The sequence below is a fragment of the Mobula birostris genome, chromosome 1, assembly GCF_030028105.1.
Source record: "Mobula birostris isolate sMobBir1 chromosome 1, sMobBir1.hap1, whole genome shotgun sequence".
NCBI classification, from domain to species: domain Eukaryota; kingdom Metazoa; phylum Chordata; class Chondrichthyes; order Myliobatiformes; family Myliobatidae; genus Mobula; species Mobula birostris.
In genome coordinates, this window is record NC_092370.1 from 128,348,121 (window position 1) to 128,420,209 (window position 72,089).

Consider the following 72,089-nt stretch of genomic DNA (forward strand, 5'->3'; position numbering starts at 1 on the left):
TTGGAATTATTACCCCTGTATTAGAAAACTTTTGGTTCTGTGCCACTTTGAGGGTCTCAGTACACAATCAAGGCACACCTACTACATTATTTTGGATTAGATTGAATGTGAAGGATACTTTCTTTGAATGAGGTGTTAAAATATGGTCCAATTTACCCTGAAAAGAGGGCATAAAAACTTTGTGCAATTATCAGAACAAAGAGAGATGGAGCCTCCCTAGATCTTTAACCTATATTTGTCTTACAACCAATATCTTTTGAAGAATTGTTTTTTGATCAATTATCTCATTTATTTGTAAGAATTCATTGTGTGTAAATTGGCTGCTCAAGTTCCCTACATGGGCAATAGACATCACAAGACATGAATTATCTAAAAAGCATTTGGAAAACATGCTGAAGGCATTAATGACATCAAGTTCAGCATTGTTTTACGTTAATATACAAAATATTCAATGAACATTTATTAACAACGAATGTTTAAATTATAAAACGTTGAAATCTGTTTGATTAACAGGCAATTGCAAAGCAAGAAACCCAAAAGACCCCAATTTAAAAAAAAGACCAACACCCAACACCCAATGCCCACAGAGAAAGAGAAAAGACAAAACAAATCATGCGAACAAAAGAAGCAAGCAACAACAACAGCATTCCAAACCAAACTGAGTCCTCGGGTCCAAACGCCCGGAGCAGCTCGGGAGTAGGTCCAAAACCTCAGTATTCAGATCTTTGTCGAGGCAAGTTGCCGCCAAAGTTCGCAAACACAAAGCATAGTAGCCGGGGGCAGTCTCACAGCCGTAGTGTTGCAGAGAGAGGAGCCCACAGACTATCTTAAATATATGACAGCTTGTCCATAGAATTAAAATGTAAATAACAGAATACTTTGATTTTGGGGAAAGATCAAATTTATTTGAACCAAATTTGATAAAGTGATAGTGGCACCATGCTGCATTTTCATTGAGGAAATTTGGGGAATTTAGCGTCTGAATGGGAAATTAAACAGAGGAGAGGGAGGGTCGTCAAGTTACTGAAGAGAATGAAATGGGTTAATCCATCAAAAACAGAGGTCCTTCGTAGTGTAAAAGTTGTATTAAACCCATATAGAATTTTGGTTCAATCATTCTTGGAGTAAAAGCCTATTTACATCGCACCTTTCATAGCCTTTGAATAACTCAAAGCTATTATGGCCAATGAAGTACTTTGGAAGTATAGTTGATATTGTAATCCACAAAATAATGTACAATTGAGAAATAGAAAGAATTAACATGGACCAGTACTGCAAAGCATAGGGTCCGGTCCTTCAGCTCACAATGTTTGTGCTGACCAGGATGCCAATTTAAACCACACATCTGCCTGCCCATGGTACTCCCTATCAATATTCAAAAATTATTTTGTATTCTGCATTTTGTACTCCTGAGGGTAAATGTGACATTTTAAAACCGCACCCCGATGCCCCAAAGACAGTACCTTTGGCATTGTCTATATGCTGCTTAAACTTTGCTTTCATTGCCAAAGCTACACACAATCCAGGCAAAAGGACAGTATTCCATTAGAGTCCTGACTTGTGTCCTGTAGATGGTGAAAAATTTTCCAGCTGCCATGAGTTAAGTTGACTGCTGCAGGATATCCAGTTTCGGTCATATAGCCATAGTATTTATGTAGCCATATCAACTGTTTGCTGGTGAACCCCTCAAGACATTGATGGTGAAGTACTGGGCAATGGTAATGACGTGCCAAAGGTAGGTTAAAGTTAAATATGTTCTTCTGCATTCAGTGTGGTAGTGGAGCCTTGTCCTGAAATGAAGGGTTGCAGTTTGATATATTTCACCCTTATAGACTGGAGTCTTCCAGATCATATACATGGCAGTCATTGGGTGTCATTAAGGCAGAGATTGATAGGTATCTGAGTGGCCATCAAAGGTTATGGTGAGAAGGCGGGGCAGTGGGACTAAATAGGGTAAAATGGATCAGCTCATGATAAAATGGCAGAGCAGACTCGATGGGCCGAATGGCCTACTTCTGCTCCTTTGTCTTATGGTCTTATGACATGGTAATATAGAGCTTTTGGAGAATGTGCAAAGAAGATTCACTATGACATTGCTAAAATTTAAAAGTTATATAAATGAAATGATTTAGGCTCTTCTCTCTCAAAAAGTATGTAGGGTGACCGGAAATGATTTGATAGGGTAGACATATAGAATGTTTCTACGTACAATATAAGAGGCCAGAGCGAGACATAAAACAAGTCTAAAAGGTACTTTGGGTCATTTTGCAAAAGGAACTCATAATTCTGCTTCTCTATTGTAATTGCTATGCATGATGAATCAGCCTTACTTATAATGGTTTAAACCTCATCAAGGCTTGAACAACTATTTTTGATGTATGCAGATCAAATATATTCTGAAAAACTAATGCCTGGAACTAACTTTATGGTAATATTGTTCTACATAGTTGCCATAGCAACCACCATTACAAAAGAAACCAATACCGGTTGCCTTCACAGAGTTAGAAAACACAGGAGGTAGAGTGAGTCATCAAACTAATTTAACTACAAGTTTAAAAGATTATCAGTAAAAACCAGTAAAAAAAAGTTTATACTGAAGACTAGATTACATCATTGTCCCTCATCTTCTTACTTGATACTTCAGCCAGAAATTTAAATGATGAGTAAGAGTTGAAAATAATCTCATATTTAAACAACAGAATGGTTATAGTTACTTTACACAAGTATGGTTTACTGTTGAAATAAAGATTGAAATGCATTTTCAGTGACAAATAATTTCTCTATATACCGCATATAAAAAGTAAAAGAACCTATTCAACCTGTAGAATCAGGTTTATTATTACTGACATGTTGTGAAATTTGACTTCCAGCAGTACAGTGAAAGATAAAAACTACTACAAGTTATAGAGATAAATGTAGTGCAAATGAGGAATAACAAGATGGTGTTTATGGACTAATCAAATCTGATGGCAGAGGAGCTGTTCCTAAAATGTTGAGTGTCTCTGTAGACTCCTTATTTCCTCCCCAATGGGAATATTGAGAAGAGGGTGTGCCTCATTTTGTAACCGTCCTTAATGATGGATGCTATCTTCTTGAGCACCAGCTTTTGAAGATGTCCTTGATGGTGAGGAGGCTTGTGCCTGTGATGGAGTGAGCAGACTCTGCAGCCTCTTTTGATCCTGTGCATTGGCATCATCACCTGGTAGGGAAGTGTCAGTCAGAACGCCTTCCACTGTAGACATTTACAGGAGTCCAAATAAAGGCTGGAATCCCTTCTTTGTGATTGCATCATTGTGTTCGGCCCAAGATGTTGAAACCAAGGCATCTTAAGCTGCTCACCTTTCCCACTGCTAATCCTTCAATCAGGTCAGGTATATATCCTCCTGGCTTACTCTCCCTGAAGTCTATAATAGAATCTCTTCTGTGCATTTATGAAGCAGAGTTGATGGGCTGAATGGCCTAATTCTGCTCCTATGTCTTATGGACTATACAAGATTCTCCAGAACCATTGAAGATCTATACATGATTGAACACACGCTCTGCAGTATGTTCCCAATATTTTAACACTCTAAGGTAAGGTGATGCCAGTGGTTAGGAAAGACTTACTTTGGTAACTTCATATTAGAATTAGATTATTCTAAAGCAAATGTAATATTGGCTAATAACTCTTAACTATGTTGCAATATCATAACGTAAGACAATTACAATTCTGACCTGAGCTCTCTGAAACATGGTGTTGAATTTGTGCTGTGGTTTAGAAAATTCTGGCAATTTGAATCTGCCAAATCCTGATGAACCGATTAGATTAATAGCTGTATTGCGGACCCAACTTCAGCTTCTACAATAATTCACCTAATCTGTTTCCTAAATTCAGTTTTGTTTTTCTTTAAGCTATTCTATATTTGAATATGTTTCTAAAACATTAACATCACAGGTTTCTTACTAATTTCTTACTGATGGCTTCATTAACATTTACAAAATTCAAATTCCTTTAATTTACAAGACAGGATGTGGTGCATATTCACTAAAGTCTTGAATAATATTTAATAAATCTTTCATTCATGTTAAGATTATTTATTATTTTTACACTGGGAAAATAATTTATGCAGCAGCATTCATAATTAGTAAAGATAACTTTTGGATAATAACAGAACACATCTCTATTTACACAAGGACTGAGGTGATAGAGAGAGACTAGGACTGGAAAGAAGAAACAGAAGTTATCTGAGAAATAATAGGCACTGGAACATGGAGTTTCAGATCTCACTGGACGGATGAACCAAGTTAGAAAATGGAACTCTTCATTCTGTAAACTTGTGACGACCATCAATCAACATAGGCCAGTTGATGTAAAACAGTCATCCAAACATCTAAGCTCTCCCTTTCTTCATTTTAGCAACCTTTTCTTTTCTTTTTTTGACATGTTTAGGCACTTTGTTTTTTCGTTTTTCTCGCTGGGCTTCTTTAACTAATCTTTTCCTATCCTATGGAAAAAAGGAACAGCATTGTTCAGAAACATGAAATGCATCAATGACTCAATATTAACTTCTCGTTATCCTACACAGTTTGCTAATTTTGCATCAACTCACATTTGCATTAACTCACTGGTGCAATTAATGTAATTTACAATTACATCAATGGAAGCAATATATGCATGAATTTAAGTTCACTGCCAAATGATATAATGCTCATCACTGCTCCGAGTACATCTTTCTTTTAATCATGTTAAATTTTTGAGTGGCATTGTTCAGTGGTGATCGAGGATTCCGAAACCTAGAAGATTGGTCTCTGATTACAGCTAAAGGGAAGCAATCAGATCCATCAGTCAGTATGATGCATCTTCATTTCAGCCACCTGTCCCTAGTAACAGACACATCACCACACTCCCCCCCCCCCCCCACAAATCTAGTGTAATACTGCCAGTTTTAGATGAGAACAATATTTTGGCAGAATCCATTTTACTGTGGTAACATTTTTATCAAAAGTTACTATATACCTCTTTCAGTACCTAGTCTCTCTCCATTGATCCTCGAACTAAGACCCTGTTTCTAAATGTGCTTGAAGTCCATCCGTGGTTGTGTAGCATTAACAATAAATAGCCATTCAAGGCTTCCAATTACTACATTGCACCATTCTGTACAGGTATCATGACCATATCATAATACAGGCTGTCAGGAAAACCAACAATCTAAGTTCCCACTCAGTTACTAAGAAGTAAGGGAATATTGTTGACTATCGTAAGGTCACCTTTTTGTTAGTTTCATCTTCCTCGATATGCTTTTTTGAAGGAGTCTTTTCTCCTTCTTCAGGATTGAGGTCTGATTTAGAGTCATCATCATCAGAATTAGATTGTTCATCACTTTCTTCTGAACTCTCGAGAAGAGCAGGTACCTGAAACAACAAATTAAAATGAAATTCAAGGTTTGGATTAAGACAATCCACCATCCAAAGTTAACGCAATAAATTAAAAAGTACAAATCACTAATCACCAACAAATTCAATAGGATGTGAAGTATTACTCAAATACCGAAACAAAATGGGAAAAATGACATCTTAAGTCCATCACTCCTTGTTTGATCTCAATTCACCCATTCAGTACATCTTTAGATATCATATCCCTGGCTAAATCCTGTCAAATGTAGCCTTCCAAGAAAGTAGACAAAACCTCTTCTCAAGGCATTCATTTCATCTCCCTTTTTCCTCAAACTGCATTTTTTAAAAGAAACATAAATGAAGTTTACCCACATCAATTCTGACAATCTTATTTAAATCTTGAAAATGTACTTAGGAAGAACACACAAAATGGCCACCTTTCTCAAACTTCTTTTGCAATTTAGACAAGATTCTGGGTACCCTAGAAAAGAGACCAGGAATTAAAGAATCCTTACATCCAAACTCATTTGCCAAAAAACAAATCTTACCTGTTGTACACCTGTCAAGTCCTTCTTCATTCCTGTTACTGTCTGGTACAGAATCTAAGCAAAATCATAAATCATAGTGTCCTAAAGTATATTGTTTTAAAACAAATGTAAAACACATGCAGTTTGAAGGCATATTTACAGAAACTGGAATTAATCACACTGAACATACTTCTACCTGTGGCATTTTCTAAAAACATTAAGAATTTCAATAGACTCATAACATCTGAAAGACATTGATTTTATAATATGGACAACTGGTTCTTTTGTTTTTCCTCAGTAGTCCCCCTGGTCAAGGATAATTTGTTTCCAGCTCATTTTCGTGGTCTCGAAGGTGATGTTCATCTGTCATCTGGTTGAGATAGGTGGGGTGTGTAAGTAGTTGGGTTGTGTACTCTTTTAACTCATTGCAAGTAACCTCTCAATCTGACGTGAGAGGCCCTATCGGGCTTGAGATCGCGCCCCCCCACGGGAGGCCGTGTCGGACTGGAAGTAGGGAAGCCATGTCTTGGCTGACGAAGGCCCCATGGAAGGACTGACTTTGAGCTCTCCTTGATGCTGATGGAGGATGTTTTCAAAATTCCAAAACATATATGATTATTGGAGTGGACACAGGTTTTCTGCATTTTCTTTCTTTGTTGCTGATTGGCAGGTAAGCAATATGTTACCTTTTTTTGGTTGAGGGAGGGGTGGGGAGGGTTTGACGGTATTGACACTTCTTTTGCGTGGGAGGGGCTTGATGTTTTAGCTGCCGTGGCCGGGTGGGCAATCTGTTAGTTTTTTGTGCAAGGGAGGGTTAAGGCGGGGACGAATCTCAGTGTTGTATTCTTCGTAATACTTTGATAATAAAATGAACCTTTGAACCTGAGCTGCCATTGTGGAAACAACAACTTCTCAGGGTGTAGCAGCTGCTCACCACAGCTGGTAAAGCATGATCAGAGAGAGTGTCGATGATGGGGATAACAGCCTGGGAGAAGGAAATGACATTACTCTGCCCATTTTTACATGGATTTGTTGGTTATCATGGATGCACAATGGTGAAGTCTCCAATGCTACGAGGCGTCTACTACAGGCTATCCATACCTCTGAAATAAACAGCAGAGGAAAGCATCAGCACTGATGTATATATTCAGCTCACAAAATATGGGAAATATCCACGCTGAAAGATTTTGTCATGATTTTGATTTTTGAGGGGCTGTGATTTGTGGCAGGAGCAGATAATCTAGGTTGTCCACATGTTTAATACAAGGCTCATCTTTTCCCATTCTTCAGCGAAGGTGTCAAGTATCATTTTCTGAAGGTATACAAATTCTTAGAAGGTGTGTGTATATATAGAGCCAACATGTCAGTTGCATCAAGCTTGGGCAAGTCATATTGTCTAGAAAAGGGATCTAAATTACTCTTGTAAAGAGCTTTTTTTAAAAAAATTAACCCATGAATTTAATTTGTAAAAAATAGCAACACAGATATGTTGTATTTAAATCATTATACCAGAAGTGAAATAAAAACTGGGGCACGCAAATATAATTGAAGGAGAAATCTGAAAAAGGGCAATCAGAAAAACTAAATGCACTTCTATTTAATGTCTAACATCAATTTTCTACTGAAGGAATGTTAACATTTTGCAGTTGATTCTTTGGGGTCAGAAAGTTGCTCAAAATTAATTATTATTCATTATGCTGTTTAAAAAGTCAATCACATCAGATTAAATAAACTTTGCATCTGTCTTTTAGTATGGAACCAGTGGATAAACAGCGTAAGTTTGTACCACTAAAGACAGATCTGTTGGTTCAGTGAAACCGCAAAAATCTTCATTGTAAAACAGCCAGGGGTTCCTGACAGAAACTTGTGCACTTCTGCCTTTTAACTGCAGAGATGCAGATACTAGACTGTTGGATAAATGCTGTAATAGTCGTGAATTTGGATTGCTTTGTCATTCTTATGTCAAAATTCAAGCCAGTGTATTGACATTCACAGTTAAGCAGTTTCAGTGCTTTAGCTGAACTATAAACTTTAACTTAAGGAATAGCTACTTTGGAGGAGAAATTATATATAAAAAAATAATTGGGTGGATTTCCACAAATACCCAAGGATGAAGCCTAATGCCTTCCTGTGGATTCATTATTTTAATAAGCAGTAAATATCTTCATATAAAACAAACTTCCTTTTTTCTAAAGCACATCACAAGCATAACCACTTACATTGTCATGCTGTTTATCTAAAACATTCTCCTCCTTGGACTTGGTCATAATGTCAACATCTCGTTCATAATGCTTCACTTCATTCAGCGTCCTGGGAATGTAGGCCTTTTTAAACACCTACACAGAAAGCAGCATATATAAAACTAACTTAATCATGTGTTTAAATTTATAGAACCATCTAGGGTAAGGGATTATTAAATTAATAATCTGTTTCTTGCTGTCAAAGTTAATACTTCTATCTTTCCCAATCTACTAAATTACTTTATAATTGCTAGGAAGAACATTTAATAGACAATATAAATGAAAATACAAAATAACAATATTCTTATATTGCAAACATGAGGAAATCCATCATTTTGTATGCAATATAAAATATGCAATAATTGTTTCTCACTATTTAACTTTAAACAATACACCTACAATAATAGCATGGATGCAAAACTGCACCCTCATTTCTGAGTCAGAAGTTTGCAGGATCAATGCCCAGTCAAGAATTTGAAGAACCACTGAACCACAGGAATGCTGTGAAATGAAATTTAAGTGAGATGTTGTATCGATGCGCCCGTTAATTCAAATGTTCCCTCACCCAGTGAGGAATGGCAAGGAGTTTCCCTTGCATTTTGTTCAACATTCTTCCCAAGTAATCTCATCAGAAACAAATAGAATTTTGATGGGGTCTCAGCCTGAAACATTAAGCATTTATTCCCCTCCATAGATGCTGAGTTCCTCCACCACTCTGTGTGTTGTTCAAGATTTTCAGCAACTGCAGAATCTCTTGTGTTTAGAAATTTGATGAGATTTTTGTATGAACTTTATGTGCAAGCTTGTCCAGAAACAAGTTCAGGGTATTTTTCAGACCATAAAATACAGGAGCAGAATTAGGCCACTTGGCCCATCGAGTCTGCTCCCCCATTTCATCATGGCTGATCCAATTTCCCATTCAGCCCCAATCTTCTACCCACTCCCCGTATCCCTTCATTCCCTGAGTAATCAAGAATCTATCAACCTCTGCCTTAAATATGCCCAGTAATCTGACCCCCACAGCAGCCTACGGCAATGAAATCTGGCTAAAGTAATTTCTCATCATCTTCATTCTCTGGCTAAAGAAATTTTTCCTCATCTCTGTTCTAAATGGATGTTCCTCTATTCTGAGGCTGTACTCTCAGGTCCTAGATTTCCTCACCATTGGAAACACCCTCTCCAAGGTTACAAAATCAATGAAGAATGAATTACACAAAAAATTCAATGAAAATATGCTCTTTAAGATGATATGCTATCAATACCTATAGGCAGGGAAAGGATGATTAATGGATGGAACCTGGCACACCAAATTATACATATAGCAGAACTTTGGCTGTGATGAAATCCGTGAAGAATGATGAGAATGAGTTGAGGCAGGAGAGCACTGCAGTGCTGGAAACTACAGGCAGTAAATGCTTGCCTCTGGATTAGAAAAGATCTGCGTGATTTTCCATTGGTGGATATTCAGGGTATCTACATCAGATAGCATTTGGCGATAGTAACTCAACTAGTGAACGGTCTGATTTAGCCCATGTGTAACCTGGGAGTAGGATTACATTATCAGCACTACTGCAGTGTCTGACAAGGCCAGAAGACAAAGACTTTGGTCTTCCTAAAGATCATCTGGTGAAAACTGTGGAAAATCCTCATGCTGGACCAGCAATGTGATAGGGAGGTCATCAGGAGGTAGAAATGGGTGACTTTACAGTACATATGAAAGCTAATCCTATGACTACAGTATTGTCTCCATGGGACAACATGTAGGAGGGATTGACCATGCGGTTGAATAATATTATTTCATCAGAAACTCCTCACTTTAACATTGGGCCTACTGGACCAGAATGCAGCTGCTCTACAGCTGAGTAAATTGAACTGGCCCCTCACAAGGGTGACAGGAACTTGTGTAAACTACAAATGCCTTCCTTTTGATTGGTACTGGAGAAGGAGTCTGTGAGTGGCCTATCACTGTGTGGCTTCTTGTGGCAGGTGGGTAGTCCTCACTCCCTCGTGTGGTGTCCCTCTCTTTCGATAAATATTGGTGATATCATAGGATGGTATCATGGTTCTGCGTTTATGGATTGGACTACATCATTTATGGACTGTGGACTTTTTCAGACTCAAGTTTTTTTTTTGATTTGTGTTTTTTAATCACCTGTTCCTTTTCCATTTAGCTGTGTGAAGAAAGGGTGTTTGGAGGTTGATGTTCTGTTGAGTTCTGTTAGCTTTTTTGTTCGGAGAGGAGTTGTTCTTTTTGGGAGAATGGGGTGATGTTCGTGTTCCCTTTTATGCGGGTAGCAGCGGGGCTTATGGGGGTTGTTGACTGGGATGCTGCTCTTTTTTGTGTGTTGGGGGGTGGGTGGGTTTGATGTTTTCTCTGAATGACTTCCATGTTCTTTGTTTTGCGGCTATCTGGAGAAGATAAATTTCAGAGTTGTATATGGATACATGTCTTGATAATAAATGAACCTTTGAAATGCCATTATGGCTTCACAGAGCAGTTAAGCATAATGACAATAGTGATCAACACAAGTTAACCTACACCCCTAGTTTAATGTAATTAGCCCACTCAGACAGTAACATTGAACAGTGTACTAATACATAAGGTGCAAAGCAAGGTAGATAAATGTGTTCTGGGCAAAACTGCACCAGAAGTACATTCAAAGATCTGTAGAAGGTGAAAATATAGACAATCAATATCCCACAGAAGATACACACCTCTTCGTCTACTTTATCCTGGTTGGATCTTTCCTCCTCTGTTCTATTTGCAGCTAATTCCATTGCCTAATAACATAGGTGAAACATTTGGTAATGTTAGACACACAGCAAACTAGGAAGTTCTTTCATTGCTCATTCACTTATTAAATATTCCAAGAATAGAATTATTATTTTGCAGCACTTTGTTCAGTAAAACTATTCAAAACTGAGAAAAGTTTGCATCTAAAGTGCTCAATACTCTCAATCATATTTGGAAAAATTCACAAACGATATCAAATAACTTAAAGACTTTGGAAAATAAACAGCCTGGTGAAATGCCAGGGGTTCCCAACCTGGGATCCATGGACTTCTTGCTTATTGGTATTGGTCCATAGCATAAAAAAAGGTTGGGAACTTTTGCCCTAGAACATGTTAGATGAAATTTACTGCTGCAAAGAATGAGCATTTTCAATGGCAATACCAACAGTTTAAACTAAATCATACAAATTTTAAAGAGGTTGAGGAAAATGGAGAGCATAGGATTCATATAATGATTAAGTCGACACTGCCAATAAAATGCATTTGCTTTGAGTAATGGAGTACAAAACCAAATTTCCTATCCCAAAATTCTTTATAAGTCACTCTGGCTTCATTTCTTGAATTGTACATTTTAAAAGACCACTAAGAATTTTGAAGTGCCAATGAAATTTTACTAGAATGGCAAGGAGTTTCAGATATTTACAAATAGTGAACAAAGTTAACCTATAACAGGGCTGTTCAGAATGATTGGAATTTCTGATAGAGTAGTTGGGGGAATCTATTTCAATTGGCAGAACAGAGGGGACATGGAAAATAATGAATTATTTTTGTCTTAATAGATCAACCTTTAAAATGCAAACAAATAGACCAGAGATTGCTAGAAAGAGCAGGTCAGTTAGTCTCTGCAGAAAGGGAAACAGAGTTAACATTTCAGATCAAAGATCTTTCATCAGAACTGGAAAAGTGAAGTAACAGCTCAGGAAGGTATAGAATGGATAAAACAAAGGGTGCACTTCTGTTATAGAGAAGTAGAGTTGCCAAGGTGTTTCCAAAGCTTACAGAGCCAACTGGTTGATAGATTAAAGAGAACAGTTAGAGAAAGAGAAAATAAACAAATGTTCATGTAATAGCTGCAAAGCTGTTTGGAGTCCCAGATCAAAAGGAAATGCCAAGCAAATAGGCAGTGTGTAAAGTGAGATAACTGATTTAATAGTACAGATGGATATCTTTTATAGCAGAAATGTTTAATTCTGATACAAACGGAGAAAGTGACTCACCTATCAAATTTGAATCAGTTCAGACTACAATGCCCAGATGGAAGAGGATGTGGTGTTTCTCAAGAATAAATTGAGCCTCAGCGACACAGGAGGCAGAGTAGGTTGGAAAATTAACATGACAGACAGCTGTTTTTTCTGGTGTTGGAATGCAGGTGCTTCACTGAGCACGAACCAAACTACATATTTGAGGAACTTAACTTGCAACGATGCTATTTAAAAATCTAATTATAGTTATGATTTCACAATCTTTCCAGATTCTTCTATACAAACTATCTACTGGAATATTTCCCCTTCTCTTTAGCTTATAGAATGAGGGCATTTTGGCTATCAATACAAAGCATAACTTGATTTTATCTTTTTATTAGGTCTATCACCTTGGTAAAAGGTAGCGATGTCCAAACTCAAGATTCTCCTTGTTTGCCACTTGTACATTTTAGAGCAGTGGCCGCACTATATGTACAGTTGCAAGAGAAGGTTTGTGAATCCTTTGCAATTACCTTGTTTTCTGCACTAAATACTCATAAAATGTGGTCTGATCTTCATCTAAGTCACAATAATAGACAAACACAATCTGCCTAAACTAATAGCACATACAATTGTACTTTCCATGTCTTTATTGAACAAATTGTTTAATCATTCACAGTCCAGGCTGGAAAAAGAATGAGAACCCTTGTGCTTAATAACTGGTAGAACCTCCTTTAGCAGCAATAACCTCCGCCAAATGCTTCCTGTAGCTGTTGATCAGACTTGGAACAATGGTGAGGAGGAATTTTAGACCATTCCTCCGTACAAAACTGTTTCGGTTCATCAATATTTCTGGATTACCTTGCATAAACAGCCCTCTTCAGGTCAAGCCACAACATCCCAATTGGGTTAAAATCTGGACTCTGACTTGGCCATTCCAAAAGATGAATTTTCTTCTTTTTTTTAACTATTCTGTTGTTGATTTACTCTTGTGTTTCAGATCATTGTCTTGTTGCATCGTCCAACTTCTATTAAGCTTCAAGTGATGGACTGCTACCCTGACATTTTCCTGTAAAGAGTCTTGATACAATTTTGAATTCATTGTTCCCTCAATAATTGCAAGCTGTCCAGGCCCTGAGGCAGCAAAACAGCCCCAAAACCATGGTGCTCCTTCCAACATGCTTCACAGTTGGGAGGAGGTTTTGGTGTTGATGTGCAGTGCTCTTTTTTCCTCCAAACATTGTGGTCGGTGTGCATTTCTGTCAAGAAGTTCAACTTTTGTGTCATCTGTCCACAGAATATTGTCCCAGAAGCATTGTAGAACATTCAAGTAGTCTTTTGCAAACTTGAGAAGTGCAGCAATATTTTTTTTGGAGAGCAGTGGTTTCCTCCATGATGTCCTTCTATGAACACCATTCTTGTTCAGTAATTTTTTTATAGTAGGCACACAGAGACTTTATCAAGTTATAGAAATTACTGCAGGTCTTTTGCTGTTACCCTTGGGTTCTTTTTCACCTCCTTCAGCATTGCACCTTGTGCTCTCAAGTGTGATCTTTGCAGGATGCCCACTCCTCGGGAGAGTAGCAACAGTATTGAATTTCCTCTACTTGTACACAATTTCCCTTACTGTGGCCTGATGAACACTCAGGACTTTAGAAATGCTTTTGTACCCTTTTCCAGCTTTATGGATCTCTACAATTCTTCGAAGGTCTGTCCTCTGAAAGTTGTTTTCATCGAGTTTTGCACACAAACAGATCTTTTTTGAGAAGAGCAGGCAGTGTCAGTAACCTGACTGTGGCAGGCCACTTCTACAACCCACACCTCCAATCTCGTCTCATTGATTGGAACACCCGACTCCAAATAGCTCTGGTAGAAGGCATTATCCCAGAGGTTCACCTACTTCTTTGAGCCTAGACTGTGATTGTTTAAATGGTGTACTCAGTATTGACAAGAAGTACAATTGTTTGTGTTATTAGTTTAGGCATTAGTTATTAGTTTGTCTATTATTGTGACTTCGATGAAGATCAGATTACATATTGAGCAATTAATGCAGAAAACCAGGTAATTGCAAAGAGTTCACAAACTTTTTCTTGCCATGAAGATCTATCTTCAACAGTATTAAACTCCAAATAAAAACCATCTGGAAGCTTGTTGGAAATTACGATTTATATTTTAAATTAAGCCTTTAAAACACAGAAGAATGTAGTACGAGTTACGTTCTAGTGTAATCTTCGGGTACAGTAAACTAGGGATTATTGCAACCAGATTCAAGTTCCTGAACCAACTGGTACAACTTTAGTCACTTTGCATTCACATGGAATTTTTCTGTTATAATTATTGAATTGATAAAGTTTAAGGGAATGGGGGATTCTCAGATTCCTGTAAACAATGGGTTAAGTACCGACTACATTTGTGTATTTTGTGGGTGACTGCAGTGGATTTAAATAATGTCTCACAGCTGCTTTCTTTGGAGCAAGATAAGGGTTAAAGTTCAACCAGATCCACGTAAGATGTCTCCTGGCTTTTCACACCTTTTGGTTTTGACAAAAGGCAGTACCTGATGGAAATTAGATAGGACATTCCTTTCTTAATTAAAGAATAAATTTGATGGATGTTCTTATCTTTGTAATTAAGTTGTGGCTCCAACAAACCAGGTAGGACATTCCTTCCTTTAATTAAGGTGGCTGGAGTGTCTATCAAACTGATCGTTCTTTTGTATCAATAGTCCACTGACTTGGCTGGAATGCTTATCAAATTGATTGTTCTTTTGTATCAGTGGCCGTATAACTTCTAACAATTCTGACATTAGCCAGTGAACTTGTTGAACCGCCGGAGAGATGAGAACTCTTCTCTCCCTGATATCCGGACCAAGTTCACTCGCCGGCTGAGCTCGAAGAAATAAATGAGTGAAAAGATAAGTAACAATCTTTTTGTGCTGTCGTTATTTGATCCAGCAAATTTTCGATTACAGAATCACTTGAAAAATTGGGTACAGTGTTTATGATTTCTTTTGAATGCTGCTTTCTTTCAATGCTACATGCCTATGATACTGCTGCAAATTTTACACTGCACTTGTGCATACACGTACTTGCACATACAACAACAAATTCAAATTTGACTTTGATATTAAGCCACAGTTATAAGAGTCAAACATTCAGGTTTATATTTATAATTTTTTCTAAAGTTATAATGAAACAGCAAAATACAATGATTCAGAAAGTAGTATTGCCTCAGGTACAAGGGCTTATGCAGTACAGTCTAATACTGCAAGTTGCTACAGCTCCACCAGAAGTGTGCAACTGTAATTACACTACAACATACTTCAGCTGGCACTGTGTTCGAATAATTTAATATGAGAAAATATCAAAACAATGGATAAGCAATATTTTAACAATTTTGTAGCACATGATAAATACTCCTGGTCAGGTAATGTCATTTATTTCTTATGGTGAGTGAAACAGCTGTCAATGCAGATGGAGCAAGCATATAAATTAACCGTAAAACATCAGAGAAAGGGGATATAAACTGAGCTTGCTGATTGGACACTACTGATTAAAGCCAAATATCAGAAACTTGATATGCCTTTCTGCTACTTGAAGAAAATTATAATTTTGTTTTACCTTTTGAAGGTAAGCATCAAGGTTATCTTCTGCAATGGAAGGATCTGTGACAAATTCAAAAAGCTCCCGCACAGTCATAACGGCGACATTGTGTTTACGGAAAAATTCTACCACAAAGAATAAAGAATGAAGTTTATCATATTTTAAAAAAATATAAATACAGTTTGAGATCTTGTATGTCTCCTAAAACTCTAGCAGATTCTCGAGATGTACCGTGGAGAGAATTCTCACTGGTTGCTTCACTGTCTAGTATGGAGATGCCAATCCACAGCATCATTAAAAGTGCAGAGGGTTATAAACTCAGCCAGCTCCATCATGGGCATAAGACTCCCCAACATCAAGGACATCTTCAAAAGGTGATACCTTCAGGCAGCAACCATCATGAAAGACCCTCACCATCCACGACATGCTCTCTTCTAAAGGGAGGTGGTACAGCTGACGATGAACACTCAATGTTTTAGGATCAGCTTCTTTCCCTCCACCATCAGATTTCCAAACGGTCCATGATCCCCAAACACTACCTCACTATTTTGTTTTCTTTTTTGCATTATTTATTTTTTAAACATATTTTTGTTGTAACGTACAGTAAACTTTACCTATTGTATTGTATCGCTGCTGCAAAACAATAAATTTTATGACATATGTCAATGATAAACCTGATTCTGGTTCAGATTCTGAAAGAATTCCCTGATGATCTGAATAGTAATAATGGGAATCCTGCAAATGTTTTAAAAACTTTGTTAATTGTTTAATCAAGAATATACATTCTCAACAATCTATAAACTTAGATAATTTGTATAAAATTGCATGTGTTCATTCCTTCAAATTTGATAAGCAATGCCCACTGTGTGTCAAGTGAAGAAACTCATCCATAATACTAATAATGCATCAAACCATTTGATTAAAAAAAAACACCAAGGAGTCAAAATTAAGCTAGGTATGCATTGAATACATATAGAATGTTACATTTTTAAAAATTATTCAAAATTTTAACTAAAATAAAAAAATGTATGCATAATTATATTCTAGAAAAAACAATAAAAATAGCTATAATGTAACAGGACCTACTGCTTTCCTGGCAGATATGATGAATAAACTCTTCTTGGGCTTCCAGCCGGGTACAGGTATCGATTATAACAGATGTTTCGATGACAAACCCTCAAACCCTCCCATCTTCTTCAGTGATGATGCCTGGGTATGTCTAGACTGGTGGTATTTATACTCCTATAGTCCGTTCCTCCTCATACAATCAGGTTTCCACTCTTCCACTTTCTTTACAATCAAATCTAAGTTCTTACTTAGAAAGAGACATTTGTCTTTGTTAAAATTCTTTTCCTCTAGTTCTATTTCAATGGCATCCTTTACCAGGAGGTCCCAAAGCCATTAGTGTGGACAGTAGTTTTGTGCCATCGAAGTCAATCCGGAGATCATTGCAAATGCAGTGTTCTGCTACTGCCGATTTCTCCAGATACACCTACTGTGCTTCCTGATGTGGGTTTCCACTGTGCAACCCGCCTGGCTGATATACGCTGCTTTGCATTCACAGGGAGCCCCACTTGTCTGAAGAAATCTGGACTGCCAATAAACATATGTAAGACACTTCCACCTCAGGCGCCAGTACCACCAAGACTTTACGAGCTCCCTAAGATACACAAGGAGGGTTCTCCCCTGAGGCTATCGTCAGTGGGATAGATTCTCCGACTTACTACCTCGCTAAGCATTTAATGACTGTGCTTGTCTCCCTTTGTTAGGGGCTGTGGGCATCACATCACAAATATGACCGACTTCATTAGAACGACAACCAACATCCAGCTAAATCCGGAGGACGTAATGGTCAGTTTCGACATGGTGTCCCTCTTTAGGTTTGACAAAGGTACGATTCACCTTTCTGAACACCCCTTACATTGACGTACCTTCTCTAGAAGGGGAACAACCTCAGATACGTCGATGACACCTTCGTAGTGTGGCCTCATGGACTCCCAGCTCTCCAACAGTTTCACTATCATCTGAATAGTATACATCCAAACATTTAATTTACGATGGAGATGGAGAAGAATGGCTGCCTCCCGTTCCTGGACATTCTAACATGATGCAAACCAGATGCAAACCAATTAAAGCCTTGGACAGGGCTTTAATTGGAAACCCACTTCCATGGACTTATACCTCACAACAACAGCCACCATCACGCCTCCCAACGTAGAGCAGTTCTTTCTACTTTGATTAACCGTACGAAAACTATTTCAGTCCTGAGGAGTCTCCTTGAGGAAATAAGACGATTACACATGACCTTCCTACGGAATGGCTACAAGGTGAAAGAAATCAATCGGGCCCTTAAGAGGGCTGACAGAAAAACCTGAAAACCTGATGAGGAACCTGTCGCTACCACCGGTCTTCCCTATATTTCCATGTTTTCTGGAAGGATAGCCAGGATCTGGAAGAAATACTGGATTAATACCATCCACAAATCGTAAGGAAGCTCAAGTTACTGCTTATGCGGGTCAAAGATGACCTGAGACTCAGGTCATCTGCTGCTTACAGGATTCCCTGTGAATGCAGAGCAGTGTATATCGCCCAGACAGGACGCATGGTGGAAACCCGCAACAAGGAGCACAGCAGGTGTAGCTGTTTGGATTACTCGGAGAAATCGGCGGAAGCAGAACATAGCACTGCATTCGCAATAACCACAGCATTGATTTTGATGGTACAAAACTACTGTGCCATGCCATTGCCTTTTGGGATCACCTGGTAAAGGAAGCATTTGAAATAAAACTAGAGGAAAAGAATTTTAGCAAAGATGAAGGTCTTGCTCTAAGAACTGGAATTTGATTGTAAACAAGGTGGGAGAGCAGAAACCTAATTGGATAAGGACTAACCAACCAGGAGGGACAGACTATGGAGGTATAAATATCACCGGTCTAGACATACCCAGGCATCATCCCTGAAGAAGATGGCAGAGTCTGTCATTGAAATGTCAGTTATAATCGATACTTATATCTGGCTGAAAGCCCAAGAAGAGTTTATTTGTAATAATGAAACACTTAGACAAGCCATGCATTCTAAAATGACATCCCAAATATGAGTGAATTAAAAAAAATCTACTTTAATGGAAGAGCATTAGCTTAAAGTAACAATTATTTTGAGCATATCTCATTCCAAAATCTCAAAATATTCTTGTGATAAGATTTCCCATAAACCATTGACAACTATGAGATTAGGAATGTATAATAGATAATATTTTTAATTTTATGGAAACTATTTGATGGCAGATCAACAATTTAGGTCTCCTCAGTTAATGGTAGGGGTCCATGGCATTAAAAAGGCTGGGAACCCCTGCTCAAACAGATTTACTTAACATCTATATAAATATTCAGTGCTTAACACTAAATATTATAGATTTGTTACATAACAATTGATCATAGTCTCCAACAAATCAAAGGAAAAATCTAAGTATAACAAGATTAGTTGTGGTTTTGACCTACCATTAACATTGAGACAGTCTTTTCGGAGAAATTCCAAAGCACATGGATGATCATGTTCTACTGATTGTGATACATCAATTATATAAATACCCCCATTATGGTACCTGCATGATGAAATTAAGGGAAAAAAATGAAGCTTGAACAACACACACACACCCACTCAGTGACCAATAGTATACTTGCTCGTTAATGCAAATATCTAATCAGACAATCATGTGATCACAATTCAATGCAGAAAAGCATGCATAATCAAACGGTTCAAGTTGTTGTTCAGACCAAACCTCGAATGGGAAAGACATGTGGCCTAAGTGACTTTGACCGTGGAGTGATTGTTGCTGCCAGAAGGGGAAGTTTCAGCATTGCAGAAACTGCTGATCCTCTGGGATTTTCACATACAACAGTTTCTAAAGTTTACAGAGAATGGTGAGAAAACCAAAAAACATCCAGCAAGTGGCAACTCTGTGGGTGCAGATACTTTGTTAATAGAAAGAAGGTCAAAGGAGACTGGCCAGACTGACCGCAAGGTTGCAGTGAACCAAACAACCACACATTACAATAGTGGTGTGGAGAAGAGCATCTCTGAACGCACAACACATCATGAACCTTAAGGTGGATGGGCTACAGCAGCAAAAGACCACACTGGGTTCCACTCATGTGGCTACTTTATTAAGTACAATCATGTACCTAAGGGGAGAGGGAGTGGGTGTGTGAGCGTGCATGTGTGCGTTTGTAATATATATTTATCACTATTTATTTTTTAAATTTGCATATCTGTTTATAAAATTACATCTCCTAAGTGTTTGATTAATAATGTAGGATATATTAATCATTCCTGTCAGATTTGCATGCAGATCCAGTTTCCTTATTGTTAAAAGCCAGTGAGCCTGACATAAATTAATGGAAAGTATTGGTACTGGATACATAAGTATTTGGCTAAACAGGGCCTGGTTAAGGATAGTTTGCATGTGAAGTTGTATCTAACCAATCTTAGAGGTTTCAGGGACTTTAGGCAAGGCTGAAGATAAAGTCTCACAGAGCAGGCAGATCTGCAAGGTTCAGTTGCTTGGCATTCAGGGTGAGGTAGTAAACTGGATTCAACATTGCTTTGTGGGAGAAGCCAGAGAGTGGTAGTAGATGGTTGCCTCTCTTCCTGGAGGCATGGAACTAGTGGTGTGCCGCAGGACCTGGTGCTGAGTCCGTTGCTGTTTGTCACCTATGTCTTCTACTTAGATGATAATGTGATAAACTGTATTAGCAAATTTGCGGATAACACCAGGATTGGGGACAACAGAATCAGAATCAGGTTTATTATCACCGGCATGTGACATGAAATTTGTTAACTTAGCAGCAGCAGTTCAATGCAATACATAATCTAGCAGAAAGAGAAAAAAATAAATAAATAAAATAAAACATAATATTAAATAAACAAGTAAATCAATTATGTGTATTGAACAGATTATTAAAATGTGCAAAAACAGAAATACTGTGTATTAAAAGAAGTGAGGTAGTGTCCAAAGCTTCAAAGTCCATTCGGGAATTGGATGGCAGAGGGGAAGAAGCTGTGCCTGAATCGCTGAGTGTGTGCCTTCAGGCTTCTGTATCTCCTACTTGATGGTAACAGTGAGAAAAGGGCATGCCCTGGGTGCTGGAGGTTTTTAATAATGGACAACAAAGGCTACCAAAGCTTGCAGCGGGATCTGGAGCACCTACAAAATGGGAGATATAATTTAATGCCGACAAGTATGAGGCGTTGCACTTTGGGAAGACAAGTCAGGGTGGAACCTACATAGTGAACAGTGGGGCATTAAAAACAGTGGTAGAATAGAGGGATCTGGGAATGCAGATCTACAATTCCTGGAAAATGGCATCATAGGTAGACAGGGTCAAAGAGAAAGCTTCTGGCAAACTGGCTTTCATAAATTGAAGTCCCAAGTATAGACGTTGAGATGCTGTTATACATATACAAGACATTGGTGAAGCCAAATATGGTGCAATTCTGGTCACCAAGGAATCAACAAGATTGAAAGAATATAGAGAAAATTTACAAGGATGTTGCAGGACTTGAGGACCCGAGTTATAGGGAAAGATTGAATAGGTTGGACTATTTTCTGGAGTGTAGGAGAATGAAGGGGAGATTTGTTAGAGGTACACAAAATTACGAGGGATAAATGAAAACACACTTTTCCATTAAGGTTGGATGAGTTAGGGATAAAAGATGAAACACTTACAGAGAATCTGAGGAAGAACTTCTTCACTCAAAGGGTGGTGAGAGTGTGAAATGAGCTGCCAGTGTTACTGTTAAGTTTGGGTTCTACTGCAACATTTAAGAGATGTTTGGATAAGGACATGGATGGTGGTGGAATGACGGGCTGTGATCCAGTTCTAGGCCAACAGAACTTGGCAGAATAAGTTTGGCAAGGACTACATATGCCAAAAGGCCTACTTCTGTGCTGTAGTGCTCTATGATTCAATGACACTAATTGTAAACTGTGAGGGTGCTATGTGGAAGCTTCAGTGGATAGGAACAGATTAAGATGATGGGTGAAAGCATGGAACATGAGATACAATTAGAAAAATGTGTTATCTCTGCCTTGCTAGAGACAATAGACAAAGTTTTGTTTTTAAAGTTCAAAGTACATTTATTATCAAAAGAGAGAAAAGAAATTGCCTTTAAACTCACAAGAGAGCATAGGCCATCAACTTTTTGCTGTTGATGTTTCTGTAGCAGGAAAACTCTTTTCCATGAGGTTGAGTTGCTAGCTCGACGCTCAACCCAGCATGGAAGGAAAGCGTGCACGGGAGCCGGCTGGATTCAAACTTGGGACCTTCTGCCCCAAAGTCCAGCTCTGATGCCACTATGCCACCAACTGGCCAGTTATTATCAAAGTATCTATAAATTATACAACCTTGAGATTTGTCTGCTTACAGGTAGCAACAAAGCAAGAAATCCAAAATAACTCATTAAAAAAAAGATCAACAAACACCCAATGCGCAGAGAAAAAAAACACATCATACAAACAATAAAAGCAAGCAGCAGCATTCAGAATGGAAGTGAGTCCATAGACACGAAGCCTGGAGCAGCAGGAGCAGGCCACCACCTCAGTTCATCACACAGTGGAACAAACCATTGCGAAGCTCCCAGCCTGGAGCAGTCTCACAGTCTTAGCACCGCACAAAGTGGAGCAAACGTCGTGGAGCAGTGAGCAGAAAATGTTGAGAGACCGCAAAGTGTTGATGTTCAAAGAGACCTACGTACCCTTTGTAGCTAAATCACTAATTGAACATGTAGGTTCAATAAGCAATCGGAAAAGCTGTCTTTATTACAATACATCTGGCCACAATAACTTAAATCCAAGGTGATGTCTGGGATACTGAGTACAGGCCCAACCTCTCTTCCCAAGGAAGAATATACTTGAGGGTTCACCAGATTGGTTCAACGGATGGTGTGTTTGTAATGAGGCAATGCTTCCTTCAAATGCATGGTTGATAAAGGGCTTGACAGGTTAGATGAGTGAAGTTTCTTCTTGCTAGTGTATCTAGAACTACAATACAGGTCTGCCATGCAAGGCAGACAAGACACATTTCTTCACCCAGAGGGGAGGAATTCTCCACCTGCAATTGAGTGTTTTAAATATTCAGGGAATCAGGGAGTGAGAGCGAGTGCAATAGTCGTGTTGAGATAAATGATCAGTCCCAATGTCAATGATGGAGGAAGTCCAAGGGGTCAAGTGGCTGATCTCTGTTTCTATTTCTTAATACTGTCTCTTGTAGAACAACACAGAGCAGTTGAGCTAAACAGCATGTCAGTGTAATGTCAAATTTATGTGATTATGTTTCATCCTTGTCCAGCTCATATACTGTTACACACAAAACTACACACCACGGAAAACACAAGGTAGGAATTGAATTTACAAGGTTGATAATTCAATGTCAATTTCTATACCCTCAGATATATCCATGCCCACCATTCTCATTTCATACGATCGGCTGTTTCCAGGCTCTCCATTTCTTGTCTTCACACAACTTAATACTAATGACCGTGTGCAATCACAAGAGTCTCCTCCAAGATCTTTTTTTCAAATCCCAATTCAACATTTTTGTCAAACATCCTAATATTACAGCATCTCTTTACTTGGCTATGTCAACCTTTTGAGTGGTGCCTGGCTACGCTTTCCAACAAAGAAATTGCTTAAGCACAAAAATGCTTTCAGTTACTGTTGAGAAATATTTAAAAATATACAATGTCAAAGTTTATAGTTAATGTGTAATATTTACAACATTACAAGTTGATGTTGGTCATTTCAAGATAAGTGAACTATGTGACAGAAATTTGCATTTTAAGTATGAGCAACTGAAGCTGAGGCTGTGGGCCTACTTTGGGCTTTGTGTCTATGGAGTTACTTTTGTTCTGAATGCTGTTGCTTGCTTTTACTGTTTGCTCAACGTGTGTTTTTTGTTCTCTCTCTGCGCATTCAGTGTTTGTTGGTCTTTTTTAAATGGGTTCTTTTGGGTTTCTTGTTTTATGGCTGCCTGTAAACAGACAAATCTCAAGGTTATACATACTTTGATAATAAATGTACTCTGAACAAAGCAACTTCTTGTAGATTGTGGCTCTGGTTGTGAAGAACAGATAAAAAGTCCAATGATTAATAGGTGCATTGAAAGGAACTTACAACAGGTTAAATTCACTGAGATCAGCATGAACCAACCGAGCATCCTTATACATTCTTCGCATATATTGAATCAGAAGAAGATAAAGCTCCCTTGCCTTGGATTCAGACAAATGAGCATTCTTCAACAGTGGTGCTGGCCTAGAAGATAGAAAGGATGGTGAGTAAGTACAATTTCTCAATTCCTTTACATTGAAACTGATGAGACAGGTTTTTTTAAAACAATAAAAATGGAGCTGCAAAAATAAACACTTGATAATTTCATTATGAACACAAGAAACTTTGGAAGTTTTAAAGCAAGACTCTAATCCAAATAAAGCCATTTGCACATTGGCAGCTTTGTTACTATTTTAACTATACCACTGTTTCTCTGAAAGTCAGTTTCTTATATTATTTAATGAAACAAAATAAAACAGTGGGCTGTAATCATGCAAGAGGTCATTCGTTGGTGAGGTAGCACAAGATTTAGAAAGAGCTCAGGGACTTTCAGAACTTTTCAGTGGGCTGAAATCATAACAAATCAGGGAACTGTGACGGGGTCCTGAATTACCCCAAAAAACTGTGCTTTTGAAAAGAGAGAGAGAGAGGTGCCCAACACAAGCACCTTGTCAAAAATAGTTATTTAACACCGACATATTGTTCATATTGTTGTGGTCACAGTCGGGGGGGGGGGAGAGAAGGGGGAGAGAAGGGGGAGAGGGGGGGGGAGGGGGGGGAGGGGGGGAGGGGGGAGGGGGGGGGAGGGGGGGAGGGGGGGAGGGGGGGAGGGGGGGAGGGGGGGAGGGGGGGGAGAGGGGGGGAGAGGGGGGAGAGGGGGGAGAGGGGGGGAGAGGGGGGGAGAGGGGGGGAGGGGGGGGAGGGGGGAGCGGGAGGGGGAGGGGGAGGGGGAGGGGGAGGGGGAGGGGGAGGGGAGGGGGGGGAGGGGGAGGGGGGGGGAGGGGGAGGGGGGGGAGGGGGAGGGGGGAGAGGGGGAGAGGGGGAGAGGAGGGGGGAGAGAGAGGGGGGAGAGAGAGGGAGGTGCAAAGACTGCTCACAGTATGTTTACAGTTCTACAAGGTCGCTGCCTGCTTGGAAATTCTTACAGACAGAGAAAGGAGGAGCTGTTTGAATGACAATTGGTATTCAGCACGGGCAGATAAATAGAAGGTCAGATGATAGACCTCAGACACATGGTTTTGGACACTGAATGAACTTTGTTGCGCCCACAGAAAAAGTGGGTTTTGGAGGATCGATCAGTGGCTCTCGCAGTGAGAACAGGGAGTGACTGGTGGGGAGTTATCTGTGTGTCCAACCCTTGCCTGGGTTGATAGCTCCACCACAGAAGAACGGTCCGCTTTGTTGTGGTCACAGTCGGAGACTTCTAAAGGATTTTGGAGGACAACGGGAGGATCGACAGTGTCAGCTCACCAGAAGACTCAAATCTCTCCCTCTCTCTCTCTCATCACTACTCAACTCAATACCACGAACTGAACTGAACTTTACTCATCATTGTAAGATTGTATCTTTTTACCTCCAGACTTGAAGCTTGATTTTCATATATTTCCACACTTACTGATATACTTACTTATATATAATCATTGTTAATCTGTTTGACGTATCTGCATTTATATTACTGTATTGCATAGTTACTACTAAATACCATTAGTTAATAGCAATACTGGACTCCAAGGTGTTTTCTATTTCTGCTGGTTCTTTAACTTGTCACAGGGTATGTGACAGAACAAAAAAAAAGAGGTGTAAGCAGAGTGGCCACTATTGGTGTGTATAGTGTTGGAGTGGACAGGATTTGGCTCAGCAGGTTTAGGCAAGAATAGATGCAGACTAAAATTTAAGTCTGAGGAGTTAAAACAATTCACACTGCAGTTTGAATGAATGGGAGAAGTTAAAGTCAGATGTATCATTACTACAGTGGAATAAAGACAGTCACAGAGGCACGAAAGAGGAGCTGACCAATTGATGGGAGGGGGCCGCTAGCACGATAATACAGAGCAGCAATTGGTGGACTTTCTAAGAGTAACTTGGAAGATGCAGGATCAGCTCATCTCAAGAAGCACAGGATAGATACACCCCAAAGACGAAGTATGCTTAGGGAGGATGATACAACCGTGGCTGATGAAGGAAGTAAAAGACAGCATAAAAGCAAAAGAGAGAGCATATAATATAGCAAAAATTAGTGGAAAGTTAGAAGATCAGGAAGCCATAAAAACCAACAGAAAGCAACTTCAAAAATGATAAAGAGAGAAAGAATGAAATATGAAGGTAAGCTTGACAATAATATAAAAGATACTAAAAGAGTGGATATCGGATCGCTGAAAAATGATGCTGGAGAGATAGTAATGGGGCAAAGAAATGGCAGACAAAATGAATAACTATTTTGCATCAGTCTTCACTGTGAAAGTCACTATCAGTTTGTCAGAAATTTGAGAGTTCAGAGGGAAGAAGTGAGTGAAGTTGCTATAACTAAGGAGAAGGTGCTTTGGAGGCTGAAAAGTTTGAAGGTACATAAGTCACTTAGACCAGATGGTCTACACCCAGGATCTGAAAGAGATAGTTGAAGAAATTGTGGAGGCATTAGCAATGAGCTTTCAAAAATCACTAGATTCTGGAATGATTCCGAAGAACTGGGAAAGTACAAATGTCACTCCACTCTTTAAGAAGGGAGAGGTAGAAGAAAAGTTAGCCTTACTTATAGCACAGTTAGCCTGATTTCAGTGGTTGGGAAGATGTAGCTAGTGACTCAAGATAGCCCAAGGCCTTTCCATAATCTACAAGGCACAAGTCCAGAGTACGATGAGATGTATTGCACACATCCAGATGAGTGCATCAGCTGCATCCTCATCACCAAGGAAGACAAGGGCATAGGTCCATGGGAAATGGACAATTTACCACATTGTCAGGTAGATCCCAGTGTTGTAATGGCACTGAAACAGCTTGGTTAAGGGATACAGCTAGTTTCTGAGCAGATCTTCAATTCTACAAATGGGTCTTGTCTGGTCCTGTAAAATTTATACTTTACCCTTAGCACTCCTCACATACAAAACCCATCAGAATAACCCAGTTTATTTACGGAACACAACAACAAGGCTCTCTTTTAAACATTTTATCGATTTTCAATATTAATAGCTTTAATTCCACAGAAAAAAAACTCACATGTCATCTTTACCAATAAAGCCCATAACAAGCACATGACTCCTGAGCATGATTGGCTCCGGGCAAGGTATTTCTGCTGTCTGCAACCTATAACAAAAAATGAACAGTATTAAATTTTTACTTTTGTTAAATGGAACATTTACAACTCGAATGTGCTGAATACATTCAGCACACATATTGAAATACTCTCTGCTAATTTAAAACAGGTCATCAGCTTTTGTCTGAATTAATAATATCTAACATGATCACATTCAAGTGTTAGCATCTATTGCTTATGTACCAACAATGTAAATGGCAGATTTGATATCGATCTCTATAATGTCTAAGAGAATACCAATGTTGTGTCAAATAATTAGGGTTTTGTCCCCAAGGTTTTGAATTACTTCATGGGCCACATCACAATGACTGGAACAATTGTTATTGTAATATGCTCCCAGATTTTTGAGCCCTGAAACATGTGACCTGACCTAAAACAATTCTTTGACTTAAAACATTATGTCAGTTTCTCTTTCCAGAAATTGCACTGACATGTTGAATACTTCCAGCACGCCCCGTTTTTATTTTAGATTTCCAACATTTGTAGTTTTTTTTTTAATTGATTTTCAACTGGAAGAATTATTTGGCATGATTGAATCTACTATCTTTAAAAAAGAGAGACCACATCATTAAATTCAAAAAACATCTTATGACTTCTTCCAAATATGATACAATAAGTCCAGAATGATCTCCAGAAAGCCATCTCATAGGTGAAGTGGCAATTCTGGACCAAACCTGAATCAACGAAGGATGCTGGACAGTTGCAGCAGGGCTTGAATGCCATTACCTCTTACAAAATGAAACCAAGCAACATAGCTGATGAGAGGGCCTCACTTCCCGAAGAGCTCAATATATAGCTCCATACTTTGATAATAACTGCACTTTGAACTTTCAATGTGTGGTGTTGCTCCTCCAACCTGAGTTTGCCGTAATTGTGACAACAGAGGATCAGTATGCTTGCTTTGACCATTGAGGAACCTTCACAAACTCCTGCAGTTCCCGATGACCCTGTGATTTCAGTCTCTGAAGCCGACGAGAAAGCATTCTTCATGAGGATGAACCCACAGAAAGCATCCAGCCCAGATGGGGTACCTGGCTGAGTACTAAAGACCTATGCCGATCAACTGGCTGAAGTGTTCACTGTTATCTTTAACTTCTCACTTCAGCACTCTGCAGCACCCAGCTGCTTCAAACAGGCTTCAATTATACCAGCACCAAGGAAGAACATGGTAACCTGCCTCAATGACTACTATCCAGTAGCACTTACATCCACTATGATGAAGTGCTTTGACAGGTTTATGATGAAACATTATCAACTCTTGCCTGAGAAGTGACTTGGATCCACTCCAATTTGCCCAGCAGCACAGCAGGTCCACAGCATGTGCCATTTCATTGGCTATCCACTCAACCCTGTCACACCTGGACAGCGAAGATGCACTTAACAGGATGCTCTTATCGACTACAGCTCAGCATTTAATACTATCATCCACTCAAAACTAATCAATAAGCTTCAAGACCTTAACCACAGTACCTCCCTGTGCAATTGGATCCTCGATTTCCTCACTTGCAGACATCAGTCAGCTCAGATTAGCAACATCTCTTCCACAATCTCCCATCAGCACAAGTGTACCACAAGGTTATGTGCTTAGGCCTCTGCTCTACTCGCTTTATACGTATGACTGCAAGGCTAAGCACAGCTCTAATGCCATATTTAAGTTCACTGACGCTACCACTGCTATTGGCCGAATCAGTATATAGGAATGAAACTGAAAATCTGGCTGAATGGTGCCACAACAACAACCTCTCACTCAATGTCAGCAAGACCAAGGAGCTGATTATTGACTTATTGATTAGCTTGGAGGGGATGATAGTATTGAATGCCAAATTGTAGTTGATAGAGAGCATCCTGATGTATGCATCAGCAAATTTGCAGATGACACCAAGACTGGGGGAGTAGTGGACAGTGAGAAAGGCTACCAAAGCTTGCAGAGATATCTGGACCAGCTGCAAAAAGGCAGATAGAATTTAACAATAAGTATGAGGTGTTGCACTTTGGGAGGACAAACCAGGGTAGGACTTAAACAGTGAATGGCAGGGCACTGAGGAGTGCAGTAGACAAAAGAGTTCTGGGAATACAGATCCGTAATTCCTCGAAAGTGGTGTCATAGGTAGACAGGATCATAAAGAGAGTTTTATGGCAAATTGGCCTGCATAAATAAAAGTACAGGTGTCCCCTGCTTTTCAGGCGTTCGCTTTACAAAACCTCACTGTTACGAAAAAAAAGCAGCGTGCGATAAAAATTCGGCACGCGAAAAAAATCAGCGGCAATAAAAGGCAGCACGCGCCCTGAGCAGCCGCTCTCCCCCGGATTCGGAACTGCATTGCTTTAACACGTGCCTGTGAGCAGCCGTTTGCAAGATGGGTTCTATGGTGTCAGAAAAGCCTAAAAGAGCTTGTAAGGGTGTTACACTTAGCTTAAAACTAGACATAATTAAGCGTTTCGATCGTGGTGAACAAAGTAAGGACAAAGTGAGTTTGGCTTTGGAAGCTGACAAAGATGATGTTGAAGAGGTTTTGGCATCCCATGACCTAGAACTGATAGATGAAGAGCTGATGCAATTGGAAGAGGAAAGGATAACAATCGAAACCAAATGCAGCAGTAACAATCGAAACTGAATGCAGTAGCGAAAGTGAAGCAACTACGTGAGATTTTCACTGCAATGATAAGGTACGACTTTAATTTTGAAAGGGTTCGTAGGTTTAGGGGATATTTGCAAGATGGTTTGAGTCCTTACAAAGAACTGTGTGATAGAAAAACGCACAAGGCTCAGCAGTCAAGCAAGCCTTCCACATCAGCCACAGCAGAAAACGAACCTCAACCTTTGACATCGAGGCGGGCAGTCATAGGAGAAGATAAGCTGCCTGCTCTACTGGAAGCAGACGAGATGACACCCCAGTGTCCCACCACCCCAACACCCAGGCCACGGACAGATACTGTACCGATTCACGAAGAATGCAGCAGTAGCCGGGAGGCACACAGCACATCTTTAAGAAAAAAGCCAAAATAAACACGCTAATTAATTAGGTGCCACCCCACACGTAAATGTTGGCCCAGATCAAAGGCGATGCAATCGGCAATCGCCTCTAATCTTTGCTGACAATTACGTGCCGGGCAGCACCTAATTAATTAGCAAGTTTATTTCGGCTTTTTTCTTAAAGATGGGCTGGATGTGTCCCGGCTACCGCTGGAGCCCCGCATGCTTCGCGGCAATGTATTGCTCGGCGGCCTGGAGGCTGAGGGCCACTGCACCACTCAACCTGCGACGACTCAGTCTAACACACAATCATCAGTGTGCTCAGCGCTGTCTTCCCAATTCCAGTAAGTGATACTACACTGTACATACATTATTTCTACTTTATGTCGGCTGTGTATTTTTACGTGTTACTTGGTATGATTTGGGAGCTTCATAGCTTAAAGGTTACTGGAGAGCCGTGTTTTTGCCAACAGCGCTAGCGTGAGATTTTTGCTTCGGTGAACAGTGCAGTAATGATCATGGAAAGGTATTTCTACTTTATATAGGCTGTGTATTTATCATATCATTCCTGCTTTTACTATATGTTACTGTTATTTTAGGTTTTATGTGTTATTTGGCATGATTTGGTAGGTTATTTTTGGGTCTGCGAACACTCACAAAATTTTCCCATATAAATAAATGGTAATTGCTTCTTCGCTTTACGACATTTCGGCTTACGAACCGTTTCATAGGAACACTCTACCTTTGGATGGCGAGGGAAACCTGTATTGAGTAAAGGAATTAGGATGTTGTCTTGAAGTTGTACAAGACATTGGTGACATCTAATCTGGAGTATTGTGTGCAGTTCTGTTCACCTACCTACAGGAAAGATATCACTAAAATTGAAAGACGAACATTTACAAGGATATTGCCAGGACTTGAGGACCTGAGTTATACAGAAAGGTTGAAGAGGTAAGGACTTGGAGCACAGAAGAATAAGGGGATAATTTATAGAGGTATAAACCATTATGAGGGGTAAAGAGATTAGGTGAGACTAGAAGGAGATGTCATCGGTTAAGGGTGAAAGGTGAAATATTTAAGGGGAACCTGAGGTGGTGAGAGTGTGGAATAAACTGCCAGCAGAAGAAGTGGATGAGAATTTGATTTCAATATTTACAACAAATTTGTACAAGTACATGGATAAGGGGTATGGATACCTTGTGTGGGTAGATAGGATGAAGCAGAACAACAGTTCAGCACAGACAGGATGGGCTGAAGGGCCCATTTCTGAGCTGTAGTGCTCTATGACTAGGACTAGGTCATGAAGAAGCACCTTGGCCCAAAACATCGACTGCTTGTTCATCTCCATGGACGCTGCCTGACCTGCTGAGTTCATTCAGCATTTTGCCAAGGTTATTATGTTACTTACAGAGAGATAGTAACTGCACTTCAAAAGTAATTACCGTAAATTCTCGTGTATAAGCTGAGAATTTGGCCCTATATTTTGGTCCTAAAATTAAGGGTCCGCTTATACAGAGGGTGCCAACTTTGGAAAAACGAATATACAGAAGACAGGTCATATTTATTGGCATTGCTGATGCTGCCTTCTTGAAGGCCTTCACAATGCACTCGGCCTTCATTTCCTCCCACGATTGCACTACCACTCGCAAACTGTAGCTAGAGATGCGGCCCTCATATTTCCCGCTGGAGTGAATGACTGATTTCCAGACATCATCCATTCGTTTCACTGTCGACGCATGAATTCTTTGAATGGTTTGTTTAAACTCACATCTAGTGGCTTTAGCACAGACATCAAACCACCGGGGATAACTGCAATGTCCGTATTTTCAGCCTTCAATGCTGCTTTTGCCTCACCTGACAAGTGCTCTTTGAACATGTCCCAGACAAGTAGCAACTTTTCCTTCCTGAAACCTTCGGGATGTCGACGCCACACCTCTTTAACCCACTTCAAGCAACCCGCTTCGTCCATCCAGCCGTGTTCTTGAAAGTAAACAACACCCCGCGGGAATTTTTCTTTCTTTGGGAACGTTTTCCTCTTAAAAATCACCATCGGTAGTAGTTTGGTCCCAGCAGCCATACACGTTAACACGGCAGTAAAATGTTGCTTCTCGTGTCCAGTTGTTTTGACAAGGTCTGTTTTCTCCCGCTTCTGATTGACAGTGCGGTTGCCAGCAAAATCAAACATTGGTGTCTCGTCCATGTTACCAATCAGTGAGAGCGGGTAAGAATGTGCCTTTCGATGCTTGATTACAAACGATTGGAAGGCTGTAATCTTATTCTCAAGGTCGCTCGGCAACTTCTGAGCAATCTTTGTTTTTTGTCTCAACACAAGATCACATCTATTTATAAATCTGGTGCACCAACTTCGCGTAGCTTTGAAATTTTCGCTGACCTCACGGCGTTTTTCGGCCCATTTCAACACTTGAACTCGAATCATTTCTCTGGTAACAATGTATCCAGACGATCGCTGGTGATTCATCCACTCTAAAACTTTTCCTTCCAGTTCTGGCCACTGGCATGTTTTCCTGTGGTTTGCACATTTCGTCTTTGGCATTTCTCTCAGCGTGTCCTCTGCCTTTCTCCACTCTCTCACTTGTTTCTCGTTTACACTAAACTTCTTAGCAGCTGCAGAATTATTTGTTCCTTTAGCAAAATCAACAACCTTCAGCTTGAAGCCAACATCATATCGCATTTGTTTTAATCTTTTGTACATGGTGGTCGCAAACTCAATACTGAGTACACGTAGTGATCCTGCCACCCTGTGTTATGTTTTAACAAGATTACGATGGGTGCTAAATGGCTTCACAGGGGTTACATTCCAGAGGATTCTTTACCATTGGGAACCAAATCCAAAACTTCCCTTCCTGATTTATTTATTAAGAATTTGCTTATAACGCTCTACAATGTGTAGGCCAATTTTCTTAGCAGGTACTAGTTCACAAAATTTCCAAGTTCCGGATCCAGCAAAGCTGAGTACCGGCATGTGAGATCTTGTGATCTTTTCTAGTTAAGTCAAAAACCTCTACAAAAAGGGTCGGCTTATACAAAGGTAACATGAAAAAGTCACTTTTTTAACCCTGAAAATTGGGGGTCAGCTTATACACTGGAATTTATGGTAATCAAAAGTAATTGACAGTTTATTTGTACAGGACATAAAAATATAGACCATCACACACAGACTTAAGTAGCAATATCCATATGGCTTGGGAATATCAGACATTGTTAAGAAATCAAAGTTGAGTTTATTCAAAAGTCACAGCAATAAATTGGACAATCATCTTTAGATACAAGACCATAAGACATAGGAGCAGAATTAGGCAATTGGCCCATCGAGTCTGCTCCGCCATTCAATCATGGCTGATCCTTCCCCCCCCCCCTCAGCCCCACTCCCCGTAACCTCTGATGCCATGTCCAATCAAGAACCTATCAAGCTTTGCCTTAAATCCACCCAACAACTTGGCCTCCACAAATTCACCACCGTCTGGCTAAAGAAATGTCTCTGCATCTCTGCTTTAAATGGATGCCCCTCTATCCTGAGGCTGTGCCCTCTTGTCCAAGGCTTCCCACCATGGGAAACATCCTTTCCACATCTACCCTGTCTAGGCCTTTCAACATTAAAAAGGTTTCAATGAGATCCCCCCCCCCCATCCTTCTAAATTCCCGCATGTACAGACCCAGAGATATCAAACGTTCCTTGTATAACCCTTTCATTCCTGAAATCATCCTTGTGAACCTCCTCTGAACCTTCTCCAATCCCAACACATCTTTTCTTAAGATGAGGAGCCCAAAACTATTCACAATACTCGAGGTGAGGCCTCACTAGAGTCTTCTAAAACCTCAGCATCACATCCCTGCTCTTATATTCTGGACCTCTTGAAATGAATGCTAACATTGCATTTGCCTTCCTCCCCACTGACTCAACCTGCAAGTTAACCTTTTGGGCTTTCTGCACAAGGACTCCCAAGTCCATTTGCAACCCAGATTTTTGGATTTTCTCCCCATTTAGAAGAGTCTGCACATTTGCTTCTACTACCAAAGTACATGACCGTGCATTTTCCAACATTGTATTTCATTTGCCACTTTCTTGCCCATTTTCCTAATCCTGCTGCAGCCTACCCGTTTCCTCAACACTATCTACCCCACTACCAATCCTTGTATCATTTGCAAACTTAGCAACAAAATCATTTATTCCATCACCTAAATCATTAATATACAGCATAAAAAGAAGTGGTTCCAACACTGACCGCTGCGGAACACCACTAGTCACTGGTAGCCAACCAGAAAAGGGATCTTTTATTCCCACTCTCTGCCTCCTACCTAATAGCCAATGCTCTAACATGCCAGTAACTTTCCTGTAATACCATGGGCTCTTAACTTGGAAAGCAGCCTCATGTGCGGCACCTTGACAAAAGCCTTCTGAAAGTCCAAATATACAACATCCACTGCAATCTATCCTACTTGTAATCCCCTTAAAGAATTCCAACAGGTTCGTCAAGCAAGATTTCCCTTAAGGAAACTATGCTGACTTTGTCCTATCTTGTCCTGTGTCACCAAGTACTCCATCACCTCGTCCTTAACAATTGACTCTAACATCTTCCCAACCACTCCACTGAGGTCAGGCTAACTGGTCTGTAGTTTCCTCTACTGCCCTCCTCCTTTCTTAAAGAGATGAACGATACATGTTTTATGAGGTAACAACAAATTTTGAAACATGTTAAGGTTACATTTTCTAATCAAGTAGATAAACAACAATATTTTGAAATTAAACATTCATCGGGCTCCCTTTGTCATTACCTGCCACTCCACGAGCTTCATATCGAGTACATCATTCTCCGTAACTTCCACCATCTCCAATGGGCTTCTCCCACCGAGCACATCTTTCACTAACTTGCCTCTGCTTTCTGTAGGGAGCTCTCCACATAACTCCAATGTCCATTTTTTCCTCTCCACTAATTTCCATGTAGTATGATAATTGCTACAGCTGCCTCTACATCTCCTCCCTCACCACCACTCAGGGCTCCAAACTTTCTTTCCAAGTAAGGTGACAATTCACCTAAGAGTCTATTAGTTTCATCGATTGTATCTGGTGCTCCCAGCCTGGTCTTCTCGACATTGGTTGGACCTGATGCAGTCTGGAGGACTGCTGTGTTGAGCATCTTCGCTCTGTCTACAACAAAAAGCATGATCTCATAGTTGCTACCCATTTCAATTTGATTTCCCATCCCCATTCTGAAATGTCTGTCAGTAGCCTCCTCTACTGCCACGATGAGGCCAAACTCAGGTTGGAGGAGCAACACCTCAGACTCAAAGTACATTTATTATTGAAGTATGGACGTATACTACATACAACCTTGTGATTCATCTCCCTACGGGCAACCACAAAACAAAGAAACCGAATAGAACCCATTAAAAAAAGACCTTCAAACACCCTCACCCTAAGCTTTTCAATCTGGACCGGCACTTAAATCAGCAAAACACTAGCTCATTCCTCACTCTCGGACCTGGGCCCTGGAGCTTCAATTCACACACAGGCCCCAGCTCCACCATTCGATTCAGCATGTATCCGACCTTTCCAATCTGGCCCAGTGCTTAAATCAGTCAAACATTTCTCAGGTCCAGGCCCCACTGACTCGACGACTCTTCCTCACCTAGGATCGCCGCCTCAAATCCACTCCACGTCTGCTCCAGCAATGTCCGAACACTGGCTCATTCCTCACTCTCAGGCCCAGGCTCCAGCACCTTGATTTCCCCCCCTTTCGTTTTAACCAGTTTACCATCCTTGTTACTCTCTGCCTTCCTCATCCTCACCTGCCCATGACATCCCTCTGGTTCCCCTCTTCTTTCCTTTTCTTCCATCACGAATTGTCCTCTCCTGTGAGATTCTTTCTTCATTCCTTTACTTCTTGCACCACCTATCACCTACCAGCTTCTTTCATCATCACTCCTCTTCCACCCACCCAACTCACTCACCTGGTCTCACCTATCACCTGTCAGCTTATACTCCTCCTCTCCCCCCACTTTCTTATTCTTGCTTCTGCCCCTTCCTTTCCCGTCCTGATGAAGGGTCTTGGCCCAAAACATCGACAGTTTATTCCCCTCCACAGATGTGACCTGGTTTGTTGAGTTCCTCCAGCATTTTGAGTGTTGCTCGAGAATTCCAACATCTGCACAAATCTCCTGTTTATCCTTTACTACTGTTTGAAAGCATTTGAGACCAGATTTGGGAACTACCATCAAATTGTCAGAATGTTCAGGAGAAAACAAAAATTGACACTATACAAAGTATATCCACAGTTGCCTTGGACTCTACAGTTATGAACCTTGCAGCAATCATTCATGTGCTAAATAAAAATTACCAAGCCCACCTAAAAGTTCCAACAAATTGTTGTTTTCAGTACCTGATCAAATTTCTCATCTCCTTCTCTGCCCACGTTCTCACCATCTTTCTTGGATTTCCCTTGCAGTAACCATGGCGAAATCTGAAAGAAAGAATTGCCCTTTCAACAAAATGTGCTCAAAAACTTTAATTACAAGCCTTCATTACAAAAGAAGGACTTCCTCTTATAAAAGGTTATAAATAGTTCCATTCTATACTATTCAATGCCTTTTAAAAATTTTCTTTAAATAATGTAGCCCTATTGTACATGTTCAATCATGAAAACTAGTATTCATACTATCGCAGAATAATAAGCCACAAATACATAGGTATGGCCTATAATATCAGCAGCTTCAAGAAATAGTTTGTTTTAAATTTCTTAGACCAGGGATTCCCAACCTTTTTTATGGCAGGAAGCCTTACAATTAACCGAGTGGTCCGTGGACCCAGGTTGGGAGCTCCCGTCACATGAAAGATGTCCTGGTAAGGAAAGGTTATTTGTCTTCATCATGTGTTATGCAATAACAACAATGACTAAAATGATAACAACAAATATTAATATAAATTTACATGTATTATTCAAAAATTCAATTATTTGGAATGTTTCACTGACAATTTGCTTTACTTCCTGCGTTTCATCTGCAGAATTCATATGCCACACTAGTTCAATGAAGATTGGTTGCCTCCATTTTCGGAGATCTTTGCATATCAAGTGTTTAATCATGTGAACAGCATGCACATTACAGAGAAGGTTATAGTACCTAAAACAGAATAACAGAACGAGTGAGGTGCAGGATGTGTCTTTTATATTGTTTGTAAATGAAATATCGGATGTGCAAATTTAAGGAATTCTAATACACAATATTTCAACATGTCATACCTGAATTCACCGCTGACATATTTATCACGATCTTTAAATATTAGGATTGAAGTTTTGTAGATCTTTATTGCTCTGTTTTCTCCGTTGTTTGTAGTTGCATGATAAACATTTGCCTATTGGTTAAAAAGGATCAAAATTTGACTAGTGAAGGAGGCTTGAAGCAACCATGCAGAAAACAAACAAGTTAAATACAACTTGTATCAAAAAAGACTCCAGATTTTTTGACCCACAATGTATGCAGCAAGACAATGATTCCTACTTTTTAGCTAGATACTAACATTTGAGAGCATAAAGCACCTTGCTGTACAATGAAAACATCTGTCAAATGAATGTGTTTAGTTAGAACATACAATATAGAAAATCTACAGTACATTACAGGCCCTTTGGCCCACAATGTCATACCGACCATGTAACCTACTCTAGAAGCTGCCTAAAATTTCTCTACCGCATAGCCCTCTATTTTTCTAAGCTCCATGTACCTATCTAAGAGTCTCTTAAAAGTCCCTATTGTATCCTCTACCACCGTCGCTGGCAGTGCATTCCACACACCTACCACACTGTGTGTGAAAAAACTTACCACTGATATCCCCCTTGTACCTGCTTCCCAGCACCTTAAAACCATGCCCCCTTGTGTTAGCCATTTCAGCCCTGGGAAAAGCCCCTGGTCATGCACACAATCAATGCCTCTCATCATCTTGTACACATCTATCAGGTCACCTCTCATCCTCCGTTACTCTAAGGAGAAAAGGCCAAGTTCACTCAACCTATTCTCATAAGGCATGCTCCCCAATCCAGGCAACATCCTTGTAAATCTCCTATGTACTCTCTCCATAGTATCCACATCCTTCCTATAATGAGGTGATCAGAACTGAACACAGTACTCCATGTGGTGTCTAACTAAGGTCTTATATAACTGTAAAATTATCTCACGGCTCATGAACTCAATCCCATGATTGATAAAGGCCAACACACCATACACTTTAACCACACTGTCAGCCTGCACAGCAGCTTTGAGTGTCCTATGGACACGGACCCCAAGATCTCTCAGATCCTCCACACTGCCAAGAGTCTTACCATTAATATTATACTCTTGTCTTCAAATGTGACCTACCAAATGAACCCCTTCACACTTATCTGGGTTCAACTCCATCTGCCACTTCTCAGCCCAGTTCTGCATCCTATCAATGTCCCACTGTAACCTCTGAAAACCCTTCAGACTAACCACAACACCAACTTTTCCGTCATCAGCAAACTTACTAACCCACCCTTCTACTTTCTCATCCATGTCATTTATAAAAATCGCAGAAGAGAGGTTCCAGAACAGATTCCTGCGGAACACCACTGGTCACCGCTTTCCATGCAGAATACGAACCATCCACAACCACCCTTTGCCTTCTGTGGGCAAGCCAATTCTCAATCCACAAAGCAAGGTCTCCCTGGATCCTATCCCTCACTGAAATCCATATACACTACATCCACTGCTCTACCTTCATCAATGTGTTTTGTTACATCCTCAAAGAATTCAATCAGGTTTGTCAGGCATGACCTGCCCTTGACAAAGCCATGCTGACTAACCCTAATCAGTGTATGTCTCTCCAAATAATCCTGCCTCCCAGGATCTTCTCCAACAACTTGCCCACTACTGAACTGAGACTCACTGGTCTACAATTTCCTGGGTTATCTCTACTCTCTTTCTTTCTTTTCTTTTTAAATCTTTTTATTGAATAAGTATACAAAAAGGTAAGCCATATAGGCACTAATACACTGTTAGAATATAATAAAATTACAGGAGATATTAATACAAAAAAATGATACAAACAATGTAATTTAAACATAACGTACCACTGTAACATAATAGTATACTAATTTTAATATATATATCAATAGAGAAAAGAAAAAAAACCCCAAAAAAAACCCACCGTGCAACTAACTAAAAGCAAAGCAAAGCAATGGGCTAACTCGAAACCAAACAGAGTTAAAAAACTTAAAATCACGTTCTCAATCCCGACCTCCATTAAAAACAGTAAAAAAAAACAAGAAGGGTATATCTTACATTAAATGAAAATATTGAATAAAAGATCTCCAGGTCTGTTCAAATTTAAAGGAGGAATCATAAAGATTGCTTCTAATTTTCTCCAAATTCAAGCATAATATCGTCTGAGAAAACCAAAAAAAGGTAGTTGGAGCATTAAGCTCTTTCCAATGTTGTAAAATACATCTTTTCGCCATTAAAGTAAGAAATGCAATCATTCTACGGGCTGAAGGAGAAAGATTACTGGAAATTTTAGATAGTCCAAAGATAGCAGTAATAGGGTGAGGAGAGATATCTATATTCAATACCTTGGAGATAATATTAAAAATGTCTCTCCAAAAAGTTTCCAGAGTAGGACAAGACTAAAACATATGAGTTAAAGAGGCTATCTGCCCCGGACATCTATCACAAAAAGGATTAATATGAGAATAAAAGCAAGCTAATTTATCTTTGGACATATGTGCTCTATGAACAACTTTAAATTGAATTAGGGAATGTTTAGCACAGATAGAGAAAGTATTGACATTGTAAAATCTGCCCCCAGTCATCCACGGAAATGGTAAACCCCAATTCCTGTTCCCAATCTACCCTAATCTTATCAAATGGAGCTTTCCTAAGTTTCATAATAATATTATAAATCATAGCTGATGCACCTTTCTGACATGGATTAAGGTTAATTATAGTATCTAAAATGTATGTAGGAGGAAGCATTGGAAAGGAAGAAAGTATAGTACTTAGGAAATTTCTAACTTGTAGATATCTAAAAAAATGTATTCTTGATAAATTATATTTATTAGATAATTGTTCAAAAGACATAAGGGAACCATCTAAAAATAAATCCAAAAACCGTGAAATACCCTTAGTCTTCCAAATTTGAAAAGCACGATCCGTAAAAAAGGGAGGAAAAAATATGTTACCTAAAATAGGAATCGCTAGCCCAAATTGATTAAGATCAAAAAATTTTCTGAATTGAAACCAAACACGTAAGGTATATTTAACCTTTATATTTAACCAGGTATCGGGTTAGATACCTGTTTAAGGCATTTCAAATCAAAAGTAAGAGAGGAACCTAAAATAGAGCCAAGTGTATAACCCTGAACAGATTGTAATTCCAATGCTACCCATTTAGGAATGGATAGTATATCCTGATCAAGTAACCAAAATTTCATATGTCGAATATTAATTGCCCAATAATAAAATCTAAAGTTAGGTAATGCTAAACCTCCATCTCTCTTAGCTTTCTGTAAATGTATTTTACCCAGTCTCGGGTTTTTATTTTGCCAAATAAGTGAAGAAATTTTGGAGTCAACTTTATCAAAAAAAGATTTTGGAACAAAAATTGGTAATGCCTGAAATATATATAAAAATTTTGGCAAAAAAAACATCTTAACTGCATTAATACGACCAATCAAAGTTAAATATAAAGGAAACCATTTAGACGAAAGTTGAATAATATGGTCAATTAAGGGTAAAAAGTTAATCTTAAATAAATCTTTGTATTTACAAGTAATTTTAATCCCAAGATATGAAAAATAATTATTAATCAATTTAAGTGGAAAGTTATGGTATAAGGGAAGTTGTTTATTAATCGGGAAAAGTTCACTCTTACTAAGATTTAATTTATAACCTGAAAAAAGACCAAATTGTGCTAATAGCTCTAAAACAGCAGGGATGGATTTTTGGGGATTAGAAATATATAAAAGTAAGTCATCAGCATAGAGTGATATTTTATGGGACTTTAAGCCCTGAGTTATCCCAGTAATATTTGGAGATTCTCGAATGGCAATTGCAAGAGGTTCTAATGCAATATCAAATAATAAAGGACTAAGAGGACAACCTTGTCGAGTACCTCGAAAAAGAGGGAAAAAAGGTGAACTTAAAGAGTTAGTACGGACCGAGGCCACAGGAGAATGATATAACAGTTTAATCCAGGATATAAATTTCGAGCTAAAATTAAACATTTCAAGCACCTTAAATAAGTAAGGCCATTCTACTCTATCAAAAGCTTTCTCAGCATCTAAAGAGATAACACACTCAGGAACATTTTGTGAGGGAGTATAAACAATATTTAACAGTGTACGAATATTATAAAAAGAGTAACGACCTTTAATAAAACCCGTTTGGTCTTCCGAAATAATAAAAGGAAGTACTTTTTCTAATCTATTTGCTAATAACTTAGAAAAAACTTTAGAATCAACATTTAATAAAGATATTGGTCTATAAGATGCACATTGAGCAGGATCTTTATCCTTCTTTAATATTAGAGAGATTGACGCTCTATTGAAAGATTCGGGAAGTTTACCAAGTTTTAATGAAGCCTCAAAAACCCTACAGAACCAAGGGATTAATGAAGGTGCGAAACATTTATAAAATTCTACGGTAAACCCATCAGGGCCAGGAGCTTTCCCCAAATTCATAGAGAAAATAACATTCTTAATCTCATCCATGGTAATGGGAGTATCTAACACAGAAGACTTATCCTGTGAAATCTCAGGGAAGTCTAGGTTATCTAAAAAATCATTCATATATTTAGAATCTTGAGGAGACTCTGATTGATATAAGGAAGAATAAAAATCACAGAAGGTTTGATTAATCCCCGCATGATCAAGTATCAGTCGGTCATTTTGGTTATAAATCTGATTAATTTGAGATTTAGCATAATTAGACTTCAGTTGATTAGCCAGCAATTTGCTAATTTTGTCAGTGTACATAAAATTCACTTCTTGTTTTCTTTAATTGGTTTACAATCGAGGACGAAAGTAATAAACTGTGTTCCATTTGAAGTTCAGTTCTTTGTTTATATAACTCCTCAGAAGGAGCTATAACATATTTCTTATCAATTTCCTTAATCTTGTCCACAATTACCAACTCCTCCTGCTTCAGCTTCTTCCTCAAAGCAGCAGAATACGAGATAATCTGACCACGAATATAAGCTTTAAAAGTATCCCAAAGAATGTTCACAGAAATATCCTCTGTATAGGTAATTGTCAAAAAAAAGATCAATCTGTTCATTCATAAAGTTAACGAAGTCCGAGTCCTGAAGCAACAGCGAATTAAAACGCCATTGTCTATTATTTTGTGTATTGGCCTGAATTTTAATAGAAAGCTTAAGTGGAGCATGATCCGAAATGGTTATAGAGTCATAATCACATTTAATCACTGAAGAAATAAGACGAAAGTCAATAAAGAAATAATCAATTCTTGAATAGGAATGGTGAACATGTGAAATAAAAGAAAAATCTTTTTCCTGAGGATGCAAAAAACGCCAAATGTCCGTCGACCCAGAATCAGAGAGGAATGAATTAATCAAAGTTGCAGATTTATTAGGTAAGGTCCGTAGAGGAGCCGAACGGTCCAAAGCTGGAGATAAACAGGTATTAAGATCTCCGCCCCAGATCAGTGAAAACTCATTCAAATTCGGGAACTGATTGAATAATGATTTATAAAATTCCGGACAATCCATATTAGGAGCATAAACATTAACCAAAACTACCTTTTTATTAAATAGTAGACCACTAACCAATAGAAATCTACCATTCGGATCAGAAGTAGTATCATGTTGTATAAAAGTAACTGAGGAGTCTATAAAAATAGAGACGCCTCAAATCTTAGCATTGGAGTTCGAATGAAACTGTTGTTCCTTCCAGAATTTAAAAAAAACGTAGTCTGTCCCCCCTCCGCATATGGGTCTCTTGTAAAAATAAAATTTGTGCTTTAAGTCTCCGGAACACTTTAAAAACTTTTTTCCTTTTAATAGGATGATTAAGACCATTAGTATTCCAGGAGACAAAATTAATAATAGACTCCATAAACCCTAAAGTCAACCCGCAACAAGGAGGATTGACGATAGGCTCGACCCACGAGCCCGGAAAGGGAACAGAACAAATAAGAGATACCGGGAAGAAGAACGTAACCAATACTTCAATAATGTACATAGCCCAAGAAGAACTAAAACGTGAAGCCCCTCCCACCACCCCCCACCCCATGACCCCAAGGCTAAATCTAACGCAGACCAGCCCGAAAGAAGCAAGCACTAAAACTACCCCCATGACTTCCGGTATACACTCCCTAAAAAAAGTGTAAATATAAAAAAGATCAGCTAATTATAAAATAGTAAAAGAATAAAAAAAGGTAACTCAGTTAAAACAAACACTTAATATAACAGAGTAAAAGCCAGAAAATATAAAAAAACCGCAACAAACCCCAAACCCTATGAGTAAACAAAACAAAAAAAATGAGATTATTAACATAAACTAGTTATAAAAACCTACAAAACAAAGTAGATTTAAAAACTACAAAATTTAAAGCCACAAAGGAAATACATAAAATGACGGTGAGGAAATAACCACCCAGAATCCCCTGGGAAAAAGAAAGGAATGACGCAGTTAAAAAGAAAGTTTAGCAACCATATTAAATAATCAAAAATAAACTTTTCTGCCCATATAAGGCAAAAAAAAAATTAAGACTGACAAATTCACAACCTCCAATCAACGGAGATAGTTAAAGATTACGATTAAGATGTTGAAGGTGAAAATTGATCCAGATAACCCTGGGCATCCGATGGAGATTCAAAAAAACGGAGGGCTCCATCTGACGTACGAATCCTTAGACGTGCAGGGTAAAGCAGCGCTGGTTTTAAATCCATCTTGTAGAGTTCCGACATCACAGATCTGTAACGAACCCGTTGATCCCGAATTGGTTTACTGAAATCCTCCACGAATCGGAACTTAAGATCCAGAAAATCAATGTAACCTTTAGATCGAATGAAACGAAACAGTTTCTCCTTGTCTTGAAAGTAATGAAAACGTAAAATGACATGTCGAGGTTTAACTGACCTAAGCCAGTATGATGGAACTCTGTGAACACGATCCAATAACAGTGGTTGGTCAGGAAATACAGTAGGAAATGCATCTTTTAAAAGTTGAGAAAAATACTTCATAGGGTTATCAGATTCAACAGCTTCACGCACCCCAATCATTCGAAGATTCTGCTGTCGCATTCTGGATTCTAAGTCAGAGTTTTTAAAGGTCAGAAAGTCGAGTTTCTTCTTCATTACATTAATTGTTTCTTCGATTTTCTCCATCTTGAGCTCACTTTGTTGCGTGGATTTTTGAAGATCAGATATAGCCAACTGATGTTCCGTAATAGATACTTGTATCTTCTCGATTGAATCGGCAATTTTCTGGAAATTAATTGAAATTTCCTCACGAATCAGCTCCGTAATAGAGGTTGAAATTTCCCTTTGAATTAGCTCCGATATAGCTTTCAAAGTCACCAGTGGTTCAGTCGGAGGGAAATCGGTACCTTTCGGTCTACCCGGAGGTTTGCCGTCCTTCCCGTTTTTTCCATTCTTAGACATAGCAGACCTTAAAAACATCCGATTATCGAAGAGCCCAATTTGTTTCAAAGTATTGTAAAAGTTGATGCCTTAATGGTTAATTAAAATATAGCTGATCATAAGAAGAAAAACTCAGAGGTAATGGAGCGAGTCAAGAACGCGACTTCACTCCATGAGCGCTACCGGAAGTCCCCTACTCTCTTTCTTGAGCAAGGGAACAATGTTTGCAACCTTCCAATCCTCTGGTGTGTCTCCCATCCCTACTGATAATTCAAAGATCATCGTCAGAGGCTCAGTAATCTCCTCCCTCGCTTGAGGATTTCATTAATCCTGCTCGCCAATTCCTTCTCATCAGCCCTTCTAGCTCTCCTAATTTTATTCGAGCTCCTTCCTGGCATCCCTGTAATTTTCTAGACCTCTAACAGTACTTAGTTTCTCCATCCTTTCACAAGCTTTTCTTTTCTTCTTAACTAGGTTTTCTACATCCTTTGTACACCATGGTTCTTTTACCCTACCACCCTGACTCAACAAATCTATGCAGAACACCATGCAAATATTCCCTGAGCATTTGCCACATTTCTGCCATGCATTTCCCTGAAATGTATGAATTTGAAAAGTTTTAAGAATTGTTGGTTAACAAAATTAGTCATGTCAAACTAAACGTGAAACATAATTTCTTTCTTTCTGACTTTCTTGCTAAGCATTTCCACAAATTGCATCCATTTTCTTAACGTCCAGAATATATAAGTTGTTAACTACATCTATCACATAATTCTGAAAATATTATTACATACTCATGGGACCTACCAAGCACATTAAAGTCATCTCATTCAAATCACTGATCTATATTTGTCTTTCTGAAATGAATCTTGATACTCTTAATGGGAATTACCTCCTTGCCTGTGCTGATACATCCATGGATTTGAGAGATCACTCCTCTGCTCAGCATTTTAAACAGAATCATTCGAGTTCTTGGATCCAAAACCTAGAGATTGACATAACTATTAAGCCAAATTTCATAAAAATCTGTAAAAACTGTTCAGGATACTTTAGCAACATTCTCAGCAAAGCTGGACCTTGATTTTAATAAGGCAACAAGAAATGACCTTGGGTAAGAATGCAAATCCTTGAGGAGGGTAATGGGATTCAGCTGAAAATTACAGTAAGATCATGCCTTTCATATTTACTATACATTTTGGCTGAATCCCATTACCCTTCTCAAAGAGAATTGGGTTGGGTAGCTCCATGATGTCTTACTCCTCAGTCTTGACTGGACAAAAATCTCCAAAGACATAAACCATCATGTCCATCACAGACTTAGAACGGCTTCAGAAAAATACTGCAGGGTTGCTGCAATATTTCATATTATAATAATTAAAATATCACAAGGAAGAGAATATAATTGTAGCTTAGAGATACTTCGGTGGAAAACATTCTTAACTTTGTACCTACATTCAGTTTCAAAGCACGATACAAATTGAAGAAGAAAATTCAGGCCACATTGAGTTGATTTTACCACATTTAGAAAAGGATTGTTAATTCCATTGCTTTCCCTTTAAAGTGAATTTTTAAAAAAGTAAATCGAAAAATAGCATTGAACAGATTAAGATTGAAGGATAAAGTCGACAATTTCTCTGACCAATACTAGACATGCAATTACATTAACATTTCCAAATAGGAGCTCTTACTCTGACTATACATACAAAAACACAGTGCACAAATTATGTTAATGAAAATATTGAAAGCATGCAATGCCCTGAATTAAAGATCTAACATAATGCACAATATTTCTTTAGCTTATCAAATACTTTATCTGTGTAACGATCAGTACAAATATTACCTGTTCTACTGTGGCTCGGTCAGATTTATCTTTAACTCGATACCTAAGAAACAAATGGTTAATAAAGGCAGCTAAATCTGATTAAATATTTCAGATTACAGAGTCCTAACGTATATTTGAAGTTTCACTTAAGTACGGTAAACTTTTTAAAATATGTAGACAGATTACAATAAATACATAAATACAAACCCTAATTCCTAATGAATAGCTGTTTGGTTTCTGGGAGAAAGGAGTTGAATGACAGTCATTATCACCCACTATATTACATAAGCCAGCAGTCCCCAACCACTGGGCCACGGACCGGTACCGGGCTGCAAAGCATGCGCTACCAGGCTGCGAGGAAACCTTTCCTCATTCTCTGTCACGCCCACTGTTGAGCTTGAATGCGCGCGGTCATTACCCGCGCGTCATCCCTGTTAGCGCAGGAAGGAGATCGACTCCTTGAGTTTGCAAGAGACAGCAGGCTGAAAAGCATGTTTGACATAACATCTCTGCCGGCATTCTGGATCAACGTCAAGGCTAAATATCCTGAAATAGGATTGAAAGCACTGAAAACATTGCTTCCATTTCCAACATATCTTTGCAATGAATGCAACGAAAACTAAATTGAGGAATAGACTGGACATAAGGAACTCCCTTCGAGTATCGCTGTCTCCCATCACCCCTCGATGGGACCGTCTTGTTGCAGGAAAACAAGCCCAGGGCTCCCACTGATTCAGCGGTCTTGGTGTGTTGCAATGATTTTATATGTTCATACGGGGAAAATATGCACTGTGTGTTTAATATCCAAACGTTGCTTAAAATGTTATGATGCTATTGATTATAAGTGACTTATATAACCATATAGCAATTACAGCACGGAAACGGGCCATCTCTGCCCTTCTAGTCCGTGCCGAACGCTACTCTCACCTAGTCCCACCGACCTGCACTCAGCCCATAACCCTCCATTCCTTTCCTGCCCATATACCTATCCAATTTTTCTTTAAATGATAATATCGAACCTGCCTCTACCACTTCTGGAAGTTCGTTCAACACTTCCTTCAAGCCCGTCCTCCCCTGATAATTGACTTATCACTATATTCATGCGAGGAAAATATGCGGTGTGTGTTTAATATTAAATTCATTAGATAAACCCTTTTAGAAACGAAATTGAGTGTATTAGCCACTTATCACCTATATTCCGGTCGTGATTAACACCACCACCCTTCCCCCCCCCGAACAGAATAGCCAAAAACGATTCTTAGGGAAAAATCGGCATGTACACGTATGTGCAAGTTGCGCATGCGCACACAGGTGCCCGCACAAGGTTTCATGGTCATTGTAGTCTTTCTCGGGGTAAACACAACGTATTTGACTGCTACTCCCGTCTGTCGGCAACACTACCCCCTCCCCCACCCCGGGTCGGCCGGTCCGCAAGAATGTTGTCAATATTAAACCGGTCCGCAGTGCAAAAAAGGTTGGGGACCCCTGACATAAGCATATCCGGCGATCTTTATAGATAATCATTAATAACCTGTCTGTCTGTCTCTCTCTACAGAGGCTGACTGTCCCGCATAGCACCTGCAGTATTTACAGAATTTCATCGAGATTTCTGCATCTGCAACTGGGTGTAACTTGCATGATTTACTAAATGTTTCGTGTTTTTCATGTCCTGTAAATATACGGTTAACTTACTTAATTGTAACAAGCAACTTCTGTCCTCACTCACTGATTCCACACAACAGTGTAGCAATGTCAGGATAGCACAAAAGATCTAAACTGATATGGACCAGTCTTGTTTTCCCACAATCTTTTTACTCAGATTACATTTTATGAGTAACTAATACAGAAAACCAGGCAATTACAAAGGGTTCACAAAATTTTTCTTGCACTTGTATACTCCGCACTTCTGATAGAAGTCAACGGACAGCAAATAGAAGGAAAACCACCTAGCAGTGAAGTCAATTGTAACACCCCAAATGTTTCTCCAGATATCAAACCAAAGTAAGACTGCATCACAAACCCGCAAAATGGCTGTATTACGCCTGTAAAAACTAGTTCAAGTGGAGAAATCCATTTTCCTTTAGTACTGTTAAATAAAGAACACTATTAATTGCACATGCGAAAACTAATCAGGTTTTACCGAGATTGATTATACTTACATGTCTGTATGTTTCTGCCTTGACTTTTCAGTTACTTTGTTTATCACAGAATCAGCAAAGTTTAGTTTATCTATCAAAAAAAAATTGAAAACTCAAAAGCTAGTCTTTAACTGAACTGTTCTGTGCCCATCACGAAAAATTTATTTTGATGATGGTACATATTAAATTCATCTAACATCGCGCATTATTTCCTGGCTGAAAAACAGGCATATTCGATCCCTTGACAATTGGCATAAATACTATGCATTTGATCACCATAAACAATGTAGTGGCTCAATTTAATTCATCTGAGCTTCCTATAGTCTCCCGACAAAAATATGCATTTTTGTTTACTCAGTTTTCTAATAAGATATTCAGTTTTCTTTAAAAAAGAAACTAAATCATAGCAATATCAGACCAATCTCTAACATGGTGTATTGACAAAATTTTTAATGCACATTTCACTGGGTCAAAAACCCAAACAGTAAGTGGCATTCACTTTTTTGGACTCAAATTCAAAACAGAAACTTAGTTCAAACATTCATTAATGTTAAATTGAGCAATATGAGAAGCAAATCCAACAGTTTAATAATGGTTCCAATGCTAATTGAATCTGCAGGCCTACAATGTTGCCAGGGCTGAAGTATTAAAGGTAATTGGAGAAATTGCTCCAAAGTTTCAGAATACTTCAGTTGAAGTATTTTAAATTAAGGAGCCTATAAGGTATGCAGAAAGATTTACTCACCTTAGCAGAAAGATCAATAGTTGTGAGGGAGGGGGTGGATTTACAATAGATTAATTGACACGAGGATTTGAGAGGAATTGAGAATAAAATTATTTCAGAGTGAGGTCAGAATCTAGAGTTCACTAACTTTGCACTGTCCTTCTGGTAAGATGGCGGCATGCACGGTCGTGAAGGCCTCTCCCGGTCCATCCAAAGGTGCAATTGTCCATCTTTTACATCTTTTTTACGATTGCAAAACACTGCTGCATATGACGAACATCAAGTACTGCAGGTCTACCCCGTCCATGAGGTGCCCGATAGAGATGGTTGCCTGGACTTGTTGCATATCGTCGTCGTGTGGAGGTGGTGTGCAATCTAATAAGTCGGGCAAATGGTTGTCTTAGATATTTTTATTGTGATTGCAAGACCCTGTTGCACCTGGTAATGTAGAATACTGGTTCACTGGCGAGACCGATGGCAGGTGAGCTGCAATGCCTCGGTTGTTGTGTGGACCAAGCCCTTATGCCAGTGTCACCCGTTGCAGCCGCCCGAAGAGGAGGTGTCGGGGCTTTGTGGGAGTGAGCAGAGGGCTCTGTGGGCAAGCTGGAATCCGTACTAGATTTATGCTTGGTGCTGTCCTCCAGTGTTCGCTCAGAACAGCAACCCATGCACCATCAAGTTATAGGCCATGCCACTCAGGGACATATTTTTATGACTATGTTTTCTTGCTATCATAACTATATGTGCTAAAACTGGAGAAATCCAACTTTCTTTTTGTATTAACACGAGAATAGGAATCTGAACATTTAAATAAAAGCACCTGAATAAGAACCATAACCTGTACAGCCAAAGTCCAATAATTTGGAGGTAGGACTGCAAAGTATGAACAAAATGGCCATCAATTAAGTTTTAAGTTTTGATTCTAAATAATATTTAAAACTTACCGAGATTAATTTTATGTTCAAATTTTCTCAGAGCCTTGTCTGGTGGAGCGGACATCCTCGTTGAATTATAGTTAGCTTGCCTATTTGCCTAAAGCATTGCAGCAGAAAAACTTTTGTCATCAACTTAACATTCATACAAAGATATAGACAATAAATAATATTTACATTAACATTTGGACAACAGCATATCATTAAAAGTATTTATGAAAATGTAATATGAAAGCAGAATATAAATTCACAAGAAATATTATAGAAAAACTTAAAAATGTGTTGTCTAGAAGAACAAAGTTAGGATACATGCTGATTTTGCTAAAATGCAATGTTCATTAACAACATGGCCAAATTAATCTCAAAGCTATTTTATGAATGATCACAAAAATAGTTATTTATGAGCTTTACATTTGGTATGTAACCATAAGCATAACACTTTACAAGCATTACAACATTATAACCCTGTTACTACAAAATCAATTTATATTGCAGATTATTTTCAACATTGTATAAGTGAAACCATTCAACAAAACAAATTCATTCAGTTTAAAAAAAATGACTATTTTAAACCATTTTGGGTGCAATTTAATCTTGCAAGTATGAACAGCCGAGTACACAGATTTACCAGACAGCACAAGAGAATTTTTGAAGTTTTGCATTACCTGCTGACTATTGTTTCTATAAGCTGTATAACGCTTGGTGAGATCACCATCACAATCGTCCCAGTCCCAGTCTTCATCTTCATCGCTCTCAAAAGGAAATTCCTCTTCATCTGGATTTTTCAGCTGCAGAATCTCAATCTTCTTTTCCGCCCATCTAACCTCCTCTTGTGCTTTATCAGAATAGCCACCATCACTAAAAACAAATTGCATTTAGTGTCTTGAAAGTAGGAAGGTATTCCAAATAATGCAGCAGAAATTCAATCTTTCACCTTATCAATTGTGAATACAGTAGGGCATTTGCTTATCAGTATTTGGGTTTTTAGGAAATTCTTATACAAAAAAAGTTGCAAGACTACTATCTATTGTTAAAGATGTGGCAACCCAGGAGTTATTAAGGCATCTTGAGAGACCATGGATCTGCCCCTGGAAAGTCTTCACTCTCCAGGGCGCAGGCCTGGGCAAGGTTGTATGGAAGACCAGCAGTTGCCCATGCTGCAAATCTCCCCTCTCCACAACACCGATGTTGTCCAAGGGGAGGGCATTAGGACCCATACAGCTTGGCACCAGTGCCGTCACAGAGCAATGTGTGACTAAGTGCCTTGCTCAATGACACAACATGTTCCCTCCGCTGGGGCTCGAACTCACGGCCTTCAGGTAACTAGTCCAATGCCTTAACCACTTGGCCACGTGCCCACATATCAAGGACTTAGAAATAATAAAAGGACCAGGAAGAGTCAATGTGGAAACATGAAGGGGCTTGGCAATATAAATGCTGATCTTATGCTCCCCATGGCTAGGGTTAAGAACCACAAGTCACAATCTCAAAATAAGCCAAGAGATCTGCCATTTAGGATAGCAGGACTACTATACTACTGCAAATGTAAGTAAAATATTTACCCTTTTTATTTCGTAGAAAACTCCAGGTATTAACTACTGAAAGCAGCCATTAATTTAATGAAGATGATTTTGTACATGGTTAGTTATAGGATTGCACAGTCCATAGACTGTGCCTTCCGCACCCATTGCCCACGCTGGTTATCAGGTACATACCTACACTCATCTGATTCCTAGCACCCGACCAGTACTCTTCTTTGTCACTGTATTTCAAGTATTCACCTCAATATTTCTGAAATATTGTGACAGTACCTGTCTCCACCACCCCCCACCCCCACCACTCCCAAGGCACTGCTTTCCAAATTTCAACTACTCTTGGTTGATTTCCTCGTGTCCTCTCTCAATCACCAAACCATTCTCTCAAACCTTTGCCTGCTGCTTAGACACATTTGTCAGGTGAAAAAGTGGCAGAGCTAGCTGATCTGCTCCAGCAACATCAGTTCAGTCCTAACCGAGAGTGCTGTCTGTGTTGAGTTTGAAAGTTCTGCCTTCACCACGTGCAGTTCCTCCAAGTACTCTGGGTTCATTCCACATCCCAAAAATGTGCACTTGGTAAATTGTCCCCAGACTGCAAATTAGTGGTAGAAATTGGAGGAAGGACAGTGGAGAACGTTGGTAGAAATATGGAAAAAATAAAACATATTAGGATAACAATGTGCGTTTAACTTTGTGCATCTGAGACCCTTCCATTCTGAATCCACTTAGCCTTCCCTTCTTTGAGGAAAATGAACCCAGCTTAGTCTCTCCTCTAGCTGTTACACTCCATTCAAAGAAAAACCTGGTCAATTCTCCATATCCTCTCCAATGCCAGAGAGGATCCATCTTATAGTGCAATGACCAAACTGTACAATACTTCAGTTGGCCTACCAGTTGCAGCATAATCTCCCTGCTTTTACATTCTATCTCCTGGCTCGAATGTGTTCTCAGCAATCTTCTCAACTCACATTCAGAGATCCTTGGGCATATATATTAAGGTCTTTGAGATCCTGTCCTTCCTCGTCCCTACCAATCATGGTATACCAAAATCTTATCATTCCTCCTAAAGTGTAAAATTTTTCAGGATTAAATTCCACGCCATTTCTACGCCCATCTTCTCAACTGATCTAGTCAAGAATATCCTCCTCTTTACGCACCAGGGTCAGGGGCTCCCAATCTGGGTCAATGGAGCCCTCAATTTAAGGTGAGGCTCCATGGCATAAAAAAAGTTGGAAACTCCTGCACTAGACGATCAATGTTTATATCACCTGTGGACTTTCTAATTATACCTTCTACACCCATATTGTCAAGGTTTATAACAAACAGCAAGAGTCCCTGCACAGATCTCCACAGTACTCAATTGTTACAGGCCTCCTATTGCAAAACCTCCAAGGTGACCACAACCTTTTCACAGCTTGCGTGTCTCAATGACCCGGAGAACTACATTGGTTGGAGTCAGGGCTTTATGCTTTGGCTCTTGGTAGGGTCACCCATGCCAAACAGGTCAAAGTGTAGAGGCCAGACTAAGTGTGATCCGCAGGTTCAGAGGTTCAGCTCAGGGCTAACAACCCTGACTGGTCAAACAAAACTGTTACAGAAACAGCAGTGATGAATCCTTCTACATCTGAGTGCGACAGTATTCCCAAGTTACCACCTGGAACTTGAATGACTGACAGTAGTGAGAACCGAGAGAAAGCTACTGACACAATGAAGGAGGCCCTGAACACCGCCACAGATGGAGGACCTTCATTGCTGCCCTAAATGCCACCAGCGTAACAGGCAGTAGGGCCTATTTTAAAAATAACCTCCATTAATCAAGCTCTGCTGCCAATTACCAAGCCAACGTCAGATCCAATTGAGCAAACTGTTCCAAATCTCATCGGCTCCTGACAGCGTCACCTGTAGGATTTTAATCCGATTTCCACCTTTGTTCCAAGGGTTACCTTCTTGCCGCTAACATTTCCTTGAATTTGCCTTCTTGTACCATTTCATGCAACCTCTTAGCCCCAATTACTTTTTAAATACCTTATCCTTCAGGGCTCCATTATTTTCAACACACCAAGTCATAAACTACCTTTCTTCTCTATTCAACTTTCAATGCCCTTTGACACCCATGATTTTTGCGTATTCTCGATTGGATTTGTTGAACACACCTTTCACTATCAGGGAAACACATTGACCCTGAGCTCTATTTCACTATGAATGCTTCCTTTGTTGCTTGTACATTAACCTACATGAAGTGGCTCCCAGCCACTTTTCCCAGGTCTTAGCTTCAATTCCTCAACCATATTTACAAGAGATTAGATCCAACATCATTCCTGTTCCAGAACTATCTTTGTATTAGCTCAAAGAGCATGTCAGAAAGTACTTTAAAAAGTTCTGCCCGGCTGCCCCTCCACCATCAAGCCTTTTGCACTAAAACAAATCCCAGTTCGTATCAGGGAAGATGAAATCCCCTAATCTTTTTATGGTTCTCCATGATTTTCTGCACATTCGTTCCTCAATCATCCATCACTGTTTGGAGGCTGGCAGCACATCCACAGCAAAGTGATCACTTTTTTGCTGTTTCACAAGTTCTTCCATGTAGGATATCATTGTTAATACCTACTGCACAGAAGCAGGCTCTTCAGCCCATCTAAGTCCATGGCAATCTGAACTTCTGCCTAGTTCCATCCACAAGTACCCAATATTCCTCCAAAATCCTCTCATCCATGTACAGGTTTCCCCCGCCATCTGAAAGTAGAGCGTTCCTATGAAACGGTTCATAAGCCGGAAGGTCGTAAAGCGAAGAAGCAATTACCATTTATTTATATGGGAAAAATTTGTGAGCGTTTGCAGACCAAAAAATAATCTACCAAATCAAGCCAAGTAACACATAAAATCTAAAATAACAGTAACATATAGTAAAAGCAGGAATGATATGATAAATACACAGCCTATATAAAGTAGAAATACTTATCTACAATCATTGCCTGCACTGTTCTCCGTAACGAAAATCTCAGGCAAGCGCTCTCGGCAAAAACACGGCACAAGCGCTCTCCAGTAACCTTTAAGCTATGAAGCTGCCAAATCATACCAAATAACAGATAAAAATACACAGCATATCTAAAGTAGAAATAATGTATGTACAGTGTAATATCACTTACGGGAATCAGGAAGACATTGAGCACACTGATGATGGTGTGTTAGGTTGAGTCGTCGGAGGTTGGGGTGGTGCAGAGGCCCCCAACTTCCGGGCAGCGAACCGATACCGATCCGCGAAGCATGCAGGGGTACAGTGGTAGCTGGGACGCATCCAGCCCATCTTTAAGAAAAAAGCCGAAATAAACAAGCTAGTTAATTAGGTGCCGCCCAGCACGTAAATGTCGGCCCAGATCAGAGGCGATTGCTGATTGCGTTGCCTCTGATCTGGGCCAACATTTACATGCCGGGTGGCACCTAATTAATTAGCTTGTTTATTTCGGCTTTTTTCTTAAAGATGTGCTGTGTGCCTCCTGGCTACCCCTGCATTCTCTGCAAATCGGTATCTGTCCGTGGTCCGGTGGTTGGGGTGGTGGGACACTGGAGTGTCATCTCATCGTTGTCTGTTTCCATCAGGGCAGGCAGGTCATCATCTTCTATGTCTGCCTGCCTCGATGTTGAAGGTCAAGGTTCGTCGTTTGCTGAAGGCTTGCTTGACTGCTAGGCTCGCGCATTTTTCTATCATACAGTTCTTTGTAAGCACTCAAACCATCTTGCAAATATGCCCTAAACCGACGTACCCTTTCAAAATTGAAGTCGTACTTTATCATTGCAGCGAAAATCTCACGCAGCTGCATCACGTTCAGTTCCTGGACAACTTCACTTTCGGTCCGTCCGCTACTGCATTTGGTTTCGATTGTTATCCTTTCCCCTTCCAATTCCATCAGCTCTTCATCTACCAGTTCTTGGTCATGGGATGCCAAAACCTTTTCAACATCATCTTCGTCAACTTCCACAAGCCAAACTCACTTTGTCCTTGCTTCGTTCACCACAATCGAAACACTTAATTATGTCTGGTTTTATGCTAAGTGTAACACCCTTACAAGCTCGTTTAGGCTTTTCCGATACCTTAGAACTATTCTTGCTAATGGCTGCTCACAGGCACATGTTTAAGCAATGTCGGCTAGAATGCCGTTCCGAATCCGGGGTAGCGCGGCTGCTCGGGGCGCGTGCTGCTTTTTTCATGCACTACTTTTTTCACGTGCTGTCTTTTTTCGTAACACTGAAAACACCTTCTGTTAGCGAAAACAGGGAACTAATGTAGGTCTTTCGTAACAGTGAGGTTTCGTAAAGCGAAAGTTCGAAAAGCAGGGGATACCTGTACCTATCCAAACTTAAACGTTACAATTGAACCTGCATCTACCACCTGAGCCAACAGCTAGTTCCACACTTGCAACATCCCGAGTGAAGCTTCCCCTCAGGTTCTCCAAAAATATTTCACTTTTCACACCAAACCTATGATCTCTAGTTCTTGGCTTACACAACCTGAAGGGGGAAAAAAACCCTGCATGCATTCATCCTTATCTACACCCCTCAATTTTCTATCCTATTATAAGATCACCCCTCATTCTCCTGCCCACCAGGGAATCTCGTCCTACACTTTTTAACCTTTCCTCAATCAGATCCTCAAGTTCTGACAACATCCAGGTAAAATCTTCTCTGCTCTCTTTCAAGCTTGATATCATTCCTAAATTTCAGCCTCACCAACATCTTGTACAACTTCCAACATAACTTCACAACTCCAGGACTCAATATGTGACAAATGTTATCCACTGGTGATGCCAGTTAGGGCCCTGTATTCTCAAGTCCCTTTGTTCTACCACACACCTCAGAGCCATACCATTCTGTGTGTAAGTCCTTCCAAAGTGCAACACTCATATTTGCATTAAATTTCACCCATCATTTTCAGCCAATTTTGCCAGCTGGTCGAGGTTACATTGGAAGCTTTCTCAATGTCCAAGATACCCCCACCCCAGGCTTGGTGTCATACACAAAATTGCTAATTAGTTTACCACATCAATATTAAGTCATTAATATACATGATAAGCATCAATGGATTGATCCCAGTAGCACACTACTAGTCACAAGCCTCCAGAGTGACAACCATCCACTCCTACTCCCTGGCTTCTAAACCAATGTTAGATCCTAGTAGCAACTTTATCCTGAATGCCAGGCAACTTAACCTTCTGAACTCGCCTCCTTTGCAAGTGGTTGTCAAAGGCCTTGCTAAAGTCCATGTACACAATATCCACCACCTTTCATAAAAACACAGAAAACCTACAGCACAATACAGGCCCTTCGGCCCACAATGCTGTGCCAATCACGTACTTACTTTAGAAATTACCTAGCGTTACCCATAGCCCTCTATTTTTCTAAGCTCCACGTACCTATCCAGGAGTCTCTTAACAGACCCTATATCATAACCACCTCCACCACCGTCGCCAGCAGCCCATTCCATGCATAAAAAAACTTATCCGACATCTCCTCTGTACCTATTTTCAAGCACTTTAAAAATGTACCCTCTCATGTTAGCCATTTCAGCCCTGAGAAAAAGCCTCTGACTATCCACACGATGAATGCCTCTCACCTCATCATCAACCTTCTTTGCAACCTCCTTAAACAAAACACTGGCTGGTTAGACATGACCTAGCATGCACAAAGCCATGCTGACCATCGACCTGATATCCTACAACACACACAGAAGTTGCTGGTGAACGCAGCAGGCCAGGCAGCATCTATTGGAAGAGGTACAGTCGACATTTCAGGCCGAGACCCTTCGTCAGGACTAACTGAAAGAAGAGCTAGTAAGAGTACTTCTGTACCTCTTCCAATAGATGCTGCCTGGCCTGCTGCGTTCACCAGCAACTTTTATGTGTGTTGCTTGAAATTCCAGCATCTGCAGATTTCCTCGTGTTTGTGACCTGATATCTTACTTCCTTAGTGTAATTACAGATTACATTAATATTTACATTTCCCTCTGATTTTGCCTGAAGACTTCATACCTTGGAAAGCTGAGTTGCCAGTTCTGACCAATTTTCAACTCAGCTTCAATAACAGCAACATCATCAATCCCCATATGTTGAACCCCAGTCATTAACTTACTAGTTAGGCTTCCTACATTAATGTAGATGCAATCCAAGCTAGCTTTCCTCTTATGTATCTGGTCATTTAATCCACTTTCCATATTTGTCTGTTCTTCATCTGCTAGCTGTACACATGTTCTCTTCTTTAGCAACAACCTATCAGTTACAGAAGAGGTTCTGCAGGTGCTGGAAATCCGAAGCAACACACACACACACACAAAAATGCTGGAGAAACTCAGCGGGTCAGTCAGCATCTATGGAAAGGAATAGAGTCAAAATTTTGGGGTGAGACTCGTCATCAGGGCAGAAAGAGGGAAGATGACAGAATAAGTAGGTGGGGAGGGGAAGGAGTACAAGCTAGAAGGTGATTGGTGAAGCCAGGTGGGGGGGGGGTTGACAGGTAGGTGGGGGATGGAGGGGTGAAGTGAGAAGCTGGGAGACAATAATTGGAAAAAGAGTTGTGAAGAAGGAATCTGATAGGAGAGGAGAGTGGACCGAGAGAGAAAGGGAAGGGGGAGGCACCAGGGGGAGGTGATAGACAAGTGAGGAGAAGAGAAGGGGTAAGGTGGGGGTCAGAATGGGGAATGGAAAAAGTGATGGGGGGGGGTGAGAAATTACTTAACGTTAGCGAGGTCGATGTACATGTCGTCAGGCTGGAAGCTACCCAGACAGAAATTGACATGTTGCTCTTCCAACTTGAGTGGCCTCATTCAGGCAGTAGAGGAGACCATGGACTTTCATGTCGGTATGAGAAAGGGGATTGGAATTAAAATGGTTGGCCGCCCGGAATTCCCATTATTTAAATACTAGTTTAGTACAAGAATGCTGAAGAAAGCAATGCAATTCCTGTCTCAGTCCTTATTTCGTGCTAACTTCACCGGTTTTTGGAAACCCATTGATCAGAGTAGAGAGGACAACTGACGAAACCATCTCAAAAGGTCCCATTAACACGGCCACGGGGGGGGGCGACGGGAGGGTGGGGGAGACAGGTAAGACCCCGACATGACCAGAAGAAACTTCTCTCGGCGCCGAACCCGAGAAGATATTTACCTCTCCCCAGACTCGGCATCGTCAAACTGTCCGGGAACCGGCGTGTCTCCCAAGGAACCAAAAGCGTCCATCACTCCCCCACAGTCACCACGCCGTGTTCAATCCACGGCAGCCTCGCCGCTCCAAACAGGACGTGACATCCGCTCGCCAACAGCGCCGACAAAACGCGTTTTCGAAATGGAACCGCAGTCGGAGAGGAACTTCTTGATTCCCACTCGAGACAGCAAAGGCGTGATCTTGAAAAGATCTAAGTCCCGCCAAGGAGGATGCATTTACTGTAGGTTTTGGAAAAAAATAGTACTTTAATTTAAAGAGAAAAAAAATCAAAAATAACAGGTGTTCGTCGTTTCAGTTAGTACACTTTGAAATGAGATATTGTAACTTTATGAAGCGGTACTATCCCCGTCCTGAAGCAGTGTTTCAGCCGAAACGTCCTTCCTGCCACCGATGCTGCTCGACTGGTTGAATTCATCCAGCAGACCGTGTGTTGCTCCTATCTCTGACAATGTAACTTGTCTCAGGATTCCACTGCTTTGTCTGCTCAAATGATGTGTTGAAGAAACATGGAGCGAGGCTCACAAACTTCTGACAGACACAAATGCAACTGAGATATACTGGCGAAAACATTAAACAGTTTTTGAATGTTTTACTGTGCTGTATTAAACGACAAATTTTGCAATGCAACCATGCCGACATTGCTTGTCTAGAGAACTCAATAAAATTCCTTGCCGTGATTTGTAAATAATAAACTTCAATGTATCAAGGCGGTCAAATGTAACGTTAACTCCAGCCCCTCTATTGAGCAGCGTCATAGAACGATCAAACTGTAATTTAACCGGACTATGTGACGTCACAAATCCGGGTGAGAGTGACGTCATGAGGCTCTGAACAGCATGTCCAGGACGGAATCCTGGATGTGAAAACTGATACGGTTGGAGGGATGGAGTTAAACACTTGGGCTTTTAAATTGAAGGTCGGCTGTTTGAATTCTTGATTTGTTATGGAATCCTCTAAAATGCTGAATAGTCAAAAGTGGTGAGTATATTACTGTGTAGACCACAAGCCCACTGCACTCTGTAGGCCTACCCGGCTATCCTTTATCACTTCCTTATTTTCCATTTGCTCTCATTTCTTTCTGTGCAGCCTTACTTTAACAGAAGGTAGCTATTTTGAGCCACAGTTGGCTGCCAATGTTGCACACCGCAGCATCCCACAAAGAGCAAACGAGATGGACAAATGGCAATTCAAAGGTCAAATTTAATGTTGGAGAAATGTATACAATATACATCCTGAAATGCTTTTTCTTCACAACCATCCATGAAAACAGAGAAGTGCCCCCAAAGAATAAACAGTTAAGTATGAGAAGCATGGAGCCCCCCCCCCGCGCGTAAGCAGCAGCAAGCAACAAACCCCCCTACCCCCCAGCAGCAAAAAAAACGTATCAGTACCATCACCGAGCCCAAGCGTGTGCTAAGCAATAACAAAGACACAGACCAAAGTTACCCCAAAAGCTTTGCATTTCATCCAAGATTCAACAAACCACAGGTTCTCTCTCTCCCTGGCAAGGGAGAGGGAGGTGTCCCCCATTTTCACAGCGAGCAGGAGACATAACAACAACCTGCTGGTTTACGATGTTAAAAGTCCATTTCGTCACTTTTTTCGCAATTTCTGAAACTCCTTCAAATTGAATAGCATGAGATATCTTTTATGGTCACCCAAGACTGCCAGTATCGCCGGCCAGTGGTGTGGTGGCATCAGCACTAGACCACGAGGCAAATGGTCCTGAGTTTGAATCTGGCCAGCTCCTTGCACACTTTCCATCTGTCCTGGGTTGAGCGTCGAACTAGCAACTCTGCCTCATAAAAAAAAGGAATCAAATGCTACAGAAACAACAAAATTGCCACCCAGTGTGCCACAAGGCGTGAAAAGGAACAAGATTGCAACTGAGGCCAGAGTTTAAGATCTCATCCAAGTGGTATTATCTCTGGCAAAATAATCTGTCTCAGGAATCTACAAATCTCTCAGCCAAAATTGTGTGTCACTATTTCCTGACTCAGACACGTTTCAAGACTGTCTCATGTTAAACCATAAGTACTGAAATACAGTTTATGCATTCCTTACTTAGAACATAGAACAGTACAGGCCTTTTCACTCACAATGTTGTTCCAAGCTTTTACCCTACTCTAAGATAACCCCTCCCACATAGCCCAACGTTTCTCTTTCAGCCATGTGCCCAATAAGTGTCTTTTAAATGCCCCCAATGAATCTACCCCTACCGCTACCCATGGCAGTGTGTTCCATGCACCTCCACCCAGTGTAAAAAAGAACCCACTTCTGACGAACATTTTTCTTTCTTCCATGGTCTTCTGTCCTGTCCTATTAGATACCCCCTTCTCCAGCTCTGTACCTCTTTCACCAATCAACTTCCCAACTCTTTACTTCACCCCTCCCGATTTCACCTATCACCTTGTGTTTCTCCCTCCCCTACTCCCACACCCTCTAACCCTGACTCATCTTTTTTTCTCCTGTCCAGCTGAAGGGTCTTGGCCTGAAACGTCAACTGTACTCTGTTCCATAGATGCTGCCTGGTCTGCTGAGTTCCTCCAGCATTTTGTGTGTGTTACTCTGACAATCCCCTTATACTTTCCTCCAATTTCCTTAAAATTATAACCCTCATATAGCAAATTTTTTTGCCCTGAGTGAAGTCTCTGGCTGTCCACTGTATCATCTTAATATGTCCACTATCCTCCTAACATCTTATACAATTCTATCACGTCATCTCTCCTCCTTCTCTCTTATGAGGATGAGTTGAGCGAGTGAAAGCCTTTTTCCCCAAAGAGAGAGGCCTTAGCTCGCTCCTATCCTCATAAGACCGGCTCCTTAAACTCAGCATCATCCTGGTAAATCTGCTCTGCACTTTCATAAAGCTTCCACGTTCTTCTATACTGAGGGGACCAAAACTGACCCCAATACTCCAAATATGATTTAACCGGAGTGTTATAGAGCTGCAACATTACCTCGCGGCGCTTGATCTCAATCCCCCGACTAATGAAGGGCAACACACCTCATGCCTTCTTAACCACTCTATTAACTTGAGCAACAACTTTGAGCACCCCAAGATACCTCTGTTGACGTGAACCCCGAGATCCCTCTGTTCTTCCACACTGGTAAGAATCCTGCCATTAACCCTGTATTCTGCTTTCAAGTACAACCTTCCACTTCACACTTTTCCAGATTGAGCACCATCTACCACCTCTCAGCCCAGCTCTGCGTCCTATCAATGTCCCATTGTAACCTGTGACAGCCTTCACACTATCCACAAACACCATCGACCTTCATGTGCAGAATTACTAACCCACCCTTTAATAACCTGATCCACGTCAGTTATGTAAACCCCAAAAGCAGGGTTCCCAGAACAGATCCCTGCAGAACACCACTGGTCCATGACCTCCAGACAGAATCCGCTTCATATACTACCAACCTCTGACTTCTGTGGCCAAGCCAGTTCTGAATCCACACAGCCAAGTTTCCCTGAATCCCATGCCTCCTGACTTTCTGAATTAGCCTAGGATGGGAACATTGGCAAACACCTTATTAAAATCCACCTACATTACATTCACTATTCTACCTTCATCAGTTTGTTTTGTCACTTCCTCAATGAATTGATTCAGGCTCGTGAGACATGACCAACCCCTCAAAAACCACACTTACCTAATCAGAATGTGCTTTTCCAAATACTTGTAAATCCTGACTCTAGGAAGCCCCCCAATGATTTGCCCACCACTGACATAAGACCCAGTGGTCTATAATTCCCAGGATTATCCCGACTATCTTTCTTGAACAAAAGACTAACATTTGCCATCCTCCAATCTTCTGGTACTTCTGCTGTGATCAGTGAGGATGCAAAGATAGTTGCTAAAAGCACAGGGATCTCTTCCCTCACATCCTGTCGTTATCTGAGGTATATCCAGCTTGGCTCCAGGGACTTATCCATCCCAAAGATTTTCAAAAGTTCTACCATATCCTCTTTCTTAATGTCAACATATTCCAGCCTGTTTTACACTGTGCTCACATTTGTCCAGACCTCATTGGTGAATACTGAAGCAAGGTATTCATTAACGACCTCCCCTGTTTTCCCTGACTCCCAGTGTTTCCTCTATTATGCCTAATCAGCCCTAACCACTCTCTAGTCATCATCCTGTTCTTCACATACACATAGAATGTGTATATTTTCCTTAATCCTATTCACTGAGGTCTTCTCATGTCCCCTTCTAACTCTCCTAAATCCATTCTTATGCTCTTTTCTTGAGACCTTGTAGCTCTCTAGAGCCCTGTCTGACCTTTGCTTCCTAAACCTTAAGCAAGCTTCTTTCTTCCTCTTGACTTGATGTTCCACACCTCTTGTCAACCATGGTTCCTTCACTCTACCATCCTTTCCCTGCCTCAGTGAGACAAACCTATCCAGAACCACATGCAAGTCCTTCCAAAACAATTCCAACATCTTCATGGAGTACATCTGCTCCTGCCTAATAGCATCATAGAACCCTCTCCCAATTATCTGCTTTCTCATACCGCCTGTTCCTGTCCCTGTTCGAAGCTATGCTAAACATCAGGGAATTGTGGTCGCTGTCTCAGAAATGCACACCCACTTAGAGATCTGTCACTTGACCAGGTTCATTGCCTAGTATCTGATCCAGCATGGCCCCTCCTCCCGTTGGTCTATGCATGTATATATTGTGTCAGCAATCCTTCCTGGATAATTCTGCCCCATCTAGACCTTTTGCATTGAAGAGTTGCCAATCAATATTAGCACAATGAAGTCACCCGTGAAAGCAACCCGGTTATTTTTGCACTTTTCCAAAATCTGTCTTCCAATCTGCCCCTCTGTATTTGTTCACTTTTCACTGTAGTACTTCCTAATGCTTCGCGCAGCCTTTCAACCTTTGTTCAAGTGTTTGTTCCTTTTGCCTGTGTAAGTAAGGGTAACTTTTGCCCCTCCAGTGCCGATGATACACAGACTGAAGGACCCCACAATAGCACTGCCGAAGAAAATAAGCTACATGATTTGAATATCGGCTTTGCTGAAGGTAATATATTATGCATGATTTTGTCTCACTGCTGAAGATAAATTCTAATTGAATACTGCACTATTGTTGCTGTGATTTCTGGGAGTGAATGGTTTTCAGGTAAACCCCAGAACAGCTTATATCTGGTCTTCTATTTCACCATTCAATCTTACATTTTGTAGACCAATGATGGAAAGGAAAGGAAAGTGTTCTCTGTTGCCCTATGGATACATAATAACCATGTTGCTTCTTTCATAATGTGGAGCAGTCACTATTTTCCAGACTACTGTGATTTGCCTTTTTAAAACACTCTCAGGCTATGTGGGGCCCTCATGTCAAGCTGCAGCAATAATATAGTTACACTGAGTCCACCACCAAAACTCTCAGTAGCTGCTAGCAAGACAGAATTGTTTAATGTTTCACAGGCATACATACAAATAAACAAATAAATCGGCCACTTAGACCCTTGAACCCAGTCTACCATTCAGAAAGACCAAGACTGATTGAGTTGTAACCTCAAGTGCACATTGTTGCCTTTTCCTTGTTCTCACTCACCCCTTGTTTGTCAAGTCTATTTGGCTTTGCCTTACAAGTACTCAGAGTTTCCACTACCCTATGAAGAAAAGTGTGGTGTGTGGCCAAGTGGTTAAGGTGTTGGATTAGCGATCTGAAGGTCGTGAGTTCGAGCCCAAGCTGAGGCAGCGTGTTGTGTCCTTGAGCAAGGCACTGAACCACACATTGCTCCAGTCCACCCAGCTGAAAATGGGCACCAGCAAAAATGCCGGGGGTTAACCTCGCAATAGACTGGCGTTCTATCCGGTGGGGGGAGTCTTGTACTCTCAGTCGCTTCAATCAAGCTAAGAGTTTGATTGAAACACGGAGACCGGCATAAGCACCGGCCTGATGAGTCACAAGGCATGAAGAAAGGTATTCAAAAGATTCATGACCCTCTGAAACAATGAGGGTCTCACTCTGAAGTGAGCGACCCCATATCTTTAAACAGGGGTCTTGTTTCTTCCACAAGAGGAAACCCTGTCTTCACATACACCTGTCAAGGTGACCTTGGATCTTCTGTTCCAGTCAAGACTCCAGAGAGTGCTGCTGCTGGAATCTGGAGCAACACGCAAAATGCTGGAAGGAACTCAACGGGTCAGGCAGCATCTATGAAGGGAAACAGACAGCCGGCTGTGTATTTCTCTCAAAGCTGCTGCCTAACCTGAGTTCCTCCAGTGCTTTTTCCCCGTCTTTGCTTATGTTTCAATTAAGTTGCCTCTTACCCTTTCAAACAGCTTGTTTGTCCCGTCTAATCCAACCTTCTAATACTTCCCATGCATTAATCCAGTGAATCTTGTCAGAACAGTTTGCAACCATTTGCAATCATTCTTTTACACACAAAGCAATACTGAGCACAACTCTAGATTTAATAATGTATAGCTGAATTTTGAAAATTGTGCATTAGGGCACCCTGATCCTTCTATGTATTAAAGACCTGCGGTTAAAGAATATATGCAACACACATCAAAGTTGCTGGTGAACGCAGCAGGCCAGGCAGCATCTCTAGGAAGAGGTACAGTCGACGTTTCAGGCCGAGACCCTTCGTCAGGACTAACTGAAGGAAGAGTGAGTAAGGGATTTGAAAGTTGGAGGGGGAGGGGGAGATCCAAAATGATAGGAGAAGACAGGAGGGGGAGGGATAGAGCCAAGAGCTGGACAGGTGATTGGCAAAAGGGATACGAGAGGTTCATGGGACAGGAGGCCTGGGGAGGAAGACAAGTGGGGGGGGGGAACCCGGAGGATTGGCAAGGGGTATAGTCAGAGTGACTGAGGAAGAAAAAGGAGAGTGAGAGAAAGAATGTGTGTATAAAAATAAATAACGGATGGGGTATGAGGGGGAGGTGGGGCATTAGCGGAAGTTAGAGAAGTCAATGTTCATGCCATCAGGTTGGAGGCTACCCAGACGGAATATAAGGTGTTGTTCCTCCAACCTGAGTGTGGCTTCATCTTTACAGTAGAGTAGGCCGTAGATAGACATGTCAGAATGGGAATGGGATGTGGAATTAAAATGTGTGGCCACTGGGAGATCCTGCTTTCTCTGGCGGACAGAGCGTAGATGTTCAGCAAAGCGGTCTCCCAGTCTGCGTCGGGTCTCGCCAATATATAAAAGGCCACATCGGGAGCACCGGACGCAGTATATCACCCCAGCCGACTCACAGGTGAAGTGTCGCCTCACCTGGAAGGACTGTCTGGGGCCCTGAATGGTGGTGAGGAAGTGTAAGGGCATGTGTAGCACTTGTTCCGCTTACAAGGATAAGTGGGGAGGGATGGAGGGGACGAATGGACAAGGGAGTCGCGTAGGGAGCGATCCCTGTGGAAAGCAGAGGTGGGGGAGGGAAAGATGTGCTTAGTGGTTGGATCCCTTTGGAGGTGGCGGAAGTTACGGAAAATAATATGTTGGACCTGGAGGCTGGTGGGGTGGTAGGTGAGGACCAGGGGAACCCTATTCCTAGTGGGGTGGCAGGAGGATGGAGTGAGAGCAGATGTGCGTGAAATGGGGAAGATGCGTTTGAGAGCAGAGTTGATGGTGGAGGAATTCCCTCATCCTGGAATGAAAAGCCTCATCCTGAGAGCAGATGCAGCAGAGACGGAGGAATTGCGAGAAGGGGATGGCATTTTTGCAAGAGACAGGGTGAGAAGAGGAATAGTTCAGATAGCTGTGAGAGTCAGTAGGCTTATAGTAGACTCAGTGGATAAACTGTCACCAGAGATAGAAAGATCTAGAAAGGGGAGGGAGGTGTCGGAAATGGACCGGGTAAACTTGAGGGCAGGGTGAAAGTTGGAGGCAAAGTTAATAAAGTCAACGAGCTCAGTATGCGTGCAGGAAGCAGCGCCAATGCAGTTGTTGATGTAGCGAAGGAAAAGTGGGGGACAGATACCAGAATAGGTACGGAACATAGATTGTTCCACAAAGCCAACAAAAAGGCAGGCATAGCTAGGACCCATATGGGTGTCCATAGCTACACCTTTAGTGTGGAGGAAGTGGGAGGAGCCAAAGGAGAAATTATTAAGGGTAAGGACTAATTCTGCTAGACGGAGCAAAAAGAAGGGGAGAGCTTTGAGACCTTCCTGATGGGGAATGGAAGTATATAGGGACTGGACGTCCATGGTGAAAATAAAGCGGTGGGGGCCAGGGAACTTAAAATCATCGAAAAGTTTAAGAGCGTGAGAAGTGTCACGAACATAGGTCGGAAGGGATTGAACAAGGGGGGATAAAACCGTGTTGAGGTATGCAGAAACGAGTTCGGTGGGGCAGGAGCAAGCTGAGACAATAGGTTGGCCAGGACAGGCAGGTTTGTGGATCTTGGGTAGGAGGTAGAAACGGGAAGTGCGAGGTGTGGGAACTATAAGGTTGGTAGCAGTGGATTGGAGATCCCCTGAGCGGATGAAGTCGGTGATGGTGTGGGAGACAATAGCCTGGTGCTCCTTATTGGGGTCACGATCGAGCGGTAAATAAGAGGAGGTATCCGCGAGTTGTCGCTGTGCCTCAGCCAGGTAGAGGTCAGTACACCAGACTACAACAGCACCCCCCTTATCGGCAGGTTTAACAGTGTTAGGATTAGTGTGGAGGGAGTGGAGAACAGAGCGTTCCGAAGGACTGAGGTTGGAATGGGAACAAGGTGCGGTGAAGTCGAGACGGTTGATGTCCCGTCGGCAGTTAGCAATAAAGAGATCCAGAGCAGGCAGAAGACCAGAGCGGGGTGTCCATGAAGAAGAGGAGGGTTGAAGATGGGAGAAGGGGTCATCGGTGGGGGTGGAAGAGTCCTTGCCGAAGAAGTAGGCTCAGAGACGGAGACGGCGGAAGAAGAGTTCCACGTCATGGCGAACACGGAACTTGCTGAAGGTCGGAGGGGATGGTAAAGACCCGACACGGATGAGAGCTGGGATCAGAGGAGGGAGGGGGGAGGCTGGGGGTGTCAGTGGAGAGGGGAGGGTTGGGGTGAGAAGAAGATGGAGCCTCTGAGGGCCCAGGAGCTGACGGTGGGATCTGAGGGAGACGGGGTTGCAGAGTGGTGGTGGGGGAAGGGGAGACGGGAGTCACAATAGCAGCACATAAAGACCCGGACTGGAGTTCAAGGCTGGAGTCGCAGTTGGTGGTTGCGCAATCACTTTGAATGTGTCCATGGTCGTTGCTGGAGTCCGGGTTTTGACTATGCCCTAAGGTGTTGGAGTCGGCGAGATGCCCTGAGGTGTCACCAGCAACTTTGATGTGTGTTGCTTGAATTTCCAGCATCTGCAGAATTGCTGTTGTTTGTGTTAAAGAATATATATTTTCTTTTCCTGCCAAAATATAGAATTTCACAATTTCCTGCATTATATTCCATTTGCCAGCTTTCTTGCCCCTCACTTAACCCACCTCCTCTCTGTAACCTCCTTACAACCACCTCACAACTTTGGTACCTATGGGTCACAATGGGATGCAAAAGGTAGTTTCTCATAGGTTGATGTCATGTTGGATATGATAAGGCTATTTAAATGCAAACTCGTAACTTGATTGGCTGCTTAATGCATACCCTTGCTGGCATTGCCTTTTACTTTTGATACCTCATGCACGTTTTCCTATTGTTTCTGGAAAAAAAAATTTTAAGGCATCCGTTAGTCTTGCGAGACCGTGGATCTGCGCCTGGAAATTCTTCACTCTCCAGGGTGCAGGCCTGGGCAACTGAAAGATTTACAATGCTCTAAAAAATCAAAATACCAACTTTGTATAATTAAGTGGTGGTTAAAGCTGACAGTTATCTTTGACATGATAAACATCTGTAGCAAACCGTGGGTCTCATGATTTACCTGCAGTGGTAGCTGTATATTTTAAGATTGCAATCATGATTCAAGAGTTGCAGAGTCATACAGATGAAAAGGGCTTATTCTTCCACTGAACTGCATTGAAACACCTATTACATGAATTGTGCACTAATTCCATTTAATCTCCCCACAAAGAATAATTTGCAAGGGAATAAATGGAAGGGGAAGTCCATATTCTTTTTTTCCTTATGACATAGAAGGAAACTATATGCCAGCTCAACAGACATATTGCTCCGCTATTTTCCCCTGCAGCCTAATTTCTCTACATTCCCATTAGCTCTCCCTAGATGACACTAGGGGCAATTTACACCTTCCAGTTAGCATTTGGAAGTGGCAGGAAACTGGAGTACCCAGAGGAAATGTGCGCAGTCACGGGGAGAACGTGCAGGCTCCACGCAGACAACGCCCAAGCTCAAGACTGCAGCATTAAAGAAATTCTCAGTTCATCTGAAACTCTAGCTAATTTTCTGGGCAGTTCCACACTTGTGGGAGCTTTGCTGACCTTTGAAGGGGAGGCTGGTGCAGTGAGTGGAGAGTGAGGACCTGCTCAGATTTGTGTAGGAGGGCTCTTTGGCAAGTTTGTTACAATTGATCACACGAGCAAATTGCACAATTTAAGTAATCCTGGTACCAACTAAAGATGCTTGTTATGCACAGACAGCTTCTGAACCCGGGGTACTGTGGGGCACTTAATGAAAAGGTCAATGAAAAATATTTATTTCATAGTTTGCATAATCTTACAATGTAGAACTGTCCACAAACAAACAGGTAAGTTGTATTTGAAAAATAGGAACAGGAGTAGTCTCACTAATCTTGCTGTGCCATTCAATCCAATCTTTCTATCCTATTCTTTTTCCCACCAGATCCCCACATTTTCTTATGCCATAATGCCCAAAATCCATTCATCTGTACAGTCATCGAATCATATAGCGGGCAAATAGGGTCAATTAGTCAATGCTGACTTACGGTCCCATCTACCCTATCTCCCATTGTTTCTTGATTAGCCAGGGTATCAAAGGGTATGGGGAGAAGGCAGGGGAGTAGGGATGACTGGAAGAATTGGATCAGCCATGATTGAATGGCGGAGCAGACTCAATGGGCCAAATGGCCTACTTCTGCTCCTATATCTTATCCATTTTAAACCCCTCATGATTTTAAACATCTCCATAAGATCACCCTTCATTCTCCTACACTCCAGCAATAAAGTCCCAATGTGCTCAACCTATCTCAGTCCCTCGAGTCCTGGCAACATCCTCATAAATCTCCTTTGCCCTCTTTCCAGCTTAGTGCAGCAGGTCAATCAAAACTGAATACAATATTCAAAATGCAACCTCGCCAACTTCTTAAATATACCCTGAGATTCACAGCTGGTAGAAGGACTTCCAAATATCCATAACCCTCCAAATGATGTGTTTCTGCTCACCTCCCTCTGCGATTGCTGACCACTTATTCAAATGGAAATTTTCATCTGTAACCTAAAATAACCAATGCATTAGAGAGAAGGGAGAAATAAAGGTGAAGTGGACCTCAAAGTTGTACTTTGGGCTTTATTTTATATATTTACACATAGAATACAATTTAGGGAAATTTTAGATAAGCCAGCTGGAGGAACGGCATGTTTTTGGTTTAAAAACCTTTGAGGGATATACAGTAATACATTTTGGAAGACAATTTGCAGGAATGAAATTTGTTAATTATAAATATGGTACTTCCATAGAAATTTTTCTGCAACTGGGAATGAGCGATCAAAATTTTGAAATGTGGAATCAGAAAATGGATAACTTAGGAAAAAAGGAAGCTAACTGCTGTCAGTGTCGGTTTGACAGTGTTTTTCCCTTGGAAACCAGTTCTGTCAGCTTCACAAAGGGGGAAAAGTCATTTGCAACTGAAAGTACCAATGCATCTTCAGAAGTATCCCAGGTAGGACCAATTAAATTTAATGCAGAATCACAAATTTGTCTTACTCTATGCCTGCAGTAGATTATTTCCAATCCACAGTTCAGGAAGAGTGTATATATGAATAATAATGTTTAAACTTTGAGAATATTTGCAAGCAGAGTACGGATTCTGTCTTAATGTATGTGCAATCAGAATTTGAGTATTGTATCTTTAAAATTATGCTTGCATCTTTAAAATTCATACCCTCCCCAGCAGGAAAAAGTGAGTAATGAATGGAGAAGTTGGAGGGGGTTATTTTCCCATTGGCTTGTCTACATTCCTGCCTCACAAAATCAGGGTAACAAAACAAGTGACTGTACAGAGCAGTTTATTGTTCTGTGTATCTAGCTGCAAATTCAAATTTACCTGTTTCAAGATGTGCTCACAATCTGATATCCGATTAGCATTCACAAGGAGCCTTTGTGAAAGCTCACTTTTTCTGTGAACTGACTGAGGTGGCTCGTTTTCTGCAATCTATTTGGTCTAATGTGCAGATCTGATCAGTCCATTGGCTGGACCTGATGTTTTGCTGTAGACTATATAACGAAGCATGAAGATTCAAACAAAGAATTCCTCCTTCTCACTTAACTCATTTTGGATCATGCATTGTTTACTGTACCAAGTGCTTTACATTTCTTAGTGTTCAATTTTGTTTCAATTACTAAACTTTGATTAGTAGCTGTTATTTGATGTGATGCACATAGCCTATTTACATGTAAAACAGTAATTTCCCTTTTTGTGTCCTGGTAATTTATAGTGGTGTACCTCTGCTTATGGTTTCAGAATGCATATGTAGAATATAATCAGCTCTGATTTGAATGTAAGGAATTAGTAGACTAATTTATATGAGAAATAACTTCATAACTTACAATTTCACAAATTTTTTAACTGCAGGCTGAAATAAAAGAGAATCTGTTATCCTGCTTGCAAACATTCCAATTAATCACAATGAAATCAGGAAGAAATGTTTGTTTCCTTAACCCCACCCCTCCTCTCTCCCACCCTCCCAGTTTTGATTGAGAACTTGGTCTGCATAGCACCAGTGTTGGTGTATTACATGGAAGGGTAAGGCCATATGGAAGGAGGAAATGTACACACTTTTCAGTGAACAGTGTCAAGGCCTCCATACTGGGGAAAAAGTCCTATTGTCATGTCTGGCACAGACTATAGTCTCTTTACTCATGTGAGTGTGT

General features: G+C 40.6%; 1 protein-coding gene across 2 annotated transcripts; it reads right to left on the minus strand.

Annotated features, from left to right (window-relative positions):
• Nucleotides 1–2,839: 2,839 nt before the first annotated feature.
• riok1 (RIO kinase 1 (yeast)) lies at nucleotides 2,840–59,702 on the minus strand. Of its 2 annotated transcripts, XM_072261933.1 has the most exons (17): nucleotides 59,036–59,595; nucleotides 51,012–51,204; nucleotides 50,359–50,446; nucleotides 48,712–48,781; nucleotides 46,571–46,613; nucleotides 45,623–45,715; nucleotides 37,361–37,473; nucleotides 36,503–36,583; nucleotides 27,034–27,120; nucleotides 23,887–24,024; nucleotides 19,214–19,317; nucleotides 15,735–15,841; nucleotides 10,856–10,921; nucleotides 8,120–8,236; nucleotides 5,922–5,975; nucleotides 5,248–5,391; nucleotides 2,846–4,484 (listed from the first exon to the last, which is right to left on the minus strand). In XM_072261933.1, exons 1-17 carry the CDS (start codon nucleotides 59,104–59,106, stop codon nucleotides 4,371–4,373), a joined length of 1,683 nt encoding a protein of 560 aa, XP_072118034.1. In that variant the 5' UTR covers nucleotides 59,107–59,595; the 3' UTR covers nucleotides 2,846–4,370. The 2 variants fall into 2 exon arrangements, with proteins under 2 accessions (XP_072118040.1, XP_072118034.1); XM_072261939.1 differs by lacking the exon at nucleotides 45,623–45,715 and having other exon boundaries at nucleotides 2,840–4,484; nucleotides 59,036–59,702.
• Between the last annotated feature and the right edge of the window lie 12,387 nt (nucleotides 59,703–72,089).

Coding starts and splice junctions, on each gene's coding strand:
- riok1 (XM_072261933.1), bottom strand. CDS start 59,106: ATGGACGCTTTTGGTTCCTTGGGAGACACGCCGGTTCCCGGACAGTTT. Junction 5,392..5,921: donor ACTTGACAGGTGTACAACAG/GTAAGATTTGTT, acceptor TTGTTGTTTCAG/GTACCTGCTCTTCTCGAGAG. Junction 4,485..5,247: donor AAGATGAAACTAACAAAAAG/GTGACCTTACGA, acceptor TTTTTTCCATAG/GATAGGAAAAGATTAGTTAA.